The following is a 71885-nucleotide window of genomic DNA, read 5'->3' on the forward strand; positions in this document are numbered from 1 at the left end:
TTACATCCAGTTTTTGATTCAAGTTATGGCACATTCAAATACTAAACATCAAGGTGTGTGGGGAGCAGTCCAAACTGTCCTCCTGTAAAAAATGACCCCAGAGGTCGTCTGTGCAAGCAGCTTATTACGACCCATAGTTACATTTTATTCTTAAGTGACCTCTAGTGGCCAAGGTATTTATGGCCGGAGCAAAGGAGGAAGTCAGGTCAAGTAGTATGAAGAATGGCAGCGTCCGTGTTAGGAGGCATGGGTCGAGAAAAAACAGGACCTTCTCACAGGAGACCGCTGTTTGTTTCCCGTGTGAAACTAATAGTCAGTGTTGTTTCTTTTGTTCATGACCATTCCACAACCTTAACTGTGTTTATTATTTTAACCATGACAACGAAGGTCCTCTAACCTTAACAAATTACTTAATTTTAACCCAAACCACGATGTTTTCCTAAACGTAACCAAGTAGTTTTTGTGCCTAAACCTAACCAAACTGTGACAGTTCCACAGGCTTGTGTTTACTATTGTTACCATGATGATGAAGGTCTGGTATGCCTGCTGCTGGTACGCACCTATGGGTCAGGGTAGGGACAAGTGACGACCTATATGGTCATTTAATTTGGAGGACTTGTTGGAACAGTGAGGTGTGTGTGCTTCAGCTAATAACACAGACTGTTTAGTTTTTATTACAGTAACATAGGCAGTTGTGTTTTGCAGCTGATCAGGTTAGTGTTATTAATAGTCACTTTTCTTACTTAAAACTCGATCCTTCTATTTGCACATTATTTTCTTTTGGTCATTGTTCGTTCCATTTGGCTGCATCTCATTAAACTGCACTTACAGTCTGATTACAACTATTATGCTTTGATTATGAAACTTTCAAAAAAATAAAAGAGGAGAGGAAGAGAAGAAGGGGAAGTAAAAGAGGAGACAAGGTGTGGCACCATATTGTCAGTCTGGTTTATGTAGAGGCATTAAGTTCAGGGTATTCTTGACATGAACAATTTCTAATTGAGTAACCCCTTCCCTGCAATTCTGACAGAAAGGTGTGGAGGGAGGAGGTCTCAGCCGCTGTTGGACATGTACTTCACTTGAGGCACACTGATGCCTTGAAACACTGTAGGTCCAAAATGACACTGATATCCTCCACAGAGTGAACTTCAGAGCTGTCATGTGTCAGTGAAACTGTAAAAGTATAATGGCTAGTACCCGACATGGGGTTTCTTAAAGACATTCCAACACAGAATATCCTTTGTCTATTTCCTTCTTTGACCTCTGGATTACAGGTGAGGGGTCAAACTGTCACATACTCCATCCTTGCAAAATCCTTTATCAGATGTTGTCTTTCGTCTTTGGCAAGAAAATCTTCCTCCTTTCTCAGAGAGAGATACACTGTGCCAGACACTTAAACTTTGTGCGTCTTCCTCTAGACAGTGCCATTTTGGCCCTTTTCTCTCCTCTATAACCATAAAATTCCCCAAATTCTGTGTTTTATAAATCACTGATTTCCTTCAAACAAAACATTTTAAAATATTTTTGTAAGGCTTTACATTAACCAGATATCAGACAAAATATCTTACATTCTCAAATAATTAGAAATGTTATGTTGAACTATTCATTGTAATTACAGTAATAGTATGGCAGCAAACAAATGGTCATCTAATATCAGAAAGCCAAATGAGGCACAGGGGACTGGTAATAGTTATGAGTGTCATGTGTATAGTTTACCTCAGCTGTAATAATGAGAGAAAAGCTTTTCAACACAACACTGGAGCTCGGATGGAGAGTTGGACAATCAACGTGCCCTGCAGATCATTTTTTTCCAGCACACTTATCTTTCCATGATATAATGTAGTGTTGCGTAAATCACTGAAGTGGGCTGGTATCAATCAGCCCCCAAAACAATTCCCTAACTCAAAACACGTTTAGGACATTGGATATTTATCTTGTGACCTGGAGATCTTTATCTTGCAAATTAAAAATGAGCCTGATGGCAGTGAAGCTTGTTTAATATCCATCAGCTGACACATAAATCAACCAGAAACAACAACAAAGGACCACAACATAGACTAGAATCACCACAAAAATACTAAATTGCAAAAGTGTGCGGCAGAGCACCACAAATTTTACAAACTAAATGACTGTAGCCACTTTCTGTCTTTTGAGACAATTTGTGATTATAAATCTGTTCTGATATATTCATGCTACACTACATAAATTCTAGCTTTGTGTTGTAAATTTTAGAAGATTCTTTGTTGTTCTTTGGCTTGGAATCGTAATAAATGTGTGATTAATGGCAACTGCATAAGAAAAATTGGTTGCAAAACAGTTTTTTTGGCAAAAAGTCTTTTTATATATCTTTATTGGCATATATTTCTTTTTGTTGCTTTTCTTTATTTTGAAAGCAAATTGTGACATCTTACCTCACCAGCACACATTAGTTAATTTTTTTCTTTGTGTTTTTATCCTTCTGCTTTTGGACATGTTTTATTGTGCGGATAAACCAAATGAAATAATTATAACCAAATATGACCATATCTGGTAATAAGTCATAAATAAAAGTTAAATTAATTCAAATTTAACACCTTTTGTTCTACTCTTGATGCAATCTCTATTTTGCTCTTAATCATGTACTTAATATTTTTTTCAGTTAAAAGGTTGAAATTCACCTTCCAGCACCACTGAAGCTACCTCAGCTTTCTTTCTTCTCACACTTTTTTTCTTTACTCTTGTTTAGCTTTTCTCCTCTCTGCGCTGCCTTCCCAGAGATGACACTGTCATATTTTGAAACATCTCTCTCTTGGTTGGCGCTGCTGTGCTTCCCTCTCTCTCTCTGTTTCTCTTTTGTTAAGGACCACACAGAGGGATGACATGTTGGAGGCACATCCAGGCTGGGTGGCCCGGCTGCAGGAAAGATGTGGGTGACAGGATCAGCCTTCAACAGACTATGGGAGTAATGCGTGTAGACAGTGTAAAACCAGTCTTTTGGAGACCTGTAGAAAGAGCAACGCTGGCAATTCTGAATAAATGCACTTTGAAGAAAAGAAGAAAAAAAGTTCTTTGGGAGCCTTGTTTTAGCTGCGGGCTCCTGCACTGGACTCCCATGCACTACTAATGTCTTTAAACATCCTAGGCAATAGAAGTAACTCTAATTTATCTAATTTTCAATTTCCCACCAGTTTATTTAAAGAATCATCTGGTAAAATTCAACATGTACAGATTTCAGAAGTAAGCTTGGAAAATTAAATGATGGCTTTTCTATGACATGTTTTTACAAAAATGAACTTTCATAAATTATATCCCCACTTTTACTTTTCAGGAAGGTATATAATTTCCAAATTTACCTTTCTAGCTTCCATTATAACAGTGCCCTTGTCTTTCTAAACAGTGTTTTGAAGTGTTATATAATGTTTTTCCAGACAAACAATGGAACAGAAAATTCCAAAAAGTTAATTTGCAGCTTTTTTAAAGACAATTATTTTTAAAGTCTATATTCAGTTCATATTTTTTTTGGATCATATTTTCATTTAAAATTCTCATCTATCTGTGACATGTAGCTGTAAAACATTTTATGACTCAGTGGTGGGCTCATCAACACTGAACCACTTCTGTGACGTTCAAGGAGGTCTGAGAATTCCTCGAGCCGAAGTGTTTCCTACCAGAGTCATTAAAACTCTTAGGTCCCTGCAAAAAATAGAGATGATCACCCCCTTTCCTGATAATCAGCTTGTAGCATTTAGCACGTACTTAACAAAACAAATGGCCCTAGTGTGTGTGTGTGTGTGTGTGTGTGTGTGTGTGTGTGTGTGTGTGTGTGAGAGAGAGAGAGAGCGAGAGAGAGATGGGGAGAGAGAGAGAGAAATCCACTGATGCTGGACACTGTCAAGGCTGAGTGGCTGCAGAGAAAATAGATCAGAAGTGTCATCACTAACAGGCCCCTGGATCCCAGCAGTTCGACAGCTTCTACATTCTTGCTCTGGATGAAGAATGGTGCGACTGGTGATTGTTTATTTTGTTTCTCTATCTTGTCTTAGCAACCCCCTTTTAATGAGAATGTGCAGTTGCACAGTTCCTTTCCAGTTAACTACTTTTTAGGCAGATAAACAGAAAATACCCTTTGGGTTTTTTTAGAGCCACAGTTGTGGGAATATGGGAAGCAGGGAATCTCATACAATAAAAAAACAAAAACACGCCATTAAAATTCAGTTTATCTAGTCTAAAACTCTCTACTTTGCACATTAACTTGAAAAACTGTTTCAGTGTTTTTCTTAATAACTGCAGAGATAACATGAGTCATGAATATCCCAAGTGTAAACAAATCAATATGAAACCTCTACACCCACAGGCCTCGTGGCCTGACATATGCTATGAATAGACAAAACATTTAAAGATTATAATAACATGCCAGATGAGGTGGATGGAAATAAAAAGGTGGATCATCTTGGGAATGGAAAAAGAGGTGCAACAGCTTAATCATTTCAACAAAACTGAGAATGAAGTCTGTGCGTTAGTTTTTCAAATAATCCTCTGAGCAGGGACCAGTTAGTTGGGACATGTAAGACCCTGTTACACATCATAGTGAATGTGGTTTCATATGTCAACATAGAATAAAGCATGTTAACTCACTCTATAGCAGGGGGAGGAGAAAAAAAGAAACATTCAAACAAATCTGCTGTCAGTAGACAGATAAAGACACAATCGGCAGTGTGTGTGTGTGTGTGTGTGTGTGTGTGTGAGTGTGTGTGTGTGTGTGTGTGTGTGTGTGTGTGTATGTGAGAGAGAGAGAGTTTGAGTGTTCCCCGGGCACTAGTAGGTGGTCAGGTGGTCCTCTGTGCTCTCCAATCAAGCGTCTCACCACCACACCAACCACCCCAATGCCATTGTGCGACGCAGAAGCTGCATGACTGATGTAACAAAAGAGGAGACACTGATCTTCCAAGACAAGCTCTGCTCTCAGCACACTGTGTTGTGTGGTGAAGGAAATGAGCTGATCCTCCTGAGCAGACCGCAACTAAGCTTTGCCTTTTTTTTTTTTTTCTACCGTAGTAGCGCCTAATACACAGCTCCAGGAGGACGGAAAACTTGGGAACAAAATAAATTTGTGTAATAGGCCTTGTAAGATCCAAGTAGACTGTGGTAATAATCTCTGATAAAGGCTAAAAGGGAAATCCCAAGCTTTTACTAACCAAAGTAAACTCAGGAAACTGGAATACGACTCTCAGAGGCTACATTTTATGTTTATATAGAATATTTTACTCAACGTAAAACTTTCATAATATGTAACTAAACCCATCCAGCACACAGCCCTGACAGGTGTGGCATTTCTAGTGTACCCTTGAGCATGGTACTTCGGCTCACTTATCACAGCTTAATTCAGTTGCTCTAATAAAACAATACAGCTGCATAAACATGTTACAAAATGTGTGAAATCTAAAACAGAGAGCATCTTTAATGCTCCCTGGATAGCGCCGTCTGCTATAGGGGCCCATGAATCATTTCACTCTGTAATGTAATGATTTAAGAGCTCACTATTTGTCACAATGTCAAGTGGCACCATGCTGGGCCAAGGTGTCGTTTTCTTAAGTGTCCTTTGCTGTGAAAGTCCACTCTCCCAAATGGTAGAATGGGAGGCCCCATTTGGGGTGGCTGGTTGAAGCTGTGACCGAATGAATATGTCCTGGGCTTTTACACCTGTGTTTGACACAGGGGATATTCAGCAGTGAGTGGGAGAGTCAGCCAGCTGTGCTCCCTTGTGGTAGCTCCAGGGATAGCCTGGAAAATGTCAAATGTAAAATTCCTTTTCTGTAACCCACTGAAGTCAACTCTGTCTGTTGACAATTCTCTAAATTGATATTTTAAAAAAATAATTTTACAACTTCTGAAACACACATGTTGTTGTGACTCAACGGTCCCGACTTAGTTGTATTCTGGCTTCTTTTTTTTTTTCATGTAACTGCAGATGTATGATCGGTTTCGAGCAGTCACGCTTAACATGAAAACTTCTTGAGATGAGGTCACAATATGAAGACTAAAGCCAGTATTTTCTTGGGGCTGGGGCTCATTGCTTCTCTCAGTTGTGTGAGATGTAATTGCTCACTAAATAACCATCTCTCAGGGGTGGCCAGCCTGCCATTCAGCACATGTCTGCACAGTGTCCTCTCCCGCTCTAAGGCCAGTCCAACACGTACAGTGGCTTTCCTCTGTCTCCCAGGACAGCTCAACCAGCAGCTTCATCAAGGCTGATTTCTGGAGACATTCCTCTCCCAGCCACATATTCACCTGATGCAAAGCAGACCTGTGTCCTGTTCACTTACTGGCGCAGGGAAACAAGAGGAGTCTCCCTGCTGCAGACACTGGAGGGTCCGATTTGCCAAGACACCATGGTGGAAGAGTTTGACAGCAAGACTTTTTTTTACAGCCATCAACTGATAACGACACACACTTGCACCCACAAACACACACACACACACTATAATCACACTATAAATGTACAGATACACTGACCCTTGGTGTCACACAAGTCTTGTGGGCCTCAGTTGAGCTGTTCCTCAGCTTTATCACTGTGAAGTGCATCAAGTCCCCCTGCCACCCAGCTACACTTGGAGCAAACACAACGCTCTTTTTGGTTAAAATTAAAATTATTATTATTATTATTAGTTTTTGTTCTTATAAAAAAAGATTTGACCCCTGAGGCAAATCTTGTTTTTTTACAGAACACCCAAAGTTGCTGTGGTGTTATTTATACAGAAATCATTTCACCAGAGGAGAAAAAAAAATCTTTATTTATGACCCTGACAATGACACAAGAATAGGTTCAAGCCCTTCTCCATCTGTTTGCAATCCCAGTGTAATGCTATCATCACCTGTTTCCATGGTCCCGGTCACATCTGGCTTGCATTACAAAAAAAAAAAAAAAAAAAAAAATCACACAAGGTGCATTTTTCTTCGCTCTTTGTATGTGCTTTACTTTAGCATTTGGCTCATATATCTGAAATAGGCTACAACAACAAATTAAGATCTGAGACATTTAGAAAAAAACACTGGTATCGAGCAGCAATTTGCTTTAAATTTCAGAATCTGACTCCCTGGGGGTCTGACCATAGGAAACACAGGAGTATAAGAACTCTGTAAGGTTTATTGCAATTTAAAGATAGTTCACTAAGATAACAGAGGGTTCAGTTCTCAAAGTTGGCCAGGAATGACTCCAGTTTGTTTGTAGTTAAATCCATTTACTTGTAAATAAAGCTGAATCCCTTCCGATGTGCATCTAATTTGAAGCTAGACCTGCACTGCAAATAGTAGTTCCACTATATCAAATTAGGCAAGCAAAATGTAGAGTTAATAACATTGAGGTCATCCTATAGTCCTCTGATCTAATGTTAAATGGATATATATGTGTGTGTTTGTATATATTTGCAGCTACAACATCACACATGTTTTATGCACTTATATACTTGCATGTCTGGGGTTTAAGAGGGGGTAACATAGGCCATATGATACCATAACTGTAAGGACACACACCATAGGGTAGTGTACTGTAAAGGAACTCTTGCCCAAGGAAGTGTATTTCTCTGCCTCATAACAGTCTGGAATTTGTGTATCCTCTCTGTCTCTCCCATGGACACCAGCTGTGCAGCTGGTGCTTGCTGGAAACTGCAGTTAGCCTGTAGTCGTGAGGGATTTTTAACACAATTCTCCCATGTGCATTCAAGGAAGCAGTAATGTCATGCAATCGGGGCCATGTTATCATTGTGTGGATCCTGGAGAGTGATGTCAGAGGAAAAAGGAAACTAGCTAACTCCCAAACCAAAAGAGCAAAGGTTAGAGGCAGGTTGGCAGAGACCCAGACTGGCTTAAAGAGTTTCCTTATCCCCCTTTCTCTTTTGCTTCCCTTAAAAGCATAGTCGCTTCATCCTAATGGCTTGCATGAACAGGATGCTGCTTGCTTTGGCATATCTGGTTATGAGCTGTGATTTATCATAATGGAGTAATAGTTATCATTTTGGGGTTAAAGATAACAGCTTTATTAAATTGAACATCCTGTGAGATGAGTCTGCATTGATGGAACACACTGTTGTAAATGGATGAAACCGAGAGAAATGGTTGGATGGACAAACTAATTCACTTGCTACATTAACGTGAGCTTTTCATCATCTGTAATGAAAAATCAACCCCAGCTAATCTATTACATGAGAGGTCATTTAACATTCCTTGAATGTTCGTATTGTATCACTCTTCTGGAGGGAGAGATAAAAGTTGACTTTTTGAAAATTCAGATTTCTGTCCTGAGGGAGTCTGTGCAGCATTAAAGCATCTGATAGAGTTTGCTACTTTAAAATGTGTCAAATGTCATCGCACAAAAATGGACACAGACTACTGTGACACACTTTCATAGTGCGGCTCAAAACAGAAAATCTTTGATCACTGGAAACATTTTTTCCATCATCATTATCTAGTTATTATATTTTGGCTGTATCATGACTCAGCCCTGCTCTTCAATGGTGACAGATACAAATTTAAGTTGGATTAGGTTTTTTGGCAGACCAGCACTGTACAAAGTTCAGAGTAGCACTTATTATGGGAATCTGAGGCGACAGTCTCACAAGGAGATATACCGTAGAGATAGATAGGTTTTTTTTGTGTAAATGTGACAGGAGAAGAATTAAAATTGTAAAGTGAGTCCGTATAAGTGAAGTTTTGTTACCACTTGAGCAGATCACCCAGTTCAATCAGAGGAAGTGCACCTGTAGTACATTGGATGTACACTGATACTCTGAGTTCCAAGACTGGATTACTGATGGTTCCAGAAAGCCCAAAGGCCCCACGTTGGCTGTGTGTCAGTCAGTTTGGGAAATTTGATTAAATGCAAATTTGTTTGGAAAGTGCAATATCAACTGGAGAGATAAGAGCCTTCCAGCAGTAATATTCTGGCAGAAGGCACAATATACTGTAATTTGGGCATGTCCTTATCTGAGTCTTCTTAAAAGTCTTCAGATGCCGTGCAAACAAGTTACGATGAAGTACATGCACGGTGTGCTTATCTACAGAATGCATTGTAGCAGTAGTGGTGGAGGGTAAGGAGTGATGGGAGCTCTGCAGCAGTTATAATGTACTTCAATTTATTTCATGCCCTCTAGAGACTTGATAATAGATTTTAATTACTTCCTATAAACTACCCTGCCCCAACGTTGTAAACTTATGTCCTTAAAAGAACATTTCAACAAAGAAAGTTTTTTGGGAAAACTGTTGCTTTGTTTAGCTGATTTGACATCCTTCAATAGGACTAGTGTTGTCAGTGGAGCTAAAAAAAGATACCGGTGTGGTTCTGTTTCTGTACCGGATGCAGCCTGTCCTGGGATCACACACAAGTATCATCTTAGCAGTCTGTCTTGGCCGAGCCCCTGTCCAGCAGTCCTCGCTGATGCCATCTTGTGTTTCCTGTTCGCCTGCATTGGAATATACAAATGGACATATGCAGTCTAAAAGTTACTTTTCTTTGTGACAGGCTGATGAGAGACGGTCAATTCCCTTCCTGTTCACTGTATGAATTTTACCTGATGAATTTTACCTGAGAACAAGTGGTCTACAGAGTACAAGATTCTTTGATTTCTCCCTATGCACTTCAGGCCCCATGCTTGGGGAAGAGATGTCTGGTCACACCAGCATCAGATATGAGTTCTCTTCTTTAGTTGCTGCTCTTATGTTTATCACGTTAATAATGAAATCCATCCTGAATTGAAGAATTATTTTGCAAGTTGAAAGTTAAGAGGCATCAACCTGCCCAAGCTGCAAAAAGATTTTTATTAGATTGTTACTGATTTTCACTAACAGTCTACCAGGTAGCGTAGAAGCAGATAATGGTGAGGGATGTCTGATATGCAGCCAACTGGACTTTGCTTATTTGGTTTTGATGGTTCACAGCTTGTTCTTGTGCTGTCCTGTCTGCAAGGGGAGAAAGGATGGAAAGGAAAACAACTTTCTTGTGCTCTTGCATAGAACTGCTGTTCGGTGATATCTCAAACCTTAAAATTTCCTCTTTCTTTACTGAGCAGAGAGTGTACGTCACACGAGAAAAAGTATCCCGTTGAATTTAAAAGAACAACAGGATTTGGCAGATCAGTTAGAATAAATGTTTTTGCACAAGAGGAACAGATACTGAACTAAAACTAAAAACTAAAAACCAGACTGTTATAAAATCACTTAAGAAACACTGGTGGCATGTCTACCCTCCCTCTTTCTAGGAACAGAGTTCAATGGACCAAACAGTGCCTTTCAGACCCGCATCAGTTGAACTTCCAAATGGTTACTGTCCTTCTATTTGTAAAACCATTCCTGGTTCTACAATACACTCCAGTAGCGCTGTATTATGAAAAGAAACAAATAGTTCTGTGTAGTACAGTAAAAGCTCCACTGGAGATCAGCTCCTACATGCTGCCTGTTGCAATGTCCAAACATGTAAACAACACTGATTTGTTGTAGACATTCTGTAGTTTCTGTGGGAGTTTTGTGTTTGTATACTTTGGTTTGTAGGTTCTTTAGGTTTGGAGGAAATATTTATTTCCTTTCACTTCCACAATAAGACACTGCTTTTTCTGGGCTGTTTGAAAAAATGCCATAAACATTTTAAAATTTCCCTATTCAGTAATTAAAGGGTACAGTAAAACCATACTGTATTACTAACAGACAGGAAAATGGGTAACAGTACTGATGCAGTGAATTGTATGATGGAATGAAATTAGTAATGGTATCATTTATTTTAAATATTTGATCGGCTAAGAAAAAATTTACTTTGGGAAATAGTTATGTTATGTAGTTATGTTCATGTTCTATACTGATGATAATGATGATAACAATACTTTGTAGCAGTGATGTAGCATTTGTAAATTGTGATGATCAAAACTGATAGACTGTTAGAGAATACTGACATGCAGTTTGGCTCCTTTTCATGACGAAGCTATCGTGAAAGGACACATTGGCTACCCTTCTCTGCCTAAAATGTCATTGTATCTTTTTTCATAATATGAAATTATCCAAATCTGAGGTAAAACTGCTCAGCCTTCATATCCTACAATCAAATTATTATATTGAAAAAACTGTTAATCAATAGCTGGAGAGCCTTTCAAGTTGCAAAAAAAATGGGGATGCTTTGTGCACTATGTGGTAAATTAAGTTACCCAAACCACTCTCTACTTTCTCATGTAAAATATTTTACGTATGCATGGAGGGATTATGACACAATAAGCCTCCCACCCCTCCTACACAGGAGCAAGATGGTTCCTTAATGTTTTCTCTGTGTGTATCAATATATCTTTTGTGTTCTGCTTTGGTCAAGGGTTCGTATCCTGTAATTATTTAAAATGTACTGGCTAATCGAAAAAGGACTTAGAGTATTCTTTCTTGTTAGGTCTTTCGTAAACACAAATATGTCCCCCCCTTATTCTCTGTACTTCTTCCCTTGTACATACAGGTAGGTAAACAGGTACCCACAAAATATTTACACTGTAATACGCAGGCTGCAATCTGAAGCATTACAGAGAGAAAGAGAGAAAAGACAGGTAGCTTAAAGTTCAAACATCCTTCTTTGACTCATACTTGGTCGTACACACAGATGGAAACTATTTCATCATCATTAGTGACTGTGAGCGTTATAATCATTTTTGCTGACATCACTCTGGACGTGGTTATTTCTGAATATTCATACTTAGAAAATTCACACCCCTCCCAACTTTCAGGAGTACATCATGATGATGGAAATTATGATGCATATGATGAGTTTGCTGTAAGTAGTTATATTTGCAAGCCAGCTGAGCCTACGCATTTAGGTTTCTCCACCTTGAGAAGGCAAGTATTGAAACCTTCCTTTGGGTTGGTCTGGTAGGCATCCTCCTCTACCTCTCTTGCCCCCATTGTGTTGAAGAAAGCCCTACTCAGGCTTGGCCATAGACATGTCAAGCACAAATTTTATGATGACATTCAAAGCCGCAATGTCACCATCTCATTTAAGACCTTAAGGTAAAAATGAGTCATTTCATTAGTCCCAGAATGAATTTGGCACACCATGGAAAACCAATAGATCACTTCAGTAATTTTGTTCTTAAGGAAGTTATATCTCAGTGGTGGAATCTAAGAAACTGTGCTGCAAAATTGAACCTTTGGGACTATTGAGCAGATGGAGGGATTAGCATGCAAATGGCCATCATAGATCATCTTTCTGAGCATAGGGTAATGGCTGGTGAATGATACTTATCAAGGTCCATAAGTGCTCCTTCCAATAAATACATACTCCAGGTCATTTGTATTGGGATTCAAGTGTTGATGGATATGGGATTACCACTTAACCTTGGAGTAATTCCAAGACACCGCTTAAATCATCTGTTACATTATCTCTCCCATAACAGCTTGACCAGTCTTTAACGATATCACTTCTTAATGCAAAATATGTTTTATGTGATAAATTAAACTGGAGGTTTTAGAGACCTATTAATCACATACTATAGATGTACTCATGACAGGCATGGCTATCCTTTTATTTTCAAAAGGTTGTTACTGTGCACTGTGTATCTTTAATGTATAACAATGTTCTTATGATTTTGGTTCTTTGATGTGTTACGGCTTTGCACACACGACCTGAAGACAATAGGGAAACTTTATGTTGTCTGTTCAGGAAACACTATGAAATTAACAATACATGCAACCAGCTTCTCAAACATATTTAATCTTCTTCAGGTTAAGCAGGTTTGAATCTGCCAACTAACAAAGCAGGACACTGGTATATAAAAGTTGACTGTGATCATGGGCTTCTTGTTGGAGGCCGGCTTTCATTTCCCAACCAGCACTTGACCCTGACCCTGCCCGCCACAGTTATATTTGAAGAGTTTCATTCCACTGTTTGCAGTGTAAAATCAAAAAGGAAGTTTGGTCTGGCACATGATTCCTCAGAAACTGTTTTTAAGGAGAGCATCTAAAAACGTATACTTAGTTTAATAGTTACTCAGAATTGACTTGAGGTATGTGTCATAAGTTTATAGCGTAGCTTAACATAATACTTACATGCTCACATGTATGTTGAGAGAGTTACTGGTCACTGTAATAATTTCTCCTCTCCATGGGCAACTAACCGCAAAGAGATCCATTCCTTGTGTGAATCTGGGGTAACAGAAGCAAGACAAAATCCACGGTCCTCATTCTGTGCAAAAATACATTCTCCACTTCAGTTGAAACTTGTAGTTTTAGTCTTTTTACTACTAAATGTATTTCGGTTAGGCTGTACCTGGTCAAAGAAGTATTTTTGGGAAAATGCAAAAACCAGTTTGCTAACATATTAACAATGACAATGCTAACATGCTTGTGTTTAGAAGGTATAATATTTACCATGGTCGCCATCTTAGTTTAACATGAACAATTATGAACCTTATGGTGGCTCTGAACAAAAAGCCAGGGGATCTTCAAAGTTCTGTAGGAGACGTCCTCTGGGGACTGTGAATGTCTGTACAAAATTTTGTTCCAGTCTAGACATGTTGAGCTATTTCAGTCTCGACCAAAGTGCTGGACCAACACAACGACCTACGGACCAGAAATGCCAAGCATATTGTCATGCTGCTAGCATGGCTAAAAAAGACTTTCACTTTGGAAGTTGCTTTTGTTGTCTTGGTTAGCATTGGCTGAACTTGTCATACAGTTTTGGATGGAACTGAGACTGTGAATTTTTCACCCCATTTTTTACACTGGATTTGCACTGGGAAGGGATCTGTTCAAAGCCAGTATGGACAGGAGGAATCGTTTTAGCAACCCTTAACTCTTTCAGTGGACATCAGGGCATGTGAGTAATGCATTAACTTAGACTTGGAAAAATCTGAATCTATCCTTTAATACTGGAATCCAGTTTGTTTTAGACATTTTCAGATGGTGGATGTCTCATTTCTGATTGAAACTCTTTTTACAAACTCAGTTTTGATGGTAAAGCAAACAAATAAGTAATACTGGCAGCAGCAGTAGTAGAGGAGGAAAACATTTTATATTTGTCACTGTCTATAACTCAAAAAAAAAATCATCAACCCCAATATTTGTTTTACAAACTACTGATCTAATCTGATCAGAATGATTTGAATTTACCAAACCTTTGGGTTTTTAAGAAGCCGTGTCTTACTGATTGCGATTTGCGTGTTATTAATTAAGTTTACTACTAGTGTTTTGCAGCTTCCTCACAATATGTTCAATCCTTCTGGATATAGTAGTTCTTAGTTTCTGCTCTTCTCAATATCAAATCTAATATTTCAAACTTCTAAATCCTATAATAGCACACAGGGACTCACAAGCTCTCATTCCAGGCAGCAGATTCACAGATATAGAAAAATGTTATTTTTTGTGATGTTAAACTGTCATGTTATCTTCAGTATCATGCAGACATGAACTCATCACAGCATCACTGTGTGGAGGCGTCTCTGTTCTCCAGATCTGTTCACTCACAAAGTCTCACACTACACTGGTATGAGAAGCATGTACAGAGATGCTTGCACAACATTTAGTGAGACGAATCAGACCTCCACTGCAAGGGCGCGCGAGCACACACACACACACACACACACACACACACACACACACACACACACACACACACACACACACACACACACAGTGCTACAATGTGATACATGTCTCTAAAATTTCTTTGGGAAAAAAAAAAACAGCAAATGCCCTTTAAATGACAAATAAAGAGGGCCAGACAACATGACACATGATCAACCGGACACAGAGAGATATCTCTTTCTGGTTAGTTAAGTCACGCGAGAAAATATTATGAAAAAACAGATAACAGGAAAAATTGCTGGAATATTAAGTGAAGTTATAAACATGGCTTGTGAAGGATATGGGTCCATCTGGACAAAGGGTGAATGTCCCTGTCAGTGTGTGGTCTGTTTCCAAGCTGATGTCCTTAACTGTGGGGTTATCCTTGTACACACTAAAAAAATGAGGCTTTCTAAAGGGTTCTCACTATGGAGATATGGACGTAATTGGTTCTATTTTTCCCGACAAGATTTTTTTTTTCCTTTGAAAAATCCCAAGCAAGAGTCATATAAAGGATTTCAAACACACTTTTCTGTTTGCTACTTAAACATGAATTGAGGGAAGCTCCCTTAGTTCATCTCTTCTGTCATTTGTCTTTCTAATATTTGTTTCAGTTATTCTAAATCAATCTAATATGTGATGTTGCTGTCTCTATGATAGGCTTATTATACATAACTGTAGAAAAATAAATGAAGAAGAAAGAACTATATTTGCAAATTAATTTTACTGTGGTTTTCATGTGCATGAAGCCTTCTTGGTAATACAGTAAACAGAGGACCCAGTGTGCTTTTATTTCATTAGTTCTCTTGCTAGAAGACGCATAAAGGTTCATGGATGCACTTTTTACTTCAGAGTGTGTGTCCATAGTCTGCGCTGATGTTCCCTGTTGTGTTAACAGAGTGCTGCAATAAGGAGATCACTTTTTCATCTTCTCTTTGGAAAGGCTGTAGATACCAACTGGGGAGGGAATTGTGGGAAAATTTACCCTGATAATTTAAAAGCGGATTGCCAAAGAAAGGCTCCAGTGCACTGTCTTTGCATGTGTTCATCTCCAACAAGAACAACAACACCCTCCAGACTCATATTTCTGTTGATTTAGCCCATCTCAATGGGCACATGTCCTCACCTCGCTCCTGTTGTAATATATCGAAGATGGCGCAGCAATAATGTAATGTGTGTGCTTATTGTTCAAAAACAAATTAAATGTAGGTGAAGATTCATACAAGGGAGCTCCAAATCAGAGCTGATGTCCTGAATTTTTTTTTTTTTAAATACAATCCTTAAGAAAACTTATATTTTGTACACTTGAAACCAATTTTTTGAGACTTGAAAAAGCAAGTCCTTCTAATAATGTTACTTATTTATGAGCTGCTATTTAACTGCTTTAATCTCAGGGTTCTGGTGTAGATAATATTTGTACTGAATCCTTAAATTCATACATTCACTTCCCTCAGTGGCTCTGAAAAAGTCTAACCATTACAGTTAAGTAACTAGGCTTCAGGTTACGCATGCAAGTTTTATCAGTTGTTATTAAGCAACTTCTGACCTCGGCTTGTCACCTCGTGATCGGCCTCCTCCCAAGGGAGTGGAGCACGACCACTGTAGGGGAAGCCCTGTATTATTGTACTCAAGAAAGACTGTATTTTAAAAAAAACAAAAAAAAAAACAATAAAAAAAACCCCAGCTCCCATTTCCCCAGTGTTGCGCGCCCTGACTCACTGGTGGATGGCGCCGACGCCCCAAACTCCCCAAACCCACTCCATCTGCTTTTTGCTTAGGACCTTTTAAAAACCATCTCTCTTGTTTTGTTCTTTTGTTCTTCCTTTTTTACACAGTTGTGTACCATATCAATTCATCCTTTACACCTATGGTCCAGTCTCTGTTCAATATAACGCTTGTCCCAGTGTAGTATTGTATGCACATTATGTATGTATGTATGTGATTTCATGTAATGTCTGTCTATGTTAAATCCCTCCTGCCTTCGGAAGTTGCTTGTCCTGCCCTCCTCCCCCTCTGTTGGTCATGAACCTTACTCATCTTGCTGATCTGTCTACTTTGTGAGCTAAATGGCAACCTACAGACACTGAAGAACCAACCAATCTACACTGAGAAAATGTCTATGTTCCTGAAATTGTCTGATCTGCTATCTTTGAATTTGTTTGTTCTTGACTTCCCCAATATTTTGATTTTTTTATTGCTGTTTTCAGCTCTCTGTGGTTGCAATTTTATGCATTTGTTTTTCATAGTACAAAAAGCAGAGGTGTTACTAAAAACATTAACAATATCAGAACCTTGAAACCAAAGTAGCTAAATGGAATTAAGTCATTATCAATTCCATTATCTACATGTCTGCTTTTCGTACTTTGAGATGTCAGAATGTCTTCTGCGAAAAATGGCCCTAATATTGCACTAGTCGTGAGTCTACCTGCCCAGTAGGTGGAGCTGATAGAATTAAAAAACACTTATACAAAAGGTCCTGCAATTTTAACCACTGGATAAGCACCCAAGGGGCACACTGTTAACCACTTTTCTATTAAAATATATGTTTCAGTACCACTTAAGTAATTTAATTACAATATGTTCAACATATCAACATCTCTTTGGGTCAGTTTATTTCCACATGAGATGCATGAATGCAACAATTTTCAAATAGGATTAATGAAATTATTGATGTGTTTGAGCCTGAATGCAACTGTAGATTGTGCGACCTCTTGAGCAGCTAGGGAAGGTGTGTCACTGAGTCCTGATAATGTAGTGAACACTCAGAAAAAAAAGTTTTCCAGGAAAAAGGTTTTTACTGAAAAAAACTATGGTCATTTTATAATGTTATAGCATATGATTGTATAAACATAAACATAGATGGACATCAATGAAAATCAGTTACATAGTGTTTAAAATACATCTACTCCTCTTTTAGCCGGTGAGAGTAAAATGCTCTTAAGAGGTTAACATCTTTCACGTTTACATCAGTCAAAGGTTGACATACAGTGTTAAGTCATAAAAGCTAAAATATAAACAAAGACAATTAGAAATCAATTTTAATTCTGAATTAACATTTTATCCATTCATATCTGAGGCCAACAACATCAGTGGTCTTGAATGAGCTGACATGCTTGCATTAATTCTACCAAGACAATGACACATGAGGTTTTTGATGATCATACCGCACAGTACAAAAAGAAAAACTTTCTCCCAACACATCAACACATGAAAAGTTGCTAGTAAAGGGTTGATTGCAAGTGCGGCGACTGAGTCTCTGAACATCCAGCATCTGGGGAGTGAGGTTTAGGGTGTAGCGGCTGGGAGGGGGGTTGTTATTGGGGTTTGCAGTCAGAACAGCCTCCCCCACCGTCTCTGTGAGTGCTTTAGTGTAGTTAGTGAAGGAGGTATACAGTATGGGGGTAGTTCAGTGGTTGCCAGGTAGACTACAGACAGTCCACAAATTCAAGGCGGGTGGAGATAGCTGGACAGGGATTGACTGACTGTCCGTGGCAAGCAAAGGCAGAGCTGATGCAGGGACTGAGAGGGCAGCAAGCGGTCACAGCCTGTAGTTACCATGGAGATAACTGTTTTGACGGTTAATGTGGTTTGCCGCTGTGGATGGACCGACAAGAGGCGGGTCAGTGATGAGGAAGATGCTACCTCCTCCCGAAAAAGTGTGGCAGCCTTAAGAGTTCTTGGCGACCAACTTCATTGTGATGGTCTTCACTTCTGAGTACTCCTTCAAGCCGTTTTCTCCTCTGAAAACACACAACAGGAAATTATAACAATGCTGCTCATTTTGTTTAAACTATCATGCTGACAGCAACATTGAAATATAGCGTGGATACTGCTTGACAACCTTGGAGCAGAAATATCGCAATATCCTTTTAGATAAAGATTTATGTGATGTTAAGCAGTTTTGGAAAGTAGGTTTTCAAAACATAAAGTCAGTATTAGTAATATTGTGGTTAATTTGTTTATATTCAGCTGGTAGACAACCAAGCCATACTCACAATTCACGTCCATTGCCAGACATTTTATATCCTCCAAATGGACACTGTGTGCTCAGAGCATTGAAGCAGTTTATCCTGGGAAATACACAAAACATTGATCACTCTTGTGCGTTTGACTAATGTGGCTTGCTGTTGAAAAATGGTGCATAACTTTGTCTAAAGCGGTAGTTTTAAAGCTGCATTTAGTAAGACTGATGTAAAAATATATGGTCATCATTACTGCTATTTTTGAAAATGCCACTTTTATTTAGCAAACACAGCTTAAAGTTGGTGGGTCATATATTCGTGAATTTTATAGCTACAGCACCCTGGGAAAGAACTAGTGAGAGGATGCTATGATGAAGAACTACAAAAGTTTGAGTAGATTATGGCAAAAAACATGACAAAGTGAAGAAAGTGGTTGAACTTTGGGATTGAGTAAGTTTGGAGGGAGGAGTTTGACTGAGTATCCAAGAATTCCCTTTCAGTCCACCCTTAAGAGTCCTTCCCTGACTGTAACCCTTAAAATAGAGGGAATTGACTGAGTAGCGCTATTTGAAGCAAATTTACGGGGGATAACATATATCAAAAGATAAAAGAGATTTGTTGGGAAAATTAGTTTGAAAAATGAGGTTCCATGAGTACAGAGTTCATCCTTTAATGGGTTTACACAAGATTTTCTACAGAAAATTTTGAAAGTCGGTTGTAACATTGCATGTGTAGTATTCATGATTATTTCTCTTTTAAATTTCTATGTCCACTAGGAACAAATATTTTATTTTGTGAATACAATTTTAAAAAATGATGGTAATGTTGTTTTGTATACTTAGCATCTATGGTGATCTATAAGTCACACGACGGATCATTGGACTGTAAGTAAGAAACAACCTCAGACATCAACAGGATAGTGTACTGCAGAGGAGTTGTGCGATGTGTTTTAATTTTAATGGAAAGCCGATGAGTGTCATGGGAGAAGTAGGATGGTGACTGGGGTGGCATCGAGGATGAAGGACAAGATAGAGAAATGTTCTCTCAGCTAGCAGAGGATTTCAGTCAAGTATGACAAGTTATGAAAACTTCTTGGCAGATGCTGTATTTTAGCTACACTTCTACCCCCACTCATAACCATCTGCAGATAATTACAAAAGAAACAAAACAATTTTAGGTGAAATCAAGAAGTAACATTTTATGACCAATTCATTTATACAAATTATAAAATTGGGATGTCAGTTTACATTTACAGTTTATGTTTTATGTTGTTGTCTTGCACTGGCACATTACTTCTGATATTTTTACATCTTGAATTTCTGAGCTGAGGCGGAAAGTGAAGAAAAGCAAGGAAAACATTTCTTTGCGACTTATGTAATGATAGTAAAGTGGCATGTTGCCAGTTTATGGTTTCTGTATCCCTGAAATGGTTGATTCTTCCCACATGAAAAAAAATTCTGATTGCAGCTAAAGAGAGACAGAAGATGTTTTAGAAGTTTACCAGACAGTGCCCGCTTGCATGGCTGTGGATATGGTCATAGCTTTGTTGATGTCATTGGTAAATACAGCCGCAACCAAACCATAATCTGTGTTGTTGGCTCTTTCTATCACTTCCTCGATAGTTTTGAATTTCATGATCTGCTGGACAGGCCCAAAAATCTGTAAAGAGATAACAATATACAGGTTTGTTACTAACTTCAAATCTCCTCATTTACTTATCTCATTTATATTTATAACAGTTATGTATTATTGGTCATAAACAAAGAGCTCTGAAAGGTTAAGGAGTAACATAAGTAATTTACTCAAGTACTGTAATTAAGTACAGATTTGCAGTACTTGTACTTTACTTGAGTATTTCCTTTTCAAGCTACTCTATACTTCAAGTCCACTACATATCAGAAGGAATTATTGGTTTTTTTTTTTCCTTTAGTTTACAGCTTTAGTTAATAATTACTCTGCAGGTCAGACAAAACCATAAGAAAAATAAGTTATCATGCATTTTTATAAATTAAACAACCCAACAGAATGTAAAGTGGTTAAAAATTAGCTCCTCTTCAACCAGCAACAACAATAAATGCCACTTACATGTTAATGTATCAATAATAACATTCTATATAGTGGATAATATGTATTTGATAATATAACACTTCGAAATGAGTAATGAGTAAGTTTTGAATGCAAGACATTGACCTGAATGGAGTATTTTTACATTGTGGTATTACTACTTTTATTCAAGTAAAAAAATCAGAGAACTTCTTTCACCACTGCTTTTCACAAAGGTATACATGCATCAGTTGTTCTGGTGCTATCAAAATCCCTGTTCTTAATCATTGTACCTCCTCTCTGGCGATGCGCATGTCATCCCTCACATTAGAGAAAACAGTGGGCTCAATGAAGAACCCTTTCAAGCCCAGAGCTTTGCCGCCACACTCCAGCTTGGCTCCTTCACTGATGCCGCTCTGGATAAACTCCAACACACAATTCTGCTGCTCCCGACTGATCTGTGGAGGTGGAGGACAGAAAGGACGTGAGAACCCAGGGCAGAGGAGAAAGGTTAAAACACGTCTGTAGTTTCATGAAGTGATAGATCCGTTGTCCTCGCTCACCTGTGGACCCTGCTCAGTAGTGGGATCAAAGGGGCTACCAACTATCCTCCTCTTGGCTCTCTCCACACTCCTCCGAACAAACTCATCATATATGGGCTCCTCCACATAGATGCGAGAGCCTGCCGTGCAGCACTGGCCCGCGTTGAAAAACACACCCTGGTGGGCCTGTTCTACAGCCAAATCCACTGGGAAAAAAGAGGTTTTAGATCATCAATACCTAGATAAAACCACTTGTTCATTAAAAAAACCGCCTGGTGGGAATAATTTTATAATCACAAGGCTAATTATTAAGAAGAAATATCTTAATCTCTGTTTAGAGAGGAATAATTTGGAATTCAATGTTAACAGAAGCTACATACATTTAAAAACTTAATCTGGTTTAAAAAAATGGTTGTGTGCACAGCAGATTGTTACAAAATTTACCCCAATGATTATAGGAGCTATCCTGTGCAAATCTGATACCTGACACCTGAGAGACAGGACCCTGCTGTTACCCACGAAGGGTTAACAGACCCCTGTGATTTATGGGCCTTGGCTGAAGCACCCGACTGAGTCAGGGTCCATTCTCTTGATTTACAGGCCTTAGGGAGCCACTCTCACGGCTGCTGAAAGCATTTGAAAGCCTCAGCACCCCCAGTTTGGTGAGCCATATAGACTTTATACAAAACCCATCCATCCATATGTTTTCATAGCACTACAAACCTTTTGAGCATTTTAGGATTCTCAGTCGATGTGTGTTTATCCACAGTATGAAGGGCCCGATAATGGGACAAATACAGTAATCAAACAAAACAGTGACAGTGGTAAACCACCTGGTGAGGGTTTCAGGTAGTTAGAGCAATGAATAAAGCATTACTTAAAAACTCACAATCAGCATCTGCAAATATGATGTTGGGATTCTTTCCTCCCAGCTCCAGTGTCACTCTCTTCAGGTTACTCTTACCAGCTGCTTCTTGGATCAGCTTGCCGACCTAGCAGAGGGAACAGATCTGAGGTTTACTCACAGAGATGCAGGCCTGCAGCCAGATCAGTAAATCAGCTGGAGCCACTAAATAGCCTAAAGAGGTTGGTTAACTCCAAACAGGGAATGCACCAGTAGGCCAGGTGAAACAAGAGTTCTACAAACACACAAAATGAATATCTATTACGGGTTTATGGAAACAGCAATAGGAAAATAAAATTATGTTTTAGCCGGGAACAGCATCTGATGTCTGAATGAAGGGCAGCAAAAAGCAACCACAAGGTGTGTGGGTGCTGTCCTGTGATCTAACTGACTGAGAGGGAGAGAAGCTGTTTGGTATGAAACGGGTCTTGTGTGTCAATATTGAAGACGGCAAGGACCATACTAGTGTTTCTGCAAGTTTTAGCTTCCTAAAGGCAAAAAATGTTATTTTGTGGTTGACCATTTTCAAACGCATATTATATAGTTTTAGATTTTTTGACATTTTTTTTCTCTTGAAACTTGTGTAGACAATCACAGTGAACATCATCTTTATTCATTTTTGTTACATTACAGGCTATTGTTTTGTCTAGTGTTACAGTTTAGGAGCAGACTGATTAGAGATGTCTTCATTTTCTTTACCTCACAAATGATACCATAACCATAACCATAAGTAAATAAAATTTAGTGCAGACTTGATGCTTACTGTGATCGATTATACAGCTCAGCAAGGTTTAAGAGGCTGTGAAAACATTTTCATACCGTACAGTATTTAATGGAAACCAATAGATGCCTGGAACAGTTTACAAAATACACGCACAGACTCGTTATGATGTAAAGTATAAATCCTTTTTTATAGATGGGCTAAACATGTGTAACCACTGGTATTTTTTGTTTAATCCGCACAAAAACTGAAGTATAGAAATGACAAGTTGTGGTTTTATGGGAAGCAATGTTATGTGTGGCACGGCGAGGCAAATTTAAATGTACTGCACCTTTCAACATAAAACAAATACGATTTTAAAAGATTAAAAAGAAGTAAAATAGAAGAATAATATAAGCCAAAACAAAATAGGATTGATTAAACAATGGAATAAAAAGGTATTAGTAGTCATGGTCATTATGCGGTCCTTAAACAAAAGTACACTAATACATTATATATTGAGTTTTTTTCTTTTAGAGAAATTTACAGGAATATTTTCCGAGTTCTTGATGCAAATCCTCCATTTTTTTTTTCTGGTGTGAAAAAGTGCTATTTAAAACTGCACCAGAAACAAAGGAAATTATTTACCCTACTGGCAATTTGGGGGAACACAATTCTGGGACAGTAGAATGAATCAGCTTCTTTTGCTGATTTTCAGTGTCTTGAAATCTTGACTCAAAAGATAACAAGCCTGAAAAACCCCACACACCTCCCTCACAACCCAACACCCTAAACAAGTATTCATCTTCCTGTTACTCATACAGCCTGTTTTATTTTCCAAGAAAACTTACAGGATAAAGTGAAAAATACCCTCTTAGTGTCCAACCAAAAAAAAAAAAAAAAAACCCATGGAAGCACATGGAAAAGACTCATCTTCAAGTTACCAAGATATAAAAGAAAACAACAGAACAGAGCAGAGAATCAACTGACTGCTCTGCTGTGGCTGGTACGGAAGCTGTATAAAAACAACACAGTACTTGGCTTGGCTTCGTCGTTTCTGATGTGTTTTGTCTGTCTTTGATCAGAAACACAAAGCCGCTGACTATGGGGGGGTTAGCGTGTGTTTATTCAGGGGTAACGGAAACACGCTGAGCTGCTAGACTCCTCCATGTGGAGTCACGGTCACATGTGAGTCTTTGCGTAGATGAGCTGTGGTCCTAAAATCCACCTGTAGCTACACCACCACCTTCCACCCTGTGAGGAGATGCTGTGGCGGCTACTATTCCCAACCACTGCTACTACAGTGCGATGACTCACTGTCTGGGCATCAGCAGTTTCTTAGAGCACTGGCTCGTTCTCTCAGTAATTGACTCCAGATCACATGAAACAACAGGAAAACTAGTAAAAAAAAAAAAAAAAAACACTGGGCCACTCACAAAGGAAGTGTTCAATCAAGACGAGATGATAAAACGAAGAAGATGTTTGTGTTAGAAGGTGCATTTATGCAGGCTTGCGTGCAAACACTGATTGGGTGTGTCTGTGTGTGTGTGTGAGAGAGAGAGAATGAGAATTGGAAAATGTATCTTTTATGTTATACTGTACTGGAAAATCATAAATACAGAATGTTATAGGCATTCATGCATGGGATAAATGCCTGAAAATACTTCAGAATTAATTGTTTAATTTTCTAATGATATCTAGTCAATATTTCAATTATAGAATACTTTAGGTGGACCAATAGCCAGGAGCGACTCAAGGATTTTTGAAAGGAGGTGGCATAGGAGGGACCAAGAACCAGCCAGAGGGGGGCATGGGAAATCAGAAAATAATAAATAAATAAATAGCGTTGAAAATTGGCTCAGTAAACACTGAGCCAATCTTATTTATATTATTCATATTTACTATGTTTGTCATTTTTTGTTACCATGTTTCAGCTTGTGTTGTGTTTCTCAAATGGCAAGTTTTCAATAACTGGTTGAAATGATTGTTGCTGAAGTAGGAATTTTCAAGAAACAGACATAGCCACACTAACACCAGAAAAAACGATTAAATGGAAAAGAATTAGGAAAATCAAAACAATTCAATGGGATATTCAAGGGGTTGATAGTAAGTGAGGTAAGAACAACACAAAGACTCTACAGTCATGCTAGCAGGTGTACGTAGGAGCAGCTGTGCTTTGAGTTTAATGCTAATGTCAGCGTGCTAACATGCTCACAATGTCAACACTGGCATGCCAATGTTTACCATGTTCACCATCTTAGTTTAGCATGCTAACATTTGCTAATTAGTGCTGCAGCTGTAGCTAAAATGTCCGATAAAACAAAGTTATTACATTTCATCCTGAGGGAGACATTAATGTGTGTAAAAAATGGCGATACATCCCATTGTTGTCGAAACACTTCACTAAAAGAGAAAAATGTGAACCTCATGGGAGCGCTTATAGAAAAGTCAGTGGATAACTGATCAAAGTGGTGGATCAACCGACCGGCCCTACCATTTCTAGAGCAGCATAGATAGCATGACCCAAAATCTTTTTCATTCACATTTTTGGGTTTATGAATTAATTAAAATTTCCACCTTTACTGATACTTGTCATGTTTTCTACCGCACATTATATCTTCAACCGGTGGAGTTATTGAAAAGTAAACCGGAGTATGCAAAAACAAAAAAAACCTTGTTCCCTCAGTCTTACGTTCATTCAGGCTTTAAGTTAAGATAAACATTACTCACCATGATATCTTATTTTGCTTTTGTTACTGTGTCTGTTTGGCTCCTTATCAAGGACAGTAATCTATGATGTCTTTATATCTGTGGGCTTATTGGATGTTGCTTACAACAATGTAGCCTATATACTGCTTCACCAACACACCACCAGAGTCACAATAGACATCTCCATGAATCACAAAGGCTGATCCAACCATTAAACAACCCTGGCTGATTCACCAAAGATACATGTGAAATACAGACTTGTGGCATTAAAACATAAAGTCTACATTGGAATTGCTGTAAATGGTTTTCCCAGAGGGGTTAGTTTGCAGTTAGAAATAACAGATGTTTATAAATGATCTGCAGAAAAGGAATCTGCTGTCACTCTGGCTGTTACCTCCGGCCGGAGGAATGCATTTGGACTGCAACACCTACGAGCACTCAACACCTAACATGGTATGTCCTTGACGATTTAGCTTTCCATTAACTGCTTCCTTGTTCTGTAGAGCTACAAGGGTTTATCCTGTGTGTGTCCTGATAGTAAGTCCGATGAAAGGCACTGTGGTAGGGTACATTAATAAAGCAGACAGTAGAGGGAAAACAAAAGAGAGACAGTGTTTTTGGAGAGATGTGTTTATATACTCTTGACAGCGCAAATATGTGCATGTGTGCAAGATAAAATCAGAGCCCCCTGTCATGAGGAGTAATGACAGGGCACGCAGCTTATGTAAGACCCCATTTGTTTGTCATTTAGACTTCAATACAGGCACACAACGTCTCCTAATTACCCAGCCTGCTCTTATGCTCTGCACATTTTGGTCACTGTGTCACTTGTGTTCGCTGACAAAGCAAGCAGTAGGACGGTGTTGATCTGAGCCACTTTACTAGACACTTTACTAGAAAAGTACCTCAGTTGATCCTGTGAAGGCCACTTTGTCTATGCCCATGTGCGAAGCAATTGCAGCTCCTGCTGTTGGCCCGAATCCTGGCAAAATATTGATGACTCCCGGTGGAAACCCGGCCTGTCAAAACAATATGAGAGGAAATAAGCTTTAGCGGAGATGACAGCAGAGCCAAGCAAAACCACAGGCAGTGTGGGGGAATCCGGACCCAACCCAACCTCCCTACCAGCAGAGAATGGAGAGAACATCAAAAAGAAGAAGGCAACAGACAGATAGTCTCCAAAAAGAGGAGAGGCCAGAGGGGGCAGGGGGAAGACAGGGAGGATGTGGACACTGAGATTTGCACAGCATTATTTGGTTTCACTACATTAATATGCAATGCTGATTGTTCATATCCTGTTTAACTTGTGTTCACCCCTACTGTACACAGCTCCGCTTGCTAACTACACTACAATGCATTGCTATGCGTTTATCTCACTTTGGATTTGTATTTATTACATACCTGTATTAAGTTTTCTTGATCATATTTATGTTGACTGTCTTGATTGCACTATATGTGTGAAACTCTGTTATGATATGCCCTGTGCTTTTTGTATCAGTGCTCTTTCGTAATGTTTCAGCATTGATTACTCTAACCATTTGACCTTCAAGCTAGAGGTAAAAATTATGAATGACTTTGCTGAATCAGCACAGTTCAAAATACAAAGTCACGGACTACGTAGCTCGTTCACTTTTTTCAAAGCTAAGTGATCACATTGTCGTTCAAATGCACTTCAGTACAAAGATCATTAAGTGAACACTGTTTATACTGTCTATGTTTAGTGCTCATTCTGACTGTCTTCAGTTCAGTAGTATGTTCAGTCTGTTGGTGATTTAAACAATTGAAATGTTCAGTTTGGTACTAAACTAGGGCTATACAAGGATTGTTATAAGGTTAATACTGCATTCATGCAAGAATGGGAACAACGGGAACAACCCCCCTTATTCCAACCTGGGACTGCCATTCCAAGGTGTGAGCCCTAGTAGTAACCTTTAGCTCCTTTTGTTGTCTTACATATTTGAATTTTTTTTTTTCATGTAACTGCCAGTGGTGGGGCATTTGCTGCCATTCTGCCAACAGTTTGTTTACATGTCCGCAGTTCTTTTCGCCACATGGAAGATATCGTAGGAGTCAGAAATTCCTGATAGCTCCGTCTCGGACTTATAAGTGTGAGGCTTACGTGAATGTTTTTTTCCCTCTCGGCTGTTCGTCATTACAGTTTAAAAGATATAGGTGTTTCTGTGGTTTTTGTGGTCTTTTAAAAAGCTTTTAACAAGGTAGTATAGTACTGTGAATGACAGCTGATCTGACAACGATGCTTAGGTGAACTGACCCTTTAACTCTAGCTAATGTGTTGGTTTGAGTTAACCTAGGGGTGGAAATTAGGATTACAGACTCTGAAAAGATGCACCAGATAGACAAGTGACACGCTGTTAAACATCTGTTTTTTGTCACTTTGTGGTTACATTAAAATTTGACTATCTAAATAAAGTGTTGGCAAAATTCATAGTGAACACTGTGTTCTTGGCAAACTGAGACCTGTAAGTGATTCTTATTCAGTTATTGGACTATTAACTTTGGTCTGTCCAAATAAAATGCTGACAAAATGCTTTTTAAGCACATTTGTGGTTGGCAGAGTGATTCTGTCATTTACCTCCTTGATGAGAGCTGCTACGTAGAGGCAGGTGAGTGGTGTCTGCTCAGCAGGTTTGAGGACAACAGTGTTTCCACATGCGAGTGCCGGGCCCAGCTTCCATGCTGTCATCATCAGAGGGAAGTTCCACTGTGCGTGACACAGACAAACACACGTACACAAACACACACACACACACACACACACACACACACACACACACACACACACACACACACACACACACACACACACAGACACACACACACACACACAGACAAACACAAGCCGGAAAAAGACATCATGCATCTGACTGACACACTGGGTGGTCACAAGTCAAGCTCAATAACTCATCGCTCTTAAGTCACTTACTCTCATTTTCACTCTGTCTAAACATAGTCAAGTGAGAAAATGTTCTCGGCACTTGTACAGTATTTTCTCTTCCCACAGTATTCTGAGAAAGCCGGGAAATTGCAACACATGTGCAATAGACCCCTATCACTGTACAACACACAGGCCTGTGTTATTTCTGCTTTACACAGGAGCCCATGGGGCTCAACACAGAACCACACGCTTTCTGCACTCTTGCGAAATCAACAGTGTCTCTTTCTCCTTGATCTTTTCCTCCTTTCTCACCATTCTCCTTTCCTCAAACTCGCTATGTTAAATCCCTCAGCTCAGTCCTCTGCTTCTCACTTCTCGTTCCCTATTACTCAAACTCACTGGCACAGTCATTTTGGGGGCTTACCAGCAGGATTTACTCGAATAAACAGTGACTGTGAGGGAATTACTGGAAAATGCAGAATGTAATGACAACAAACAGGCAAGACTAACAACCACCAATATCTCTTTTATACTCAGCCAATTCACTGTTATCTGTCTTTTTTTTTTTAAATCTTCTATGTCCATTTGTATCCATCATGCATGTCACTTGTAGGAAAGGTAATACTCACAGGGATAATTTGTCCACAAACTCCAATGGGCTCATATCTGGTAAATGTCAGATACTCTCCATCTGTGGAGGAACACACATGCAAAACACACACACAATCACACACAGAGAGATTTAGCTTTAGCAGTTTAAAGCTTCCAAAATGCCTCATGAAAAACACATGAAAAATGTCACTACCTGATACCCCCAGTGTTGTTGACTCTACATGTTAATTTGTAAGTCACTCCACACGCAACATTCCTGGTTACTTTACCCTGGTGTGAGATTACATTTTGTTTCGATTCTACAACTGCGTAGGCATGTGTGTAACTGTTTTAAATCATAGCGATGGGTGTTATGCTGGAAAGGTTTGCTCATTCCTCTTGCATTACTTGAATAAAAGGAGGTACTTATTGAGGGTGTGCCATGCTTGTTCATCATCCACAGAAACAATTGATATTAAGAAATATGCGTATAAATTTGCTACAACAGTCGTCAGCTGATGAAAATTTGCTTAATGTTGCATTTGGACCGGAATGATCAACGTAGAAGACGAGCCAGACAGTCACAACTGCATGATGGGAAAAAGTTGAGGTTCATACATGTCGACCTTTTTCCTTAATTCCGAAGTGGATGTTGGATCTTTCAAAATTGTTATTGTTTGAAGAATGAAACTATAAACCTATCAGACGTGAGATTTTCCGGAGGAACTCCCGTATCTGCAAGGTTTGTTTTGACATTCTGATGTCTGGAAATGACTTATATTTCAATTTGGAACAAGCAGTGTAAATTATACCAAAATGCAAGGCCAAGGGTGCTCCACACGATGACACTTCCCATTCCTTACTCACTTTCGATGCAAATTGCAAATTTAACACCATAATCGTAGCACAATGTGAAAGACGAATAGATGCCAAGGGGTTGTTGATGATAGATGTACTGCACCTCATCCTGACAGGTGAACAAATATGATTACTGACTGCTTTACATCATACAGGCGACCTGAATACCCGTGTTTATTTCCTCTGAAAGTCTACAAGAGGAATAAAGCTTAAACCAGAGCCCTGGGGAAATGCTCACTATGGTTGGTTTGGCAGCACTGTACAAGAGAAGCTTTGAGAGGGACAACATAGTGGTATGAGGATGTTTCACATGCCCGCTCTCTTATTTCTTTTTTTTTTTTTTTTTTGTGCTTCTTGTTGAAACAGAGAGCCGACTTTCCCCTCTTCCAACCCAAAAATCAGCCGCCTTAGAGGGGCAAAACTGGCGGCATCTTCCTCAGGTCAATAAATGTTAGCGTTTGGATTGACTGCCAATTTGATACCTTACTCAGCCAAGTATGAGTATGCTTTTTCTACAAAAACGTATTTCTTCATTCAACTAAATAAGCCTTAAATAAGTTCTTAAAGCAGCTATAATCAATATTTTTATAATAATAATAAGCGATCAGATGACAATGCTGACCTAAAAAGAGCCGCTCGTACTGATGCACAGATAATTATCTGACTTTGAGGCTCCAAATGAATGATAAACTTGTTCTGTAAGTGTTGGATGTTTGATGTTAATAGCTAACAGTTTCGTAACATGTTCACCCTATAAACTTAAAAGATGAAAACATGTCAGTGTTGTGTTTACAGCTTATTTAAAAAAAATCAGTTATTAAAGGTTCATAATGCGTCTTTGTCCTAACACAAAGAGTTGTACAAGCACCCGAAATATACAAAATAATGGTGTAAATCAAGCCACATCTGATTACTCAATAAGTAAAGAAGACTAACACTCTAACCAAGCAACCAACTCTTGGTACTTGGCAGTTTTTAATACTTAGAGAAGACACAACTCAATATGAATTTCGGTTTAATACCCAGCCCTAATAACAATCCAAGGATTTTTCCTAAACAACAATTGTGGGTTCATTTCAATGAAACTCTGCTGTAGTGCTCAAAGGGGGATCTTACCCATTGGAATTGAAGTGCCGTGGATCTTGTCTGCATATCCAGCAAAGTATCTCAGTGTCTTTATGGTTCCTTGGAGGTCCACAAACAGGGTGGGCAGGAAAGGCTTCCCACTGTTCAGTGACTCAATAGTCTGAAAAGAGACGGGGGAGACGTTTGAGAAATATGTAATATAACCTTGTGATCCTCACATGATTCCATACTGTTCCAGCCTTTACACTCTCCCATGGGTGAAATGTGACACTAAGATAACACTAAACTACAAATACAGCCCCTAAGTTACAGTTATATGTTCTCTTTAAGGCAAAGCAAGTTTATTTGTATTTTCAAACACAGAGGCAACTCAAAGTGCTTTGTAGAACAAGTAAAAATGCATTATTAACAAGGAAAACTGTTTCAATGCAGTTACACTGCTGTTATAAATACATAAATAGGGTAATAATCACGTGGATAAGAGGACTTTTTGTTATATCCATGTGGGAAATAACTTCTCTAAAGTAAAAAAAAAGCTTATATTAAAGATTACATTAATCAATTCAGAGAAATGCCAATATTCAGTTAACTTACTGCTAGATAGATGCTGTCTCTCTCCACCAGGTCAGCCAGTTTGGACAGGAGACGACCCCTCTCAGATGCGTCCATTCTTCGCCATACGGAGCCCAAAGAAAAAGCAAGGCGAGCTGCCTGCACTGCTTTATCAACATCAGCCTATGAGACGAGAGGGGAACACGCTAACTATCTATCCTGATCCAGTACAAAGGTATATTTCTGCACTTCCTCATGAAATCACAATTCTTCAAGCAATTCCTTTTTTTCTTTCTTCTAAAAGTTACTGAAATAAGGAAGGGCCAGAACAACTGCAAGTTCACCAAATAATAATAGCCTGAGCTCATGTTGCACTTCTGGATTTCTCAATTCTTTGGATACAAATAGTTGTAGTCAGAAGAAGAACTGTAACAGAATTTTCATTGTCAAACTGTCCAGTGGTAAAAAATAAGTGCATTTTCTCATCAGTTTACCACCATTATACTACCATGCAGTACCATTTATGTTGCTTTTTACTCCATTACATTTTATTCAATGACTACAGCTACTCTTTACTTTTCAGATTAAGATTTTGAATACAAAACACATCATGAGTCTATAAAATCACCGGTATTTGAAGTGGTTCAATTTTGAGGATATTACCTGCTGTGATGGATAATTTATATAGTGTGGTAGTGCTAAATTTACTTAAGTTAATGATTTAAATATCTCTTCCACCACTGAAACCATCTGGAGTAAGACAACCCTGTTGTCACTGTAAAGGGCAGACAAAAGATGTTATGCTGGAGAGTATTTACCTTTTCTGCTTCCTGGACCTCACAGATCTGCTCTCCAGTAGCTGGGTTGTAGATGGGGAAGACCTTCCCACTAACAGAGTCCTGCCACTCATTGTTGATGAAAATCTGCAGGGGAAAATGGCAGTCTTTAGTATTTTAGTAATAGAGTATCTGTGTTAAAGAGATTAAAGTCATGAATGTAGCTTCTTTATATGAATTAAATGCACAAATATATTATTAAAACCTTACATATGCAATGATTTGCCAACATACTGAGCTTGAGTACGACAGTAATGTCTACCTTTTTTTTTTTTCTTTTTAAATTATTATGTTATGTTAAGTAATCTTTTCATGTAACCATGTTCAGGCTGTGAAATACTACCAGCTCTCAGGCAGCAGCCCCAGCACTTTCAGGCTCTTGTGTAAGGGATATGGGAGAATCTCTGGAAATCTGGACACAGATTCCTGCCTGTCCTGCATTGCTCTCTGGGGAGTGCTCCACCATCCAGACAAAGGGGGTGGGTGGATGTGGGGGGTGGGTGGGAGCAGATAAATCCCTATCAGACACCAGACCCCCACCATTCCACCCATCCCCACGCACACAGACACACGTTTCACAACATCATTGCTCGTTTACGAGATCATAAAACACGTGCCGTGCTTGGTTTCTGTGATGCGTTAAAGCAAGTCTTCCGTTAAACAACCGCCTGGGATTCCAAACAGGACATCTTCAACGTCTATTGAGACCAAAAGAAAAATAAATGTTTACACAATCACAAGCTGAGAATTATGTCACTGGAATAAAAAAACAAATCGTTCAGCTGATGAAAAGGGGAGCAAAATGAACGGTGCGATTTGAAATTGCAACTATATCTTGCGCAAATCACAAAAAAAAAGCTCCTGTCTTGCTGACATGTTTAGAATTATTAGGCAGACTACTCACACTCTGTTTTTAATGGCTGTCAGTCTGTCTGATAAATAGAGTGCAAGGAGAACATCTGCTGGCACAAATCCCTCTGTGTATACATATGCTCTTACCGTCCTTCTACTTTAGAGGAGTTCAGATGCACTGAGAGCAAACCTGAGAGCAGGGTTCAAGTATCCCACTGGCCCAAGCCTCCCTAAACTCTCCAACATGTTTACCTCCATAAACGCTGGGCTTTAAGTACTATTTAATTGGCTGTAAACTGTTAGCCATGTTTACTTTTGGGCTGGTATAAAATGCCAGGGAGTCTGAAAACTGTTGGAGTCACAGCAAACACACGACTCTGCCTGCCTCCTTCTCTCGTTCCCACGACTCACAAGCTCATAATGTGGACTCCACATATGAATAACTCACACGCAGACGTTTAAGGTGTTCAGTATCTGTGTGTACCACCCCACAGAACCATACGTTAGCAGACTCATTCCTCTACGGGTCCTTTGTACTGGCCATCCCCCAAACCATCCCCCACAAACCTAAACACACACAAACACACACACACACACAGATAGACACAGGCCTTAGTGGCTTCTCAACCTACCAGCCCAGTATTCTCAGGCGCCTTCCATCAGAGGCCACCTTTAATCTGCCGCTCATTAAGAGCACTTCATAAAATTGTCAGTAACGATAAGGAGCAGAGGGCCAGCTACAAAAACAGAAAGTCCTGTAGAGCACTGAATTAGCTTTTAAATTTATAGGGGCCACTGAAGTGGGGCGCCCTAAATCAGAGGAGCCCCCTGACAGCCTCAACAGTCCGAGCAAGAATGCAGACCATGGGTAGCTTTATGCATGGCGTAACCCCTCTCACAAGACGCTGTTAAAGGAGAACGGATGAAGCACGAGAACAGTGGAGCAGGCCGCCACCTAAATCATGGCCAGAAAAGGACAACTGTCAGCCGCCGTTTGGCTCGGCCCTCTCTCTGGGTTCGGACTGGTGTTAGACTTTTGTCTCGTTCCTTTGAGAGACTTGATTAAGATGACAGGCCCACGTTGTAAATCAACTCTCAAGGTTTCTTAAAATTGCTTTTAGGATCATTTGGACGAGGGGCAAAGAACACAAGAAAGAAAAAACAAGTGCAAGGGTGCACATTTTCAAATGACAAATAGTGTTTTCTTTCCCATTCCCTGCGGGGTTGTTACTATCACTTAACATGATGGTTTCATGTTTATAAAAATCTGTGCTGCCAGTGAATACTTAGAATTACCATGGTATCCAGAGGCTGCAAAGATGATGACAACATTTTCAAAATAAACAGGTTTTTGCTCTGGCAAATGATGCCATTTATAGAGCAACTTTCGAAGTTTTAAACTTTTTCTACTGCTGAATTAATTTGAAAAAAGCATTAAAACTGGCAAAAAGTGAATATGAAAACTGATATGTGATGCCTGACATATAACAGTGAGGCCGGATGTGGATGAGAGTTAAGCAGTAAGCTTACAGGTCAAGACTTCTTGCATGGGCCACAGGGCAGCTGCAAACATTTAGCAACTCCCATGCTTTTCTGCAGAAGCTGTCAATCACATCATCCAGAGACATCCTAGCCATTCGGATAATAAAAAGATGAGACGTGATGTAATCAAACGCGTTTTAAGGGAGTTTTTTTGTTGTTGTTTTTTTTTTTTTTTTGCTGATAGCACGATTCCAATCAGCTACAAATTGGTGCCTGGTTGCAAATCCATCACAAAACGTTTTATACATTCTAAATAAAAACGATTAGTTCACCTTACACCTAGTAAAATATGAGGATGTTAAAGTCCATCATTTTTTCATATAAACGGAACTGTGCATGATTTTTTTTTGTGAGAATTCATTTTTTAGGAATGAACTGTAATGGGAAGTAAGAAACGCCAAAATAGTTTCTGCAGCCAACAAAACATCTGTTTGGCTCTTTGCTTCTTCTCACAGCTCAGATGCTAAACGGCTGAAGGAATATGTAATGCTACTCGGTTCTTGTCTGTTGTTTTTTTTTTTTCAAAGCAGGGGGATAAGGGGGAGGGGGAGGACGAGAGGTGGAGTGTGTGTGTGTGTGTGTGGGGGGGGGGGGGGTTAGGGGTGTGTGTGTGTGTGTGTGTGTGTGTGAGGGTTTATATAGCTGTATGTGTGTGTTTATACACAGAGCGCCAAGATTCCACAGCCACACGAATCCTAACCGGGCACCTGCAACACTCGTCTGTGCAGGAAGTTTCATATCCTCCTCTATCACAGGACCTCTATTTCCTTTCTGCTTCTGGATGGGTTTCAAAAGTCTTATAATTACTACTGTTACAAGTGAGCGAAGAGCATGTGAAAGTGGAGACCAGCTGGTGTTTTTTCTCCTACTCCTCTCCACATGTCTGACACCATGGAGCCTTCGTGTTTTTCACTCACACACCCACAGACAATGCCACCCTGCTCTCCTGGATTTGCCGAGGGCGACCTCGCTGTCACTGACTGGCAAACGTCTTTGTATCGTCGGTGTGTGTGGGCAAGTGGTGAAAGTTGTTCATCCTGACTGAGAAGTTATGTGAGAAACACTAATTTGACATAAGGTTGTAATTACAAACATCTTCTTATTCACTTTTTCAGTTAATCCACTCAATTAACTCACTTCTTCCAGTAGTCAGAAACCACAAAGATTGTCCACGTCACTGGAGTACCAAACAAATAAGATTCAAGTCTTTGGGGCTTATGTGATGCTAATTTTTTTAATACATTTTTTTAAAACTCCAAAAGGGACATTAGATTTTGCTTTTTGCAGCTGAAAACAAGTGTTTGAGAAAGTTTCTGGGCAGACTCTTATCCAGCAAATTCATATTTAAAGTCAGATTTCAGGTAAATCAGCCATTGATCTAACTGGCAGCCATGAATCCCAAAACTTAGTCTCCTTTTCGAAATATCTGAGTAGGGCAAAATGCCAGAAAACTTGTTATCACTCAACATAAATGTATAACCTTTTAGACTTAATATAAATACTATTACAACACAAAACATATTAGAACTTAATCTACAATCTTAATGAAAGGCAGAGCAAAAGACAAAGGCTACATGCAGTTTAATTTTCATGAATCAACAATAAAACTGACCTTTCCTCTCACTACTGGTGTTTTTTTCCTTTGAACGTCTAAGGTTTAATGGGTTTCCTGTGTATTTAACCATTCTTTAAACGTTTAAAATTTTAAGGAAACATTTTTTATGTAACTTTGCTCATGGAATCAGTTGACAAAGGGAAAGTAATTTTTAAAGAAATGTGACGCTTTTCCACATTCAAATGAACATCTAGAAAAAAGAACTTTGTCTCTGCTGTGTCTGATGCTCACTGGAGATAGACCCTGCTCCAACGGATGAAGCCAAGTGTTTTTCATAATGACACCATAAGGATTTACACGTTCCTTGTCAGGGGGGCTGCAGACTGAAGGTATGGGAAGTTAACAGGGTAACCTCGCTGTCACCGCTCTTCCTTAAACAGTGATTAAGAGACAGGGGACACAATGCTGACGTTTCCACTAAGATGATAATTTACACTTGCTGCACAAGTAGGCATTTCACACCAATGGACATATTAATGGCAGTGCACACTTACCCTGTCACAATCAAAGAGATGCGTTTTAGAGAGTACGCGGCCATGTGTGTGCGAACAGGGAGATTGTGTAAGCAAAGGCGTGGAAGGAGGTGGAGGGGGTTCTTGCTGTGCTCGTCGTGATAAATCATTTAGTTGCACAGTATCCCCTAACTTTGGCTCTGTTTGATCTTGATCGCAGTAAGATGGAGGTTTTGAAGTGAAAAACTCCAGAACTGCAGGTCAGGCTCTGGTGAGGCAGGGCCACTAACCCACACAGTGAGACAGGGTCATAATTTACACCCCAGTGGACAGCAACTAAGTTCGGGGAGCCCCAAGCCTCCATCTGTACTATCTCAATCAGTGACAGATTGATGGAGCCTCTTATTCATCCAAACTGAGTATCTGTCTCTGCATAGACTGCTTTACAAATACACGGGTCTTCGGCAGACAGGTTCTGCACAGGTTCCTATGGAGAAAGTGCACTAATGTCGTCATGAGCAAAGCAACAAAGAAAATTTATAACTGTTGATTATATTAAGCGATCTGTAACTCAGACAATTAACAAAGCCACTGAATCTGATCCCCACATCTGTTCCTTGTCAGCTCTTTTTATTTGTTGTACTATTTCCTATGTTATTACCCAATTATGGCTACAAAAAAAACCAAATGGTTATTATAAGACACATTTTAAAAATGCAGATTTTTTGCATATACAGTACATTCTTTTAAATCGACTAACTGCAGTCATTTGTTGAAGCTTGATATCGACTTTTGCAGATCATTCTCGTACTTTAAAAATAGTTTGTAAAAGGCTCTATTATACTGTTCTTTCGAAGCAAAAGCAGCAAAGCCATGCTTTGATTTCCATTCTTGTTAATTTTGTCCCGCTGAGTGTCTTGTATAACAATTCATTATTACTGAACAGTGTGAAAAATCACAGAGGCCAGAGGTATCCCCCACTAAAAAGAGCAGTAGTTTCTCCTTAATTATTCATAAAAAAACCGAGTCTCTCTTCTCCACTTCTGCCACAAGTGAAAAACATCAATAAATAGCTATCATGGCTCTCTTATTTATGGCTTCCTCTGTGGTCCTATCAACCTTTAAACTGTTTCTATCTTGTAACCCAGCTGCTGGAGCCTTCTAGCAATAGAAATGTGGGGGTAGGGGATAGGGAGATAGCTTTCCTCCTCATGGTTGTAGCTACAAGAGAGAGTGTGTATGAAAACTACTAACGCTAACTTTTAACAGAACTCCAATTTTTTTTTACAGATGCACACAAGAAGGAAGAGAGCCTAATCATACAATTTGTCTTTGATCGGGAGCAGTTCATGACTCGCTGAAAAGTACAAGGAGCAAACCTCGATTATAATAACATTTTTTATCACATGCTTCCCTGTTGTAGAAGGAAACCTGTTAAGTAATGACACTGTATCAGCCATATCTCTCTTTCCAGGGTTGCTCAGATGTAATCTTTGCATTGCAAACCAAAGAATAGTTGTGGTGACTTAATAACTGAAATTTTTGTAGTTTTTTTTTTTCATTCTCATAGTTATAAAAGTTATATAAAGCTCAACATTTCCTTTATATTGCAGAGAAAAAATATGGATATTATTATGACAACAGTGTCTGAGGAAAATCTGTGTCTGGACGCTTGCAGCTCCATCCACACGCCCTGTAGGCCAGTGAACAGTGTTGACTGTTTCCCTTGCAGTCAGTGGGGTGGAGAACAGGAACAGGGTGTGAGGAGAGCCCACGCCAGGGGTGCCCATAAATCAGGGCCCTTCTGCCCCCTATGTCCACCAAACCAACAGGGACTGGATGATCCAAATTCCTGGGGGTTAATTCACCAAGTCGCTCCCTAAATTTCCTCCTGTACACCATTGTGTCCACCCGTTTAACTAACACTCTGTGCTGTGAGGGAATGGAAAGCTTACAACACGACAGGGCCTATAGAAACATGTACCGTCCTCTTTACAGTGCAGCAGCAGCGTGCCCTTTGCACTTAAAACACCGAGGTATGTGTTAACTCGCAGCAATAATACCATGAATGAACCTACACCACGCTATGATTAATCTGTACTCTATGAGACATGCTCTTTCATCTCACAATCATAAAAACACTTGTTCGGCAGCTAAAAGACCCGTTCGGGACCGATGATGAGAGCACTAACTACAAATGACCATAAACATTACAAAAATCCCAGAGGAACTAATGATGTAAGCTTAGTTCAGACTCTACCAATGTGTGTGTGAAATGAAAAAAACAAAAACAAAAAAAACTATCAAAACAATCCAGACATGTTATCAGACAGAAGCAAAACAATTCTTATGAGTATTAGTATCATTATGTGTGTCACTGGCTCAACATTTGCGGTGGGACTCGCATTCAGGTCGTGATGGCTTAAAATAAAGAAATAAGATTTGAGATTGAGTGATTAATTATTGCTTCAATTATTCCACAGTATATTAACTGCTATTTACTTATCATGGCAACAAACTGCTGAAGCACTTCACTATAGATTTTAGGGTTTACACACAGCATCCTGAGTTAAGACCAGATGTTTTCAGTAGAATCTCTATGAAAGCAGTTTTTTTTTGCTCATATCTAAAACATGATTTGTTTCATGACTCAAATAATGTTCTTAGCTTGACTCATGCTTCATTGTCCAGCTGTTTCTGCATCCCCTTTCTCCCACCCACACACTTCTGGCTGTAGAGCGATCCAAAAACTTCTCCGATAACATATTTTCTTTTCTTTGACAACCTGCATTTTCATTCTAAACAATTTATGTGCTGAAGCAACTTTGTGTTTGTAATACAATAATGAGACAATGCCTGGGTGTGTGTTGTCACACTGTTTCTAAAATTGCTGTGATCACTTATGTCATTAAAAGAAAATACTTTCAGACCAGGCAGAAAGGATGTTGGTTTTATTTACTTCATCTCTTTCCACTGATGCCTGAAATGACTGTGAGCAGTCTTAATTACAGTAAATTAAGGACTCATTGAATAACACAAAAACACTGAGTGAAATATTATAATCATAGTGAAAAAAATTGAAAAAAAGAGAAAGGTTTGGCTCCAACCTTGCAATATTTCAATTTTAATTGATTTCTTAATATCCCTTTAGTAGGGGAATTTAATTGAAAAATAAAATTTCATTAATAGACTCCTCATGCAGGCTTGTGTGTTAAACAAAACTGAACTTCAGGTGCAATGTAGAAAAAATATAAACAATATAATAATATGTATAAATTGTCCACATGACTCAGTGTTATAAAACATTTAAGTAGGTCTAGTTGGTGTTAGAGCCACTTTACCCAGTTTACCCCTAAAAACCGCTCAACTTTGACACGCCCTTTATTAATACGTTTTTGCCTCTACTAAAAACAAAAACATGACTATTTTGTATCTTGTGCAATTATTACTGGAACAAACTACGTGGAAAATCAAAATCGGTTTTTCTATCATAATCTTAGGGTCTATGCAGTGACGGAGTGAATCCCACTTTAAAATGTAAAAAATCCACTAAATTGCTTGAAGCAGTCGATTTGTTTTTTTTGTTTTTTTCGAAAAAACAATTAAAGTGATACCGCGACAGAACACAAACTATATAATAATTTATAAAACATGTTATATATTCGATCTACTTCATGGGTTTAAAATAAGTCTCCCAGGAGTTATGGATAACTGAACGCTGACCTACACCGAGCACGTGGACGCAGAGACAGACTCCCCGGGACTTTAAAGTGTGCAGTGGTCCCCCTTATCAGGTCTTTGCTGGAGGTTCGGAAGTTTTTGCTCGGAGAAGTTGATCAGCTCCAGCCCCGGGCGAGCTGCGCGCTCCGATCCCGAAAACTTCAGCCGCTGACACCGAGGAGGGGTTTTCCTCCGTCAGATTTTGCTAAGCTTCTGGTTAAAGGGACGCGAGACGCGGGTCGTCACGCGCAAAGTTAGCTAGTCGGACGGCAGAGGGGTGTGGGGGGACACAGACCTTGGTGTGCTTGATCTCCGGGTTGGGCACCGGCGAGGGCATCAGCTGGAGGGATGCCATGAGAGCGGCGGGGTCGCTCTTCAGCTCTCCGGGGATCTCGATCTTACTGGAAGTCATCGCGGCCGTCTCTCCGCTCGTCTGCCTGCTGCGCCTCTCCGGGTTTTTTTTCAACAGATTTCTGATTAGGGCTTTGGGCTCCTTCCTGGGTTTATAGCCAGGTGTCAGCCGCGGTTCATTTTCATTGGGCAAGGGAAAGGGCTGTCCTTTTGAAAATTAAATTCACGCATTTACATAAAGGACCTCAGCCATGCGTGTTAAGGAGGAGAAACGCGTCCACCCCACCCACCTCACACTCCCGATGCACTCACTTTCCACTGCTTTCACTCACCAGCAGCTGCCCGTTTTCCACACTAATTCATTGTTTAACTTACTACAATACTGAGACGGTCATGAGGAAAGTTTGGTATTGGCCCTCATGCAAATCAGTGGCATATTGTGTGAACTCGACAACAACTGCCTAATGATAATTAAGCATGTCCGTGCACTTGTATACGCACTTACATGCATACATACTTCCACTTCCCCCCATTTGACGCTACACTCTAGCAGGACCCGCTTTTCGCAGAAGTGTTTATAAGTGGCCACATTGGGGAGGAACAGACCGCGCTTCCAGAGGTGCCAGAGTGGAGCATTGTCGTCTAACGACACCCAGAGCACATATTTACGTGGCAAGGCAATATCACCACAAAGTCCATTTAGTAGCTTCTGGAGCTTATCGCACGATCCTCCTGCGCGGATGGAAAGTTTGCCCAGTCCTCGTTGCATTTGTAAATGCTCAAATTTCCCTTTTTTTTGTTTTTTTTCCCCCCCTGAGCACTTTAAGGGCTTTGGCATGACAGTTTAGATTAAAAGTAATAATTTACCTTGGAGACAGCAGTTAGGCTACCAACCTGTTCACAGAGACATCCAGGCATATCTCTTCTTTATTGAACATATAAACTCACATTCTTGCACCATCATTAACCATTTCCTAAGTGACATAAAGGTGTCAAACTACTTTCCCGGGCTCACTATCACCCTGTGGCCTTTATTCCCCCCGGTCTACGATGTTATGTAAATGCGGATTGCAGGGATTGCTGCTGCTCGCTGGGGTGTTGTTGGCAGAGATTTGTCCTGCAGGTGATAATTCCCCCCAGCGCCTCCTTTAAACCTCCCAATAAACATCCACCAATTAGCCTTGAGAGAGCCAGTCTCCGAAAACCGGGGCGCGAATTAAAGCAAATCCACGCACGTATTATCACACGTCCTCGCGCACCAGGCAAGAGCCGGCCGGGAGTTAAAGGACGAGTCCGAAGTTTGTGTGTGATACTGTGTGCGGATTCAATATAAAGACATAGGAGATGAAGCCGGAGAGAAACGCATCTGTGGTCAGTGGAAGGTTATTGATAATCCTCAAAGATTCATCTCTTCCACTTTTAGATTTCATAATCTGAGCCCCTTGACAGGACAAAGGAGTGTGGAGACAGATGTGGGCCCGTGATTTGCAAATCCCCGGAGGATGCTTTTTCTCCATCAGCACATCAGCCTTTTTTCACAGCATGGGCGACACTCTCAAAGTGTCTGTTTCACATCAAAGCGGACGTGCCCGAATCAGTGACATTGATGAATGCATTCAAAACATCCAGTCCTCAGCCTGTCGCCCCGCCGTTTCACAAAGCTCAGTGAACGGAAGATAAGACATACCGGGGGAGACGGTGTGACAAACTGCGGCAGGCGGCTCAAATGTATTCATGGAGCTCCCTCTGTTGGACGAACGGGGCCTCGGACGTTGCAGGGTCACACACACACACACACACACACACACACACACCCTCATCTACTTAACAATATTTATCAAGAGCGGTTTAATAAGCGAAAGGGGGTGGTAGTGGTAGCATGAAACCATTAAAAAAAAAAAAAAAAAAAAAAAGGAAATATGACTGACAAGATGACTGGAAGAAGTTTTTACTGGGCACACAGCTGTCTGCAGCAGGAAGAGCGGTGAGTGAAAAAAAGCTTCCAGATTTTCTAATGTGACAAAAAGAGGAGTGAGGCTTTCCTCCAAAAGACAGGATCTCTGGTAGACGTTTTAAAATAATACGGAGAGCGAGAATATGAAGACTAATGGATGCAGGTGAAGAGTTTGAGTTGGGATCCATACATATATGGCTATTTTATCAACCACTAAGACTTAAACAGATAAAGGTTATTTATGACCAAAAGTTGCCCATGAGGATTATAGCTCTTTTCTCTCATATTTTTTTCACAGACGTTGAGGTTAAGTGTTTGTGCTTCGATATCCTTGTGTGGCCGGTATAATAGTGATAGCGAGGTTGGAGAAGAAGTGCGCGATTCTGCTCTGACCATGGCCTCCTCCGTTAAATTAGTTTTTCAAAAAGTATTTATCGCCGTGGAGACGTTGTCTTGCATTCAGTGGACTTAATTCATTTGATCGTCATGACTGAATAATTTGCAGTCGAGTGTGAGAGGTTTTAAAAGCCAAGATTAAGGGAGAAACGAGCGAAAGGAAAAACAACCAAAACTACTTTAACAAGTCTTGAGCAAATTGTATTTTTAAAATGGAAACGTGAATAATTGGCACAGTCATCTGCGATTTATTAAAGTTAGTATTTTCCAAATGAAGTTCCTTTTTGAAATAGCCAGATTGCCCCTTTTAAAATTAAAAACATTTCATGGACCTGAAGCCTTTTGACAAAAATAAACAAGTTATTTAATTTTTGTGTTTAATTGCAGGGAGCCAATATATACTTTTTACATCACTTACCTCATCCTAAAGTCTGTGTTGAACCTCTGAATGATCAGTAGAAATCAACTTTGTGTGCCACATTTTCACCGGGCAGAGTTGTCAAGCAAAGAGACTCAACCCAGCCGCACACATAACTAATATTGTAAACGATATGAGCTACATTTCGTTCATGGGCATTTGAGCCTCTCAAAGTGAGAGATGTTTGACTCTCTTTCTTATCTCTTGACATTTTCACATTAGACCTGAGTTTAGTGATCTACTCGACAGAATACCCATGAGGGTAAATAGAGTTCGATCTTATCTGTCAAGGCTTCATTAAGAAAGCGGCCATTCTTAAACCGATGGAATATCCTTCCACGACATTATTCGTGTGTCCGAAAGACTTTTTTTTTCCAAGTGTGCTTGGATGCAAACGGAATCCAAAGCAAATACGCCGAGCAACTGCTGGGGCTGGATGGCGGCGTGGTAATCTACAGCCCCATACTTGTGATAAAAAGTAGACCCCTTGTGGTCACGGAGGGAAATAGACGCAGAGAGCCCAACGCGCCTGTCAGCCTGCTGAGGGCTGCACGGTCCGAGCGCGCCGAATGGGAGGCGACAACCTGCGCCGACAATTACACAGAGACTGTAGTTGTTAGCTGTTTGTTCTGGTCGGAGGAAGACATCAAGGAGTCCCAGGGAGAAAAAAAAAAAAAGGAAAAAAAAAAAAAAAAAGGAAAAAAAAATGGAGAACGAGAGCAGGAGGAAGATGAAGGAACGATTTGGCCTGAGGCGGGACATCTTTAAGGAGTTCCTGGCGGAATTTCTGGGGATATTTGTCCTGATAGTGAGTACCTCCCTCTGCACCCGTCATCCAGCTTAAACAGCCGCTTTAAAGCTGTGAACCAGTATGCTAATAAGATGTCAAACTAGGTCTCCGGGGGCTCGGACTGCTGTCTCTCATATGTTTCTATCAACTGACAGTATATTCTGGAAAGAACCGAGTTTTCTCTTTGATGTGCTCAGATGTCATTTGCTCCTGACGGAGCGCTGGTAGGAATCATAACAAGATGTGACTGATGTGGGGCTGGTTTTTCTTCCTCGCAGCTCATCCAAATGTGCACTGCAACCCAAAATTTCAATCACTATAAATACAACAAGTCATTTCCTTTTAGTTGTGATCTTGTGGGAAAAATAAACATGGGATTAAAATTTAAAGTATAGCAAATGATCAGTGCACTTTGCACTTCAGCATAGTGCTCTTGTTTTCCTGTTTGTTGCTTCTCAGATATTGTTTGTTTCTAGTCTGGACTGTCCTTGCCACCACCTGTCTCACCTGAGCTCCAGCTGTCACTTCTCTGAGTCAACTTGAGATGCCACATCAGAGGAGTGATGCAGCCTCCACAACAGCCCTTTTTATTTTTGGATGGCTGCTTTCATCTCAACACTTTTTTTTTTTTTTTTTTTGTCTAAATTGCTTCTGCCTTCACCTAATAAGTGGGGGATTCATTATTTTTCCAAAGCTCCAAGTTGGACAAATTGTCTGTGGCAGTCGGAGGCTGGTGGTGGAAAAGAGGGTTAGCGTTAACGGTGGGTATAATTGGAATAATTAAAAACAATGAGTCTTTCTACCTCCACCCTTTGTGTTTTTGTTCTCGTCTGTTTCCCAGCTCTTTGGATGTGGTTCAGTAGCCCAGACGGTGCTGAGTAAAGGGGCTCTCGGGGAGCCCCTAACCATCCACGTTGGTTTCACTCTGGGAGTGATGATGGCTGTCTACATGGCAGGGGGAGTGTCAGGTAGAAGCCGCCCACACTTCACATGGACACATACACAGCTCACAGTAATTACAATACTAAAACATCCACTTCTCTGTTCAAATATCAGTAACAGACATTTTTATCATCACTTAATCTGCATTAACCAATTAATCATTTGGTCAGTGTGTCAGAAAATGTTTAAAAAAAGAATACCAGCCACAGTTTCCTAAAGCCAGAGGTGATGAATTCAAATGCTATTTTTTAATTGGTCAGACCAACAGTCTGAAACCCAAAGATATCAGTTATAGTAATATTAAAGAGAGAAATGCTCAAAATTTGAATAATTAAGAAGCTAAATCCAAAGGGATGTTTTTGCTTGAAAAAAATGACTTAAATGATTCATGAACTATTGAAATTGTTGCTCATTCATTTTCTGTTGATTGGTCAGTTGATTAACAGACTCATTATTGCAGCTCTACGTGAAAACATACTGGCGCTAATGCGATTTTGTTGTCAAATTGTTCGGTCGTCTTCTCAGCTCTCTGGGGTTCTCAGTGAAAGAAAAACAAGGAATAGTTCTAATTATGTAATATTTCAGCCTGCGGAAAGCTACAGACTCCGGCTGGTAACACAGGTCACCACTCAGTGTTTGTCCGGGGAGGAGATGCGATCTTTGGTCGTGGATGTCTGGCCTTCTCCCTGCTCTTACAGTACAACAGCTCTATCATCCTGATTACTTTGTGTCACTGTTATTGCCATCTCCAAAGTATTTACACGGAGAAACTACTGGAGAAAAGGTAGAAAACTATCATGCTGCATTTTCATCTCGGATCCATAACATAATTGCATTAGCTTACTGATCTGGATGAAGTAATGGCCTGTGAAGAGCAGTGTAGACCTCTGTTATGGACTTTCAATGTTCCCTTGGGGATCATCGGACATATAGCCTAGTAACCTTTTTTCTGGTCTTGAAGGCAAGAATCCCTGATACTTGTGGGAAAATGTGTTTTTTATTGGCGAGTAAACAACTACGTGCTATTGTTAAATGACCCTTTCCAATGGACTGATTTTCAGTGTAAGAGTGGTGTAAGTGTGCTTGAGGGCTGAAGATATTGTGTGGTGATGTCCAATTGGGACTTTATCAGGTACATTCCTTGAGGATTATAGCAAGAAGAGCCTGCTGTGGTTGGCCAGCAATGATAGGGGTAGGAGGGAATAGTTGTTAATTGTCACAGTGCTTCTCATGGGCTTTCTGAGCCAAAATGGTGAGTGTCCTTTAAACAGCAATTAAGGGATTCAGCATGTCAAGGGTTGCATTGTGTGGGCTCCATGAGTAGTTGTATGGTCATTTCCGTCTTTCTTGAGAGGAGAAAAAGTATAATCAAAAGCGGAAATATAAATGTTTGTGGTATCTAGTGGCATAATAACTGCTGCAAGGAATAGTTTGACATTTTGGAAAGTGAGGACACAGCTGACCTGACTCTGTTTAACGTTAAGAAAATCCACCTTCCAGCAACTCTAAAGATCACTGGTTAACACGTTATGTCTTGTTTGTTTAATCTGTACAAACACTGAAGCGTAAAAATGACAATTCACTGTTTTTTGAGGGTTACGTGTCAGACTATTTCTTGGCTTTGAGCAGTTGCCAGGCAACCGGGAGGGACGGCCAGATGTTACCGTTCAGGCAAGAAATAGTCCAGCACATAACCCCCTGTAAGATGGCAGACTGCTGTTTTTGCACTTCAGTATATGCATGGATTGAACAAATAAGCTATAACATGTCAGTTAGTGAGCTTTAGAGTTGCCGGTAGGTGGATTTTGTTACCTCTGGACAGGGCCAGGCTAGCTGTTTCCTTCTGTGTCCGGTCTTTATGCTAAGCTAAGATAACTTTATAACCTTACATCTTATCCAATAGACATGAGACTGGTGTTGATCTTCTCATCTAACTCTCAACAAGGAAGCAATTAAGACTTGTCAGATGTATTTCTAACTACGCAGGTCCAGGGTGACACAATTCCTCCTGTGTATGTTTTAGTACGTCAGGAAATTGATGAACTGATATGGTTTGTGTTTTTGAAGAGATTAAAAATTATTCAGTGAGAAGTTGAAGTTTGATAGAAAATGGAAAGTGGTATGCATTTAAACAAGCTCCACTTTTTTTTGTTGTTGTTTAGTATGGTTGTGGTGATTGTTCTGACTCATGTTCCAGTGTTACTTGTGCTACACGTTTAATGAGAGGAGTTGTAAAGCTTCAGAGGAATAGTAGAAAAGCCTGAGGACAGGGAGGTTAATATATGGAGAGCTTTTGCTGCATGACTGGGCCATTCAGCCCCAGGGTCCACAGCTCAGTGGGAAGCTTCTGTCCAACGACATCTCTGAAGATGATCATAGGTATTGGACTAATGAGCTTTACTGGGGCATGGGTCTCTGGAGAGGAGGGGGGTCAGGTGTGACAAGCCTGGCTTTCTAGGCTTCCCTGGGAGGACGGCCCCATAGTAGAAAAAAATACAATTGTTTTCACTTTGTAGTCTCAGATTTTAGATGACAGTGTACCGTAAGTGTGACACATCATGGTCACTCTAATGACCTGCAGTCTACGTGTGCCTTAAGCAGATTCAGGCAGATTATGTCAGATGCAATTCAGACAGGCAGGTCTGGCTGGTTGTCGTGGTCAGTGTTTGTGAACAGGATGGGGAGATTAACAATGGGCGCATGGCTGATACCCCCAGTGGTGTTACCACAGCAAGGTCAAAGCCAAGATCCCAGAGTGTTAAATAAATGACCCCACACTGCCACCACAGCTCAGTAACAATTGGCCGGAATGTGTTCAAATATGCCTCTTTAGGACAATCTAGAATATAGGAAAACAGGCTGACTCTGAAGGCACACAAACCCAGTGCCCTTTGTTTGAAAATATCCAGTAAGTTTTTAATAAACGGGTACCAGAGGGTTTGAACTCGAGCACTTAATGATTAGACAGCCCGTCAGTGACTGTTTTAATCCACTGAACTCAGCTGTCCTTGTCTCGTAAAAGATGACCAAAAAAAAGACTTTTAAAAATGCCTGGCTAAGTCGTCCCTCTCAGCTTGTTCACAGTTGTTTGACATTTTTTATGGCTCAAGCAGTTAGTCAATTAATCAGTCAATTGAAAGAAAATAATCTACAACTACAACTACTTTGATAATCAGTTATCATTTAAAGGGGATCTCCATCGATATTACAAATCAGAGTTCTCTGTGTTTAGAACTAAATACGTGAAAAGAAGTCGTATGAAGCCTTTTGTGGTTCCAGGGGGAATGGCCTGAAGTCTGATAAACTGCCTCGAGTGATGACTCAAGTGACATCACTCGAGGCAGTTTATCAGACTTCAGGTTGTAAAACTGCCTCAAGTGATGTCTCAAGTGACATCACTCGAGGCAATTTATCAGACTTCAGGCCATTAAACTGCCTCAAGTGATGTCACTTGAGTCAGCGTCTGTTGGGTCTGAACACTACAAAATTGAAAATGAAAATCGGGGGATGTGGAGTTAGTAAGAAGTGAGCTTACCAGACCTCTGTAGCCCAAGCTCCCGGCTATAGGCTACATTAGCCGCTACTAGCATAACACACCCACATCTCTGATCGTACTGTCTGTGGTTGAGTTGTATTGTGGGTAATGTAGGCTCCAGGTTTTGACACGGACGAAGAGTGCACAGAATATCAAAGAATAAAAGATGATTTGAGAAAATAACTGGCAGATTACTTGATAATGAAAATAATCATTGTAAATCGTTGTAAATACTGAAATGTCTGTTGTTTTTCAAGTGCACCTTTTGCAACTATTAATTGCTTTTGCTCATCTGTTGTGTTGCATTGTTCCAGGAGCCCACGTGAACCCTGCAGTCTCTCTGGCCATGGTGATCCTGGGGAAGCTACCACTGAAGAAGTTTCCTGTGTATGTGTTGGCACAATTCCTGGGTGCTTTTGCTGGATCCTGTGCTGTCTATGGGCTGTATTATGGTGGGTGCAAATGTGTAAACGTCATCACTACCAGCGAGCTGTCTCAGAGAGTGGAATTAGTTGGTTATTGGAGTGAAGTTATCCAGCTAATTTAGTAATCCTGCTTGATTAGATGGTCCTCTGTATTTGATTAAAAAATGGAAACAAATAAATCAGTATTAAATTTGGAAACTGTTTTATGTCTGACTTATTAATAAAAAAAACACAAAAAAGAGCCTGTTAGTAATAATCGCAATAAACAGTTGCTTATCTTTTCTTTTTTTTTTTCCTCAGATGCTTTGATGGAATATACTAATGGAGAATTTGCTGTTACCGGTGCCAATGCCACAGCCAACATATTTGCATCTTATCCTGCAAAACACCTCTCAGTCCTAAATGGGTTTGTTGATCAGGTGGATGCTTAAGACTAACTTGTAATTGATAAGCAATTTTTCCTGAAAATATACTATATCCACATGGATGAAAATACTTCATACAGTTTACACAAAATGCCTGATGACATGAAAGTAAAACATGTTCTTGAATCTTATATCAGCCATTAGCTTTGGAGCTTTTTGCCTCTTTTTTATGTGGAATTATTGATGTCAGTGAGATAGCAAATATTTTCCAACAGGATTATGTGTATACGGACGCCACTGGAGCATACAGAGATGTATGTTAGTGTACATTTTGTGCAGTCATGAGCATGAATGTAAGCATAAATGGACATTTGAGCTGTTTACAGTAGTATGGGCAATTCCGCTCTGATGCTGAGAATAACTACCATCTGTTCTGCATGAGTATGAGGCGAGATGTACATGTTAGTTTGTTTATTTGTGAAGGAAATTAGGATATTAAAACTGTAATCCATTTTTTCTCCTTTATTTTGATCATATAAATTTGAGGTACATGCACATTCATAGGAGTTTGTGTTATAGGTTAAAACTTGTCTTTCTTAAGTGATTATATTTCAAATTTGAATCTGTGTGGCTTTAAGTGGTTAAGTTAGAATCTGTAAAATTCAACAAAATAAATAGCTTAAATAATATGTTTAATATCTAAAAGATTATACTTTTTGATAATCTCACTCAGGAGTGTTTTTTTTTTTTCAAATATTCAGCTATATGGAGCTATAGTGTATAGTAACGCTGCTTCATACAGACTGAAACGAGGGGAAAGGGGAGGCCCGATAATAAGCTCAGACAAAATAACATAGGGCAGGGGTCACCACAGCTGATGAGGTAACTGAAAGACATCCTCTCTACATCAACAACTACAATAATAAACAAAAAAATTGGAATAAAACTGTTGTTATGCTAATTGCCCGACACTTTTGTTTTAAGGTAATTGCAACTGGCGCTCTGATCCTGTGCATCCTGGCCATCACTGACAGGAAGAACATCGGTGCTCCAAAAGGCATGGAGCCTCTGTGCATCGGCCTGATCATCATGGCCATCGGAGTTTCCATGGGTCTGAACTGTGGTTATCCAATCAACCCAGCTCGAGACCTCGGCCCACGGTTCTTCACGGCTGTGGCCGGATGGGGCATGGACGTGTTCAGGTAATTTTAATGATGTGGAAACAAAAAGGTGCCTGGTATCATCTGTAAGGTGTTTGAAACATGCAAGTGTGAAAGAGAGAGTGTTTAATATCCAGGGCTATGCTGGGATTATTAACAGAAAGACTCTCCAGAAAATGGAAGATATTTTTTTGAGCCACCTGCACGAAAGAGCCAAGAGTCCATTATGTATTGCTGCACCTACTCTCACCAGTGGCCTGAGATGTAAGAAACTCCAAGTTTAACAAAGTGGCTGCTTTCTCCTGTCTCTCATGAAGAGCAGCATTTGTAGCTCCATCTCTGCTCTCTTGACAATCTGAATGAATATTTCAAAGAGCATGCATGTATTTCCTGCATTTTGAAAAAGGTCTCTGGGATTTAAGTGAACAGGGAGAGATGCACATAAATATGAAATATTCAGCGCTTCGTTACTGAAATGGCACAATTGTGTGTTGCTCACTCTCTCTTTCTTCCTTTTGTTCTCGAATGGTCATCACAGCTGTTGCTGTTTTTTTTTAAATTATTTTGTTTATGCTCGAAAATATATATCTTGATCAGACTTTGAAGGATAGAAATATTGTTTTGAGCTATAAGCTTTAGCAGAAATTACTGTCTATAACATTCTTGGTTAAAGGCACTTTGTTGAGGTTTTGACCACTAGTAGCCCTATGGAGTAGTGCACAGGAATGAGGATGCACTATTATATGGACGTGCATGTAGGGGATACCATATATATTTCTGCTGATGGTTTCATGCTATCCCACTGATTGACAGTTGTGGAGGTAACATACCAAATAAACACAGGAAAGAAGAGTTATAAGTTGAAGCTGCAAGTTATCAAACATAGATATATACAGCACAAGTTACCAAATATTCAAAGAAAATGGCTCTGGAAATGTTTTATGAGGAAGGAAATGCATTCAACACCACAACAGTTTGCTAGGCCTCAGGGACACATACCGCGCTCTGCTAATAAACACTAGATGCAAATATAACATTTAATTGTTTATTTACAGAAAACATCACTTCACACCTTTAACACTTGTAAGTCTTAGTCTTTTGGTTCTGTCCCAGAAAATCGGGGAATCTCTGGCTCTTATTCACAACTGATAGTAAAAGGGATCTTTGACAGTGGTAGTAGGGTCAAGCAAAACAGCCCAGATATTTTCTGCAGCAATGTCCTTGAGGTTTTCCGGGGGAAACCCCATGTGCTCTTGGAACATATGTCCTGCTTTGTCCTGGTCCCCCCTCCTAAGCTGTCTTACTGGTACCTCAACCACCTCAGATGACTTATCAGTGCAGATAAGGGATGGCTCTCCAACTGCAGCCAAAGTTAAATAAAACCAAAAACAATTACATCACACAGCAAAGGTGCCACTGTAATGTCAATGAATCGTACATTTGAGAAACTGTCCGCATGTTGCAAACAGAAGAGGGGACAAGGTGCACCCCTGACTCACTTTCACTTTGGACTTTGTCAAGAGTGCAAACAAAGCTGTCTCTCTGCATGTATGTAAACTCAGTGGCTCACAACGGTGCAGTTTGTATGCCATACTCCTACCCGAGACCTCTGGAAACATTTCCAAAAACTAAAAACATAAATAGGCTGGATAAGCAAACTTGTATGACCCGTCGATTATTTGTGCAAGGCTAAAACAATGGTCCACCTTTCTGTATCCTGGACATAATCCCCATTGTTCTTCCTGAACCTGAGTATCACTGGCTGGAGTTTCCTTTCCAGCATCTTGATTTAGGCTTTAATTCCTCCTGAGACAAAATGGTGCACTCACTGGAGAGTTGGAACACATCCCTCTGGTCACCTTTTCCAGGCTCAGAGGATACTGAAGGTCCCCGTGGTGTTGCACCCCAAAATATCCAAAGCTTCTAATGATTCAGGAGCTTTTCTCATGCACCACAGGCACCTTTCCACTGATGAGCTCTCTAACTTACCAATGAACTCTGCCAATGAGATACTGTAGGCTCAGAGTGTCCAGATCCTTCCAGGTCATGTTTAGTTTCTCAGTGTTTCTTCAGCTTTTCACCAACATCCCTGGATGAAGTCAGTGTTTTCCTTGCTGTAAATTATGTCCTGTTTTCTGCTGAGATGATGAATGGTTTACCAGATCATCTCCAATCACTTTCTCTCTTTTACTCACATGTTGAATGTCTCTTGTTTAAGAGGCGGCAGATATATGCTGTTTGTGTCTTTGCCCTCATTGCCCTGTCTATCATTGCTCTGCCCTGAACCCTTTTCCTTTTAACCCCCTTGAAAGTGGCTGTGCATGGCAATGCTGAAATGCATTAAGAGTGGAGAAAATGTGGTTGTTAAGAACAAAACACTGCTTGGATTAAAAAAATGTGCCTCTATAAAAGCAGTAAAAGTGTAGAGCTAAAGTTAAAAGTTAAAAGGTTGTTCAGTACAGCTAAGGACTTTTAAAAGCAGAATCCTTGGTTTATATTCAAAATAATATAATATTAACTGGTTGCAGGCAGTCTAAAGGCTCAAGATGGGAGATAGATACTGAGATAGATACAATTTCTGATGCTCTCTGTCCCCATAACATAGCTTTAACTATCACCAGATGGCTCATATGACTTTACAAAGATATAGCAAGATTGCTTTAATGCACATATAAGCCCTTGATACTATCAGGTTCATATCAGGCATAAAGTATGTGTTAAATCTGACATAATCTTTTACATTTATGATATAAACACAGCAGCTACAAATGCAATGTAATGTAAAAAAAAAAAAAAAATGAAAAAAACTCAAATTAGGCTGGGGATTTCTTTTCAGTTCAGAGTGTGAAGGGTGGCGCTCGGCTCCATTCAGTGTCCACACAGTGTCAATGTGACCCACTGCCTCCTGGCCTGATCATCTTAGCAGTGGCCAAAGATTAAAGTCTATAATCCAGCCGCCTCCCTCCTGTAGTCTACGTCCTGAATGCCTGCGGGGAGAAAGATGAACCGCTCAGACCCTTGTTTACTTTCAGGCCTGTGCATCAGCACTGTTAACTGAAGCCCTTTCACCTGCACTAAAGGCTCCTAACAGCCACATTGACCAGCAGGACTCTAATCTCCCTCCGGCTAAGTAAAACAGTCCATCTGAGGTCAACCAGAGCCAGAATGAGGACACATGCAGTAGGTCTAACACACAGAGCTCCTTAAGACATTACTGTAATCTGGGATAACTGCCTATAACTCGCCTCAGGTAGGATGATATGAACATAAACATACAGATTGGAGAGGAAGTGTACATTATTTGATTTAAGAGAGAACTGCAGCACTTTAACAGTGTATTTCTATAATACTGGGGGACTTGCGAGAGAAAAGAATGGTCAAAAATGAAGCAGCAGAGGACAACACCTCCTGACTCTGTGTGTGTAGTATGGGTCAAACCACACTTCCCATATTGCAGCGCAATAGTGATTTTTTATTATGCTGCCATATCAGAATAACCATATTTACGGATTTGTGGATGGAAAGTTGTGTTGATGTCAATGTCCAGGTCATAGTTACGACTGAAAACAACATTTTTGATACAGATATGTCTGAGATATCTCACTTGGTGCTTAATAATACATGTGTCCTTACAAGTGTCTGAAAAGCAAACCGACATGGACACCTCCTGTCAGCCAAAGTCTACCATTCAAGGTAATTAAGAGTAGTTTGACTTTTTGGGAATAATTAGTGAGCTTAAGGGGTGCAGATAGGTGGATTTTGTTAGCTTTGGACAGAGCCAGGCTGGCTGTTTCCCCTCCGTCAAGTCTTTGTGCTAAGATGAGCTAACTGGCTGCTGGCTGTAGCCTTATATTTACGGTGCAGACATGAGAATGGTATCAATCCACTCATCTAACTCGCAGCAAGAAAGTGAAAAGGTGCATTTCCCAAAATGTTAAGCTATTCCTTTAAACCCAGATTTAAAGGATATTGTATCATATTGTTCGAGCATAGTATTTTTAACCCTGACATGGATGACTCGGAGTTGTCTGATGACGTGAATGCTCGCAAGTCGTTAACATGGGAATCTCTCACATCTCTACCATCCACCCCATATGAAATCAATGTAACATTAGATTCTCCCTGCCTGTTAATCTATCTCACTCCAAGCGCCCAGTTTGTAACGCAAGTTTTCTGTTAAAAATTTGTAGTCTGATGTCACTTGAGTAATTTCCTTAGACGTGACGAAGCTCACTCAGAGCCACCGAGGAACTACAGTATCTTCACAGGTTGTGTAGTACTGCTCAGTGGTGCCCTGTCCCATCGAGGCAAAGGTTTAAGATATTAAATGTCTCATTCATGCAGTCACTGTCTCAATAATAGTAGCTACATTGTTGAACTGTATTTTGTCATAATGATTTATGTGCATGTGTCCTTACTGCAGAGCTGGAGGCTGCTGGTGGTGGATCCCTGTGGCGGGGCCCATGGTGGGCGGAGCAGCTGGAGCGGGCATTTACTTTCTCTTCATTGAGCTGCACCACCCTGAGCCTGAAAAACAGGAGAACAACATCCAGGACAAATACGAAATGATAACTATGACTTAAAACTTAGAGTCAGGGTTGCAGAGCAAAGCAACAAAAGCTGCTGATTTTCACTCTCAGACAGCAAAATTTTTTTATACATTTCTGTAACACAATTACAGTTAATGGTTTAATACAAAGCATGCATCTGACTACACAATGTCATACTCATTTATAAAATGTGCATGAATGAAGCCTTTTGTCTCTTTTTGTAGGGAATCTGGTGTGTTTATAAGTTTCAGGGGCTCTTTAATGTATCAAAATATTAAATTTGATTATCAAATATATTCTAATTAGACATCAGTTTTTTTTCTTTAATTCCATGATATAATACCTTTGTATGGAAAGTTTCCTCTGGATCATAACTATGCAGTGTAACTTACATTTTCCTATTTCCTTACTGGGATCACCTCCTCTCGTTAGAAATACTTGCCAAGTTTCTGTACAGCATTTTTATTATTTTTGATACTGTCTACCATACAAACAGGGATGTCAAATATAAGTAGCACTTAGGAAACAGTTGGACTAATGTGGAAATGTAGTAATTTATTTTATTTTTAGCCAGTGTGCTAGAGTAGTGTGTATTTTGTGGAGTGATTTCTTTGTTCTGTTTCATTTCATCCTTTGCATGTGTGTAAAAAAATGTATGATTGATTATCTTGCTGACAGCATTGTATAACACATTTGTCTAGAAAATCCAGCCTTAAAAGACTATACTGGTGTCGCTTACTTTTTCAGTTATTTCCATAATTCTGTGACACAGAATATTATGTCATATTGCTGAATCACACATTTACTCGTTACAGAGACCTTTGATATTGAAAAGACATAACTTAACATAAGACATTTAAGTGTCTGCTTTCTGCAAAAAAGAAAAAAAAAAAATTTTTTACTTTGTTTCCAGCAGAAACTTTTGCAAATGTCACTCAACTCTTTGATGAGTCATGTTTGAGGCGGTGCACATACTGTATCAGGGGCAATATGCAATCACTGACTGTAACTGTTTACATTAAAAACTCTTCAGAGCTGAGGTAAAATGTGTGATATAACACAAATAGATGGATGGTTCAGGTTTGGTTCTGAATTTGACACAGAAAACTGGAAAACATTACAACAGTACAAGTATTACAAAAGGAACAACATTACTTGGAAATGTAAAATGGAGTTGTAAAAAAAACAAAAAAACACTGGATTTTCATTTATTTATTGTGTTTTTTTAGATGTTTGTATCCTGTGAGCACATACATGTAAATTTGCAAAGACAATCCTAATGTGAACCCAGCCTGGAACAATGGACAACATGCTGTAGGCATGATCCATATAGACCCACAGTAAGCTGATGTTAATGTGGATATCTGTTGTCAGTTGAACAGGCATTTATACAGGCACTAATTGTGAGATTACATTGTAGTGCACTGAAAGGTCATTTTTCAACCGCACAGTGTTTGTATAATGTACAAGACACTTGTTTGGCAACATGACAATCGCTTAGATAAAGAGTTTTTTTTTTTTCCATTTGTTTGCTTTACTTTTGTGAAACAGAGAAAATGTGAGGACAGACGGTTTAACAGTGATGTAGCGTGTCTTATATACTTCAAACCCTGTATGTGGCCTACGTTTGAATCAGAATAATTATAGTATGCATGTCTGAAAAGCAGTTTAAGGTGTTTGTTTCACTGAGGCTCTTCAGTAAGTTGGTTTATATGTTGGTACTTTTCTCTCCTTATTCCTACACTTTTATTTCAGTGCTTCCATCCTGAGTGGCAGCCTGTCAGGACGTACCACTTTTTTCGGTTGTTGTTGTTGGTGTTGTTGTTGTTTTTTATTTTAAGTAGCTTTTTTCTAAGGTAGTTTCCTAACACAACTTTCTCAAGTACTATCTGTCTGAATCAATGTTTTCTCTTTTAAATCATTCGATCTATTGCAATATTGAATAAAGTTTGTTGAAATTATTTATTTGTTCACACTTGTTATGTAGATTTTCTAAAAACTACAAATAATCAGAGGTGTAACAAACTATATAATGGCACAATATTTTGTGATAATAAGACATAATGATATGAAACCATAATGTTTCCCGAGAAGTATCTTTTTTTTCATTTAGAAAACATTAAATGTCAAAGGGTGAAAAATAAATTATAACCACTGCTGTTGTGAACAGTCAGAGGATTTTTACTGTTTGGAAATATTTTCTGCTGATACAACATGTCCAATCAAGTTGAGACATTTGCTCTTTATTTGAATGAAAATATTGTCAGAAAATATTGTTCATATTCCAAAAGGAAAAAAATCATCCTTTTCACAGAGGACATTTTGACATCAAATCATTTATTCACGCCTGTATGGTGCATCCCGGCTCAGTGTCACATTGTCATGGCTCACTGGGGCACTGGAATAGAACCGAGTCATCGTTCATGTTTGAAAAAAAAAAAAAATGTCCTATTGAAGTGATCTTATTTTCATTTTACACTGAAATCTGGAAATAAAAATATGTTCCTTATAATGATGTCAAATTAATGATGTCAATGTCTTACTCTCAAACAGACACAACAGAGTTAATGACCAGCCAATATGTCCTTCACCTCCAAAAAATGTCCTAACTCTCAATGGACTCACAGTGGTCCTCACAAGAGCACACACACATACACTCAATAGCTGTTATAGACCAAGGGCAGGCGTTAATTCTACAAATAAAATCTTCAGTCATATCTCTAGTCCAGAGCACTCAGTCACCCAAGTAAATATATGCACGGCCATGAATCATCAATGGGAGCAGCAAGTATAGCAGTAATACATTAAAATTTAAAAGAAAACAACTGGGAAAGCTTACATAACTTCATGGAGTATGGATGAAGAGTGTACTTTTTGCAGTTCAGTGGTTTCAGAGCTCCTCCCCCAGACTTGAATAATACCAGCTACATTACATTATGATGGACAGCACTAACTGTACACTGTACAAGACTTTTACTCACATGAAAATATTCCCTCAGTTTTTCGTCCTTAATCTGGAGAGGAATCGTGTATTTGAACACTTATGGCAGCCTCGATTCATTCTCACATTTCACACGATTTACTGTATTGTTTTTTATTTTATTTTATTTTATTTTATTTTTGTCTGAACTCGATACACTTGTATTTGTGTATATTTTTTCATTAAGGCAGTCATTGGCTGCCAAATTACTGTGCCCAGACACATAAGCAAACACACACACACACACACACACACACACACACACACACACACACACACACACACACACACACACACACACACCGACAGACACACACACACACACACACACACACACACACACACAGTCACAGAATACTTGGAAAAGCAAAGGTCCATCATGTTTGCTCTTCAAAACTGTTCACCTGCAGATGTGACATCACACATCAGACAAACTTTAACTCTTCTGCTGCTGGACTGAAATATGCCTTCACAGAACGTCCCGTGTTTATGATGTGATATGTTATTTTGTTCATGCTTAATGTAGCAAACACAAGAGGACACTCACTGAAGCCTGAACTGTAGAAACTGCGTGTGTCTGTGTGTGTTTACATGTGTGCTAATACTGACCCTATTTTGGACTTGGCAGACAGTTCTTTACTAATCCTGTTCTCTAAATACATCTAATAATAAAAATATAGTAATTCACCAATGCCAGTTTAAGCACAACTGAAACAAATTTCGCAACCTAATTGATTTAATTAATGTTGATGGCGTAAAGGCATTTTAAGCCACTGGATAATTAATAATAATTAATATTAGCTTTATCACAGGAGTTGATATGAGAACACAAATGCATCCAGTTGAATGGAACAGCCTGATTTGATTTAATTGCAAATTGATTTCAGCATCAAATAATGACACCACATGTAGTCAGTGAAGGTATGGGAATTTCCAAAGAGTCTAGGGAAAAACTTACCTTAAAGAGCATCAAACTGAGATTTCTCCTGGCTAATTTTAAAAATATAAAGCAATACAGGAAAGTTAACTGCCAATTCCTTCAGCAGCTACAGTTTTATGTTAATTTCTGACCATTATTAGGCAGAAAAACATCAAAACGAGATATACTGACACCAAAATACAATGGGCTTGTAAAGTTTGATGCGGCCTGTTGGGGACAAACTGCTTCCCTACATGTCCAGCATACACTGAGCTACATTAACATTCATTTGGAATTGTGTGTCTACAGCCCTCTTTACGTTGAAAACATTTGATTCAGTATTAATAACAAAAATTGATTCATGCAAGTTTAAACTATTTGAGCCCAGCACTGAGGTGACGTATTGTCAGTCCATTGATTTAGAAATACAGAATATTGATTTTTTTTAATTAGTATTGTTCAAAAGTTTAAAAAAAAAAAGCAGATGTGGAATGTAAGTCCCAGCTTTGCATCATTATTTAAGGCTCTCCACGTCCACTGTTTGATCCTTAACCTTATTTGTATGCTGTGCTTACTCACACCATTTACCTCAGACAAACTGATACTTGGAAACAGTCCAATAAAAAAGCGACAGTACATGTAACCTGTAACAAATCATTGATTTTGTTGAATTATTTGACATAAAAAAAAGATCATCTTTGAAATGAATGTTGTTAGCCTGTGTACACTGAGTGAACAAAGTGCTACTTTTCAACTGTTCAAACACGTATTGTGGCAAGTCAGGAAAATTCAGCATCTGATTCTTGGAGGGACACACTCGTTCATGTTTTGTCCATAGACTAAATTTGACCCTGAAACTGGTAGTTCTGTAGGTCTGTCGGTTTTTCATTCATCTATTCCATTTACAGAGGCACTTAAGCCCATGCAGCAAATGTCTTTTATTGTGCCATTTTTTGATCATTTAAACTACATACAGAAGGACATTTCTTGTACGTGTTGGTGGGCCATGCACTGGGTCAGAAAGAAGGATCTGCAGTCATTTAGACCGCTCAGTCACTATCAGCACATCGTGCCACATCCCCTCCCTGTTTATACCTCTGCTCTTTCACAATGTGTTCGATCTACACAGCCCGGCTCCCGGCCAATCAGGACAAGACCAAATCCCCCTGATCCGTAAACCACTACTCCTGGCGTCCCCTCTCGTTCTGTACAGTACAGTGTGTATGTCACTCTGATTTTAAGCCTCAGGACAGTGATGAGGCTTCTTTGAAAGAGCTTCTATACCCACAGATAAAAGGATCTCACCTTCAGACTCTACATTACCTGCACCCCCCTCCCCCCCCAACCCCACAAAAGATTTTGAGCCTGTGCTCCTCACCTGTCACAGAAGTGCTGATTCAAAGGAAGTACCAAAGTGTCTGCTAGAAGCCATGTTTGTGGTCAAAATCCTGTGCTGTTTGCTGTTAACATATCATCTCATTGCGGGGAAGAAAATCAAAGGAAACAGAGCAGGTGAGTGAAATGCCATCTTCAAATCATCCCAAAAAGTATGATAGACATTTGTTGCATAAGTTTAACTGCTCTTATTAATGGAAAGGTGATAGAAAAATCTACATATCAGGCACTTCAGAAAACAGCGGACTCATTAACAGTTTGGTCTTGGATCTGGATTAGTAGATTGATTTTTTTTTTTTTTTTCAATATTGGGCTGACATTATAGTTCAAATGTGAAAAATATAACATCCCCTAAATATAACTGTACACATCCTATTCAGCCATGCCAGACTGTCAGTTCATATATTAGAAGCAATAAATGAATGAATTAAGACCAAAATCCTGCTGACAGTTTTCAAACAGGGCACCAACTCGAGTTTAAAAACTGGGCCACTTCACCTCTCAAACTTGATTTTTCCTCCCAGCTTTCATCCTACCACACAGCTTTTGGGTGCAAACCTTCTGTTCCCCGGTTCTATCTTGTTTTATTGTTCATTTGAAGTATGTTGACTTAAAATACTTTATGTATCAAACAATTAATTGAATATTTATTTAAATATTTATTTCCACCGAACGCGTCCTCAAATGAAGATGCTATCTCCACATTTTCCACATCTGGTTACTGTTGTTAGATTGTAAAACACCACATTTGTTTTGTGTTATGCTGTGATTGAGTTGTGATTATATTTTATGTTTTCTTTACATCTGGTTGTTCTTGTAGTTTGAAAAACTATACTACACAATGCACTGCCATTACAAGATACTTGCTGATTAATCTGTGTACAGAGAGGAAATACTGTTGCTGAAGTTATAGCTGTGGTCAGTTTAAATTGTTGTCTCTCAAGTTTCTTACAGATGCCATTTTCCGGCTTAGATCACTTTGTTTGGTACTTTTTCTTTTTCTTTTTTTTAACTGCAATTTTTAAAAATAACGGTGAAACTATCACTCTGCAAACTTTATAACCCATTTAGTAATAAGGCAAAGTTTTTCCTTAATCAGGTGTTACATTCAGTCTATATTTGGCCAATTCAACACATAACTTGCAAACACTGATGCACTTATTTTTTAAATTCAGCATTATTGCAGAAGAAATCGTATTGTGCCAATTACAGCGCATGACTGGTAAAGTACACTCCGTACTCAGTCAGTACAAATTTTTGAATTACAGTGTGTTTGTGCTCAAATGAGTCAGACTGTTTTTAATTGCTCTCCATGTTCATATGGATAAATAGTGATAATCGGGAGGAGACACATCAAAGAAAATGGGATTTAATTAGCAGAGGGACTGATGATGAAGCATGAATGAATAATTACTTTCATTACTTTCACTGTCGAGGTTTCATATCAGCGACCAGAGCTCATCTGATGGCAACTGTATCACTGAGGGTTCAGTCGCCTGGGTTTCTTGCATTATTAACATTAAAATGTTAGAATAATAAATATGCTGGACAGGACAAACCATAAAGGAAATTTAACGATAGATTTCTTTGGAGAAGGATCTATAATGTTTGTCGGTGAGATTTCTGAGGTTTCTTGGCTGCGGCTCTGAACCTGTTAAGGGAGGAGGAGTTTATATGAGGAATTACGAGAAGAGACTGGCAGAGATTGACTTGACAGAACTTTTTTTGAAGTGCTATCTGTGTGCGTCTGCCAAAGAGGTTTGCATGACCTGGAAACACAGAGAAGTTTCACTGAAAGGGCATTATTCAGGCTACAGTCCAAATGGGCCTCAACAGGAGGTTATGGTTCTGATTTCTCCCTGTTGACTCTAAGGCCATTGTACCGATACATTAATTAAAAGATTTCCTCTGCTCACGATTGGACAAATAAAGTGAATTTTTCATGCATTATTTGTAATAATTCACCTTAAAGTAAATACATCCAGTGCCTCAGCATGTTCTGATATGCAGAGTAATCATGAAGAACAAACTGATAATTTCTCTGCTGTTTGATTTCCAAGGTGCAGTGGAGCAGAGTGGAGTCCTGACGGTGAAAGAGCCGTATGTCAGCAGTTCAGTCTTCAGGCTGTTTTTAGAAGGTGAGGACACCTGCAAACTGGACCCTCTGCAGCTGCACACTCTCACCTCCTGCGGCTTCAACAGCAGTAATCCCCTCATCATCATCACTCACGGGTGGTCGGTAAGGTCAACTCCCGCCTTCCTCACGCTTCACTGACTTGAACCACTGCATACAAAACATGGAACTCAACTACAGGAAAGGAAACATCTTCAAATGCCTGAAATATACTGAAATAAGAAAATATAAAGTATACATTCAGAGACATTCTGAAATTCCTGCAGAGATTTATCTGAATCAGACATTAATTCAACTACATATTGAAAATTTTGACTTTTTGTTTCACATTTTTATGCACTGGGCCTATTTGGTTGAGTGTGTGTTTATTCTTTCCATTTCAAACTGGATAATTTTTAGAGCATTATAATTAAGAGTAATACTGTTCATATGTACTTCGATAAAAAACAAATTTCTAACAGGCAGTTCTTCCTAAGGTGGATGGAATGATGGAGAGCTGGGTGCTCAGGTTAGCCACAGCCCTGAAGACAAATCTGGTAGACATCAACGTGGTGATCACCGACTGGCTGTCCCTGGCTCAACAGCACTACCCCACAGCAGCACAGAGCACCCGCACTGTTGGAAAAGACATAGCTCACCTCCTACAGTCACTTCAGGTCAGGGGAAATTTATCTTCCGAGAGCCATTTTATTTTCATGTATGTAATGAAGTTAAATCTGTTAAATTGGTCAATTTTCATACTGAATAAATACTTTAAAAATGTATACATAACCGTATTACAATTGCCACAATCATGTACATGTCAAAAACCCCCAACAGGAAGAGTACCAGTACCCACTCAGAAAAGCTCATTTGATTGGCTATAGCCTTGGCGCTCACATCTCTGGATTTGCTGGAAGCTATCTGGAAGGTACAGAGAAGATTGGAAGAATTACTGGTGAGTTTTTCCACAATGTGAATGCAGGAGTGGTGCTATCTTACATCAGGTACACATTTTTAAATCCACTGGCCAAAATAAACATAATTTGCAGAAGAATTTTTTGGATAATGAAGTTATTCTGTATTGTAAAATTCTTGATTGCATACTGTGGATTTTTCCAGGTCTTGATCCAGCGGGGCCGCTGTTTGAAGGCATGTCTCACACAGACAGACTGTCTCCTGATGATGCTGAATTTGTGGATGCCATCCACACCTTCACCCATGAGCGTATGGGCCTCAGTGTGGGCATCAAGCAAGCTGTGGCACATTATGACTTTTACCCTAACGGAGGAGACTTCCAACCAGGATGTGACCTGCAAAATATTTACGAGCACATAAGCCAGTATGGACTCCTCGGTATGATAAAGAACACACTGTAACACCTTAGAAAACTATGACATGTCATCTGGGGAATGTGTGTTACACCACATAGTACAAAAGTGTTGGACAGAGAGGACATCCTGCTCTTTTTTACTGCAGTAGTGATGCAAAAAATGTAGAAATTTGCGCTAAGGGTGAGGCCGGAGGAAAAGTCCTGGAATCTGTTAAATCACAAAGGTTTATCCTCTGAGAACCATGAACATGCTAAAAAAATTCATGACAACCCATTCATTGATTCAGCTTTGTTCTAAAACTGACTGATTAAAGGAATGCGACAGGAGGGAAGCTTATGTAGAAAGAGTCCATCATCTGGGGAGAATGAATATGCTCACTTCATTTCATGAGTAAATTTCATGACATCCTGCTGAGTGGATTTTGATATTTAGTGTATAAATATATTTTAGCCTGATGGTGGCATAGGAAAGGTTTGCAGGTACAAAAGACATCAGGATTCAACCTCTGGGAACCATGAATATCCTCAAAACTTTCCTGGATATGTCATCCACCATCACAGATCTTGCTTTAGACAAAGTAACCTATGGTACAGAAGTGGAATCTTTTTCCTTTTTTTTTGATTCCATTCATCTCGTTTATTTTGTGTTTTGTTATCGGTGAGGTGGATTTTGTATAAGCTTGAAGAGAGTTCTTGTTAAGGAGTCAGACATGCCCTTAAGCTTTCTGGTACCCCTTTGTGTCATTAACAACCCGGCATCAGAGCAATGTGTTCTGCTGCTTAACTGCTTACTGATTTGCCTCCTCATCTGCTCTATCATAATATTTTATTTCCTTAATTAGTCTTGCCACCCCAAAACACTGGTTTAGAAGCCATATCTTGGTATTTCATCTTTTGCTTGTTGATAATTTATCACTCTGTGTTCAAGCAGATGCATTTAATTCTCTCCAGTCAAACACAATTGACTCTGGGATTTATAGTGCTTTTCGATTCAAAACACATCTGCATAATATGACAGTGAGAGCCACATTAAAGAATCTGTCATCCTCGGGAGTTAATTAACAACATGTGCCTTCCTTCTCTCTGTCCATCCCTCTGAGCTGAGCTGCCTCCAGGCTACAAGAGTCTACTCAGAGAAAAAACCTACAGAGCAGACCAGTATCAGACATAATGAGACGCTTTTAGGAGACATGACAGAAGGACAGTCTGATCAATGTCAGGATTTGGTAATAATGAGCTCAATCCACAAATAATGGGCAGACATTGTGATTAAGGTCCTCCACAGCCTCCCAATCCACAGCAGAAAATGTTGTGTGGAAATGGTCTGTTGAAACTTCGACTGAGTTTTATTAAAAATTCAGTGTCTCACATTTTAAATTTCCACTATATTTTTATTTTCCCCCCACAGGTTTCGAGCAGACAGTGAAATGCGCTCATGAGCGATCCGTTCATCTATTCATTGACTCTCTGATGAATAAAGACAAACAGAGCATGGCCTACAGGTGCAGTGACAACAGCGCTTTTGACAAAGGTATATGTCTGGACTGTCGGAGGAATCGCTGCAACACACTGGGCTACAATATCAAGAAGGTTCGCAGTGGCACCAGCAAGAGGCTCTACCTGAAAACACGCCCTCGGATGCCTTACAAACGTACGTGGTTGTCCTTAACCATTTCAACCAAACAATCTTAAGATCCATTTTCTATACATATCTCCAGTCATTATACAATCGCTTTATAGACCAATACTGCAATTCAATAGTTCTACAGGCATACAGGGGTATCTCGACTGATCATCTGAGATGGTGATGACATAATTTAGCAAACTCAATGAAATGTTTAATATATAATCAAGGTGATATTGGTGATATCTAATCTATCTAATCTGGTGATATTCTATATTTTCTTGTTGCCAACGAATCCCATAAATAGACCACGTTCTCACGTTATCACTGGTTTTTATCACACTATACATCAGACAGACAGAGCACAAAGATATAGAGAAAGCAAACTCTGCGTCGTATGGCTTTTCCGTCTTCATCTCTTCTTCTTCTTCTGTTTCTGGTTCCCTCTCTGAAGTCTATCATTACCAGTTCAGGATCCAGTTTGTCAACCAGATGGAGAGGATTGAGCCCTCTCTCACCATCTCCCTGACTGGAACAAAGGAGGAGAGTGGGGACCTCCGCATCCTCTTGTGAGTACTGTACCAGCTCCCATCAGGCTTACATTACATCACATCTATGCTAAGTGTACTCAGTCTTTGACACATGCAATATGCAGCTGGGCTCTGAACTCTATAAAGAAAGAAAGAAAGTTAGGGAGAGCAGCCGACACACATGGAAACAACTCTAGCTCCTGCATGAAAGAGAACTATAAATGGGGATGATGGAATAAATAATTTACTCAAGACACTATTCCCTGACAACTGTGTTATCCGTCATTTTCTGTGTATCAAAGAGCCTCAGGAAAACCAGTGCGAGCAAAGGAGATCTCATGTGCTGTCCTACTTTAGTTGTAGACCATCCCAACAGAGGATCATTGCTTTGTAATAAAGACACATGACAGCCTGTTGCAGGATGTTCCCTGCCGTAATAATTTAACTCTGTCTTCTTTTTGTGTCTACCTTTCGAAACCCTTCCCACCAGCACTGAAAAGTTTTCAGGTAATAAGACCTACACCTCGCTGATCACCCTTGACAGAGACTTGGGGGCTCTGATGTTGCTCAAATTGCACTGGGAAGGACCGGCCCTTTGGAGGAACGTGTGGAGCCGGGTGCAGACCATCATTCCCTGGGGTGGCCAGGATTACAAACCAATGCTGACTGTGGGCAAGATCAGTGTCAAAGCAGGCGAGACCCAGGAGAGGTACGCCGTTACAAATAAAAAGCCTAAAGCATTAAGTACTAAGCAGCATTTTAAAGTTGAATACACTGTTGGTAGATGAATTCATCGGTTTCTTTTCTGAGAATGCAAAGTGCAGGCCAGTGTGAGTTCATCAAAATTAAACATGTCGCACCAGTCTCCTACAGCATACAATGCTTTGTTACAAAAATGTTTGGGTGGCATGTAAGGTTGTTTTTAGACTCTTCTTATACAATCAATCAGTTAGTCAGGTGACTTACAAGTACTACAAACACCCAATACAAGCAACATCAAAACCATCTTCTCAAGTTAGCAACTACTCTGAAGAGATTATTGTTTAAGATATATCGATTATTATTAGTTCTAGAGGATTATTACTAGTTACTATTAAATGTACATATTAAAGGTTGGTGTTACATATCATGTACTATTTAAAAAAACAACAACGCTGAACTAGATACAATAACATGTTGCAGTGTTCCAACCCTTCTAAAAGCCTTCTACGTTTACACCATTGCAGACTTTTAATGCCATCTAGTGGATTCTCCGAAACCCCTCTCTGCTACACTTCTCTGCTCACACACTTTCTGTGTAACCACACCATGTCAACAGCATTGTTTCTTTTTTCTAGGACATCTTTTTGTGCCATGACAGACGATGGACAACACGTTGAGCTCTTGCAGGATAAAGTGTTTGTGCGTTGTAAAGAAGACACACAGAGACAGCGTAGAAGAAAGCACAACCAGTAGACTCGTGTGGGTTCCTTGATCTGCTCAGCAGACTGAAGATCTCTGATGGATGGCCTGGAGGGTGACGCCTGGATGAAATCCTGTAAACTCCTCAAAGTGAGGCTGCACAGATTTAGGGAGCACATTAGAAATCATTAAATGTCTGAGAGATGTGGCACTAAATAAACAGTGTTACAGTTTAATAGGAGAATTGAATCCTGGGAAACTGAGGCTAGAAAAGAACTAGCAACTTTTGTAAACTGTGTTTACAATTGACAGAAATATGTTTAAGTTTGATTATGTGATAAAAATCATTACTAAGCTACATGTTGCATGTGATCACCACCCCAGTTTACATTTCTGTCAACATACAAATGTCTTTCAGGGGTATGAATAGTTGAAAGTTTGCCAATTCAAATATTAACCAGACAATGAACACAGAGTCAGAAGTTCAATTATCTTTAGATGACGTTAATTCCAAAGACTATAAATGTATTTTTTTAAAGTGTGTTTACCGTGTAAAATGATCACTTTCATAATTTAAAAATGTACATTAGTATCGCCAATACAACTCTTAATCAGACTCAAACCAGAGCAATAAATATACACTCAGTTCTTTTCTATTCTGTGTTGTGGTCTGATTTTTTCTACGTCTGCGTGGAGGTGGGTACATGTCTTGTTTATGGACGGATTCCGCCCCAGAATGTCCCAGGTACTTCAGAAAAAGAAAAAAAAACAAAAAAACAAAAAAAAACAATGGAAACTTACTGTATTGTAAGAGATAATGTGGAACAAAAATCCGTGGTTCACCTGCTACAGCAGTCAGGCTGAGAGTCAAAGCTCAATCAGTGGACGCAGAAAACAGGCAGAAAACTTCCACATAGAGGCAGTTCCAAGTATTTAGCAAGTGGTGACTCCAGAGGGCAGTCAGTTCAAATGAAAGGCAGTACACTCAGAAGCAGGTTTCATCACAGAGACGGCAAACCTGGAAAGCTGAACAGTAAGGTCATACCAGAACATCCTGGCAGCGGAGTCCTGTCCTACTGAACTAGGGGAGACAGCTGCTGCAGAATCTGGCCAATCACAACTGCTATGACTGTAAAACTTTATGTTGCAATGAAAACAACTTGTAAAATACCTTTGAATTGTAAACTTGGCTTAAAGATGAACTCAAAACTGTATCATAATACTACCTTTTGCCATTATTTACAAACAGGGAAAACAAACATTTGATCAACTCTGGTTTATTAATGCTTTTCAAGTAGTTCAAAAAAAATTATATATTTGCACAATACCTTTGCAAATCTAGTAAAATTTTCAAAGTAAGCAGAGTGGGAAATAGAACCGAAAGAGTAAACAATAAAAACAAAAGGACAATGTATAAAACACAGGAGACATTAAAATCAGACGGCAGAACTGAAACTATACTGTTTTGGATTTTCAGTTTACATCACTTACACTTCAGTGCACATTTTCTCAACATCACAGAAATTTGAAAGAAAGAAAAATTTCCCAGAGTATTAACCCTAAACACCCACTATTCTCCGAGGATTCAGCAAACCCGATATCTCTCTCTCTCTCTCTCACACACACACACACACACACACACACACACTCACTCACTCACTCACTCACACAAAAACTTTAAAACTTGCCAAAGATAATGAAAAATATAGTTTAAGCTCTGACCCAAGAGAAAGCACTACCAGTAGCACCAAAAGACAAACAAAATCAGCAAAAGTAACAGGATTGCATTTTTGTAAGTTCAGAAACTTTGCAGTAGCAAACGGAGAGGAGTAACCATTTTATTATGAAAGCACAATAGAATTTTCCATGTACCCATTTAGGAGAAAATGATGAAGGCATTTCTCTGAGAAGAGGCTAACTTGTTAGCTGTTGAGCGCTGTGATACTCTGCATAGAATCTATCTCATCGACCTCCTTACACCTCAAACAGAAAACAACGCTGAGCTGCAGCTGTGCTTGATACTTCTCTTTTGTTGAGTCTGTCTCTGCTCCACGAAGAGTTTCCCTCCTAAAATAATTTAAAAAAAAAAACAAACAAACAAACAAACAAAAAAAAACCCCCACACACATATTTTTATATATGCCGGTAACTAAACCTGGAGTGTTTTGTGCCCTCATCCATCTTTCAGTGAAGTTGACGTGGATTTAATCTGGCTGAAGACAACTGAAAAGTCAAATTGAGCCAAAGCAAGTCTGGACAGCAATATAATATTATAACAATCTCTCAAGAAAATCAATGAACAAACTGCGCAATATAATATGAGAGTTTGTGTTTGTTACATTTGATTTTTTCATGTGAAGTCCTATATATGGTAGTATATGTATGTCAATCAACCACTTACATTTCCTATGAATATAATACATCGCCAAACCCTAAGCCACATCATTTCCAACATATTTTTTCTTTAAATTTCACAAGTCCAGACTGATAAACTCTGATAAACTCCTCATGTATTGTTTCAGCTTAGGTAAAGATCTCTGACTCTAGTTTCCATACCAATTTCAGTCACACTGAAAGAGGGTATAACAAGGGTAAAAAAGGTCCTTGAGAAAACCCCGATCAGTAGGAAAAGATAGGACAGGACAGAAGAGAACAGCAGTAGATGGCTGACACATAGTGATTGTTCGCTCTTGTAAATGTCTGTTAACAGCAGCCACAACACAACAGTAAAATTAGAATCTCTAGTTTTCCTCGGTTGATTCAACTCTTCCAAATATACAAATAATCTGAACTGCAAGTAAAATCAATACAAGCAAAATCCACAATCACATTTAAACCAGACCAGTTCTTCATCTGGCTACAGAGGCCTAGAGGATCTAACTGCTTCTGAGTGGTTTTAACAGGTTTTGTCATTTCCTAAAAGATCTGCAAGTGTGTGAAATTCAAGTGTTATACAATCAGGTTGATAAAAAGCTATTCTCTGACCATTTATTTCAGACCCAGACTATAGACCATTATGTAAATGCAGCGGCAAAGCCATATCACAACAAGAAATATACATATCCAGAAAATCAATCTTCCCTCCATCTAATAACAGATGACACTATAATCTCATTACGATCGTTTATCTACATTCTCTTACAAACTGCCCTCTAAATCCCGCAGCAGCTAACGTGGACCCTTCTGTACAGGCATCAGCCAGGAGGGATTTTACCCTGAAATACGCATGCAGCCATCTTTTTCACCCAATACACTTGTTTGCTGTTGTTTTATTAATCCTGAGAAAGTGAATTAAAACAGTAAATAGTTTTCATCATACAGAAAATCAGTTTCATTTGAAACAGAAAACAATCTACTGCAACATCTGTACAATTGCACACTGAAAGAACATGTATGCTTTAGAATTAAAATGCTTCTGTTTTTGATGGTGTCTGATTTAAAACAATCTAATTATATTGGCAAAAAAGAGTTCTCTTCAACACAATGTCTCAATGTTGTTTTGGATTGGCAGCAAAAACTCATGTGACTTGCAGTCCTGCTATTGTGCTGATGATGGCAGCACTTCAGAGAGGAAGAACAGGAAAGAAAAAGGTTGCACAGATGGAGGACGGAAGAAGGCAACTCTAACACAAAGCTGCCTCTCTCTCCTCCATTCTTTGAATAAAAAAACAAACAAAAAAACATTGAAAACTAAAAAATATGATTAAGACCACATAACAGAGATCAGTGAATTTCTCCTCCTGTCCCTCCTTGGAAAATTTATTTATTTCCTATAAAAGCTTTGTGAACCACTGCTAATCTGGCTCTCGGAGCAGAGGTGCTGAGTGAGTTTGTTAGGCCCAAAAAAACTTCAGGCTTTGTCCAGTGAAACTGCTGCAAGTTCTTAGAATTTTGCAATATGTGGTAAAGGTAACTCTTTGGAGTGAAGTGCTCCCATTGTAGGCACTAGGAAGAACCAAGGCAAAGAACCGGCCAGTGTCTCAGCGTCTCATCTGTCCCATTTGATAGTTCTCTCTGTACTGACGTTGGTGGCGCTGGCCTTGTGACTGTGGGTTTGCATGCTGCTGTCGTCTCCGTTTCAGTGTACCTACAGGACATCAACATCTCAGTAAGGGTCAAATAAGGACAATGAATGCTAGTATCTATCTATCTATCTATCTATCTATCTATCTATCTATATCTATATCTATCCATCTATATCCATCTGTCTGTCTGTCTGTCTGTCTGCACTGTGCATGTGACCATACATATAAATATAAACATATATGATGCACTGTACCTGGCAGTGGCT

At 39.5% G+C, this 71885-nt stretch overlaps 4 protein-coding genes across 7 annotated transcripts in view; 2 read left to right on the top strand and 2 right to left on the bottom strand.

Annotated features, from left to right (window-relative positions):
- Positions 1-17171: 17171 nt before the first annotated feature.
- aldh1a2 (aldehyde dehydrogenase 1 family, member A2) lies at positions 17172-40943 on the bottom strand. Its single transcript, XM_040129856.1, has 13 exons — positions 40709-40943; positions 32215-32319; positions 31439-31579; positions 30875-31004; positions 28939-29000; positions 28007-28135; positions 26319-26432; positions 21990-22092; positions 21122-21306; positions 20852-21016; positions 20017-20174; positions 18549-18623; positions 17172-18293 (listed from the first exon to the last, which is right to left on the bottom strand). Exons 1-13 carry the CDS (start codon positions 40823-40825, stop codon positions 18221-18223), a joined length of 1557 nt encoding a protein of 518 aa, XP_039985790.1. The 5' UTR covers positions 40826-40943; the 3' UTR covers positions 17172-18220.
- A 1785-nt stretch (positions 40944-42728) lies between these two features.
- aqp9b (aquaporin 9b) lies at positions 42729-57298 on the top strand. Of its 2 annotated transcripts, none has more exons than XM_040135345.1 (6): positions 42729-42748; positions 45164-45290; positions 49114-49251; positions 49525-49643; positions 50574-50791; positions 55173-57298. In XM_040135345.1, exons 2-6 carry the CDS (start codon positions 45257-45259, stop codon positions 55330-55332), a joined length of 669 nt encoding a protein of 222 aa, XP_039991279.1. In that variant the 5' UTR covers positions 42729-42748; positions 45164-45256; the 3' UTR covers positions 55333-57298. The 2 variants fall into 2 exon arrangements, with proteins under 2 accessions (XP_039991279.1, XP_039991268.1); XM_040135334.1 differs by lacking the exon at positions 42729-42748 and adding an exon at positions 44237-44340.
- A 2992-nt stretch (positions 57299-60290) lies between these two features.
- lipca (lipase, hepatic a) lies at positions 60291-68225 on the top strand. Of its 2 annotated transcripts, none has more exons than XM_040137917.1 (9): positions 60291-60710; positions 62654-62832; positions 63189-63383; positions 63547-63664; positions 63829-64062; positions 65448-65690; positions 66118-66232; positions 66684-66902; positions 67531-68225. In XM_040137917.1, exons 1-9 carry the CDS (start codon positions 60629-60631, stop codon positions 67646-67648), a joined length of 1503 nt encoding a protein of 500 aa, XP_039993851.1. In that variant the 5' UTR covers positions 60291-60628; the 3' UTR covers positions 67649-68225. The 2 variants fall into 2 exon arrangements, with proteins under 2 accessions (XP_039993851.1, XP_039993858.1); XM_040137924.1 differs by having other exon boundaries at positions 63204-63383.
- A 645-nt stretch (positions 68226-68870) lies between these two features.
- The window catches only part of adam10a (ADAM metallopeptidase domain 10a), a 27688-nt gene continuing 24673 nt past the window's right edge, over positions 68871-71885 (bottom strand). The window contains exons 15-16 of one of the 2 annotated variants that reach the window (XM_040125525.1): positions 71874-71885; positions 68871-71681 (exon numbers count right to left, since the gene is read on the bottom strand). The exon at positions 71874-71885 is cut by the window's right edge and continues 115 nt beyond it. In XM_040125525.1, coding sequence (XP_039981459.1) covers positions 71575-71681; positions 71874-71885 — 119 coding nt within the window. In that variant the 3' untranslated portion in view covers positions 68871-71574. The remainder of the gene's footprint in view (positions 71682-71873) is intronic. The other variant, XM_040125533.1, reaches the window with a different exon arrangement.

This window comes from Xiphias gladius, chromosome 1, assembly GCF_016859285.1.
Source record: "Xiphias gladius isolate SHS-SW01 ecotype Sanya breed wild chromosome 1, ASM1685928v1, whole genome shotgun sequence".
In the NCBI taxonomy this organism is placed as follows: Eukaryota; Metazoa; Chordata; class Actinopteri; order Istiophoriformes; family Xiphiidae; genus Xiphias; species Xiphias gladius.

What these genes read in the sequence shown, in the direction of transcription:
- lipca (XM_040137917.1), top strand. Translation starts at nt 60,629, where the DNA reads ATGTTTGTGGTCAAAATCCTGTGCTGTTTGCTGTTAACATATCATCTC. An exon ending in GAAGATTGGAAGAATTACTG is followed by an intron (nt 63,665 to 63,828) that starts GTGAGTTTTTCC and finishes GGATTTTTCCAG; the next exon opens with GTCTTGATCCAGCGGGGCCG. An exon ending in GCAGGCGAGACCCAGGAGAG is followed by an intron (nt 66,903 to 67,530) that starts GTACGCCGTTAC and finishes TCTTTTTTCTAG; the next exon opens with GACATCTTTTTGTGCCATGA.
- aqp9b (XM_040135334.1), top strand. Translation starts at nt 44,239, where the DNA reads ATGGAGAACGAGAGCAGGAGGAAGATGAAGGAACGATTTGGCCTGAGG. An exon ending in CATGGCAGGGGGAGTGTCAG is followed by an intron (nt 45,291 to 49,113) that starts GTAGAAGCCGCC and finishes GCATTGTTCCAG; the next exon opens with GAGCCCACGTGAACCCTGCA. An exon ending in TGTCTATGGGCTGTATTATG is followed by an intron (nt 49,252 to 49,524) that starts GTGGGTGCAAAT and finishes TTTTTTCCTCAG; the next exon opens with ATGCTTTGATGGAATATACT.
- aldh1a2 (XM_040129856.1), bottom strand. Translation starts at nt 40,825, where the DNA reads ATGACTTCCAGTAAGATCGAGATCCCCGGAGAGCTGAAGAGCGACCCC. An exon ending in CCTTCACAGGATCAACTGAG is followed by an intron (nt 22,093 to 26,318) that starts GTACTTTTCTAG and finishes TCCCTCTGCTAG; the next exon opens with GTCGGCAAGCTGATCCAAGA. An exon ending in TCTGGCAATGGACGTGAATT is followed by an intron (nt 18,294 to 18,548) that starts GTGAGTATGGCT and finishes GTGTGTTTTCAG; the next exon opens with AGGAGAAAACGGCTTGAAGG.